This window comes from Neofelis nebulosa, chromosome 6 (genome assembly GCF_028018385.1).
Source record: "Neofelis nebulosa isolate mNeoNeb1 chromosome 6, mNeoNeb1.pri, whole genome shotgun sequence".
Taxonomy (NCBI): domain Eukaryota; kingdom Metazoa; phylum Chordata; class Mammalia; order Carnivora; family Felidae; genus Neofelis; species Neofelis nebulosa.
In genome coordinates this window covers 29,357,854-29,429,942 of record NC_080787.1, presented here as the reverse complement: position 1 = coordinate 29,429,942, position 72,089 = coordinate 29,357,854, and the positions used below count along the sequence as shown (strand labels likewise).

The 72,089-nt window shown below is 39.8% G+C and overlaps 1 protein-coding gene and 1 pseudogene across 2 annotated transcripts; one reads left to right on the top strand and one right to left on the bottom strand.

The window, feature by feature from the left end:
* Positions 1-15,374: 15,374 nt before the first annotated feature.
* LOC131515374 (NHP2-like protein 1) lies at positions 15,375-15,986 on the bottom strand (annotated as a pseudogene).
* A 1,331-nt stretch (positions 15,987-17,317) lies between these two features.
* Positions 17,318-42,190, top strand: WRNIP1 (WRN helicase interacting protein 1). 2 transcript variants are annotated; one of them, XM_058733193.1, is made up of 7 exons: positions 17,325-18,501; positions 20,666-20,857; positions 22,100-22,341; positions 35,703-35,932; positions 39,938-40,093; positions 40,790-40,869; positions 41,453-42,190. In XM_058733193.1, the coding sequence occupies exons 1-7, from the start codon at positions 17,686-17,688 to the stop codon at positions 41,726-41,728; spliced, it is 1,992 nt and encodes a 663-aa protein (XP_058589176.1). In that variant the 5' UTR covers positions 17,325-17,685; the 3' UTR covers positions 41,729-42,190. The 2 variants fall into 2 exon arrangements, with proteins under 2 accessions (XP_058589177.1, XP_058589176.1); XM_058733194.1 differs by lacking the exon at positions 40,790-40,869 and having other exon boundaries at positions 17,318-18,501; positions 41,453-41,655.
* The last annotated feature ends 29,899 nt before the right edge of the window (positions 42,191-72,089 follow it).

Here is a 72,089-nt window from a genome sequence, read left to right as displayed (position 1 = left end):
TTGTATCCTGAATATACAACAAACTCTTACAAATCAACAATATAACAATCCAGTTGTTTAAAATGGACAACTGATTGGAAAGACATCTCATCAATGAAGATATATAAATGAATGGTTACAAAGTACATAAAAAAATGCTCAAAGTCAGTCATTAAGGAGATGCAAATTAAAATCACAATGAAAACATTTACACCCACTAGAAGAGCTATAATTAAAAAGACAGACAAGAGTAAATGTTAGCAAGGATTTGGAGTGCCCAGTACCCTCATCATACATGTTGGTGGGAAAGTAAAGTGGTACAGGTGTTTTGAAAAACAGTTTAGCAGTTTCTTTAAAAATTATCTCCCATGTGACCTTACAATTTTTTTTCTGGGTATCTACCCAAGAGAAATGAAAACAGGAACACTCAAGGCTTTGCTCATGAATGTTCATAGCAGCAGTATTCACAACAGCCAAAAATCGGCAGCTACCCAAATGTCCATCAAATTGGTCCAATGAATAGAAAGAGATGATGTGATACATCCATTCAAATGGAATACTACTCAATAATAAAAAGGAATGAAGTACCAATCCCTGCTACAATATGGATAAACAAAAACATTGTACTAAGCAAAAAAAGCCAGAAATGAAGGCCACACACTATATAGTTTCATTTGTTTGAAATGTCCAGAGAAGACAAATCTAGACACAAAAAATAGATTAGTAGTTGCCCGGGTCTGAAAGCAGGAACAGGGATCAACTGTAAGCAAAATCTTATTGGGGCGATAAAAATGTTAAAAAAAAAACTTTTCTGTGGTGGTAATTGTCCAACTCATGAAGCTTCCTAAAACATGGCTGGATTGTATACTTAGAGTGGGTGAATGTTATATGCAAGTTATACTTCAATAAATTAATTTAGAAAAAAGAAAACCTAGTAATACGATAAATAAAAAGTAAACTTGTTCAAAGAAAAAAAGAACAAAGCACTGCTGAACATTTGTGGTAACCAAGCTTTTCCAGGTGACCAAGGCTGGAATCCAATTATACCCAAACTTGTTGGGTTATCTGGAGCCAAAGAAAGGGAAAGGGGAATGGTGAGTGGGGAAAAGTCAAGACTCTTACTCTTCTCCTGGGATGAACACCACATAATGCATAGTTTTGTAATTAATAGAAAAATCAGTGGCAATTTAAAACTAAATTCTATCTCATTTTATCTCAGAATACTTGAAAGGCTAATGATGTTACAGAACATCACGATGTATTTACAACCCAGTTTGATATTAGGCCCTTAATATTTCCAAGTGACAGTGAGTAAGTAGCTAAATTCTGTGCACTAAAAAATAAAAATAAAAAATAAGAGGGTTTAAAAAAACTAGATAAAAATATAAATGGAGCCATTTAAAAATTAATCTCCTCCAAAATATTAAGTAATGTTTTAGTTCATTACTTCTGTAATGGTTTCACAATTTGTTCATCTAGTTATATCCTTTTTTTACTTTCATATAAAATGTAAATGCACGTCACTGAGTAAATATACTGTGGATAAAATAATACGTGTGAAATTCAATAGGAACAAAGTACATTGTGAAAATACTGTTCATAAATAAATTTCCAAGGCTGACATGACTTTCGTATAATTTTTGTTAAATATTTTTCCCTTTCTCTGACTTATTTATTAAAACTTAAAATTCTCTACAGAGAATTTACATGACTAGAACAATGAATCTCCATATACCCTTCACAGAGATTCACTAAATGTTACACTTAATGTACTATATTTTACATATTAATTAATTACATATTAATTACATATTAATTAGTTACATATTAATTAATTAGTTACATATGTAACTAAATGTTACACTTAATGTACTATATTTTATATATTCACTAAATGTTACACTTAATGTACTATATTTGCTGTGTCTCTTTTCTGAGAGTAAGTTACAGACCACATGAACCTTTATCCCTAAATACATTAGCATATGTCTCCTGAGAATAAAGACACTTTCTCACATAACAGGATCCATTCACAAATTACACAGCACATTTAGTTGGCATGTCTTTTTAGTCTACTTTTATATATTCAAGAAACAATCACGCAGTCTTTTTTTGTTTTTTAACCCTTCATGACATTGACATTTTTGGAGACTCCAGAACACTTTCTTCACAAAATATCGCTCAATTTGAATTGCCTCATTGTTTCTTCATGTTTGAAACTGGGCAAACCATTGAGCACGAAAACCACACAAGTGATGTGTCTTTCTCAGAACGTCACAACAGGCAGCACATGGTGCAGCTTGTAGCGTGACCGGTTATGTTAAATTTGGTGGTCTGATTAAGGCGGCATCTGCCAGTTTTCTCCAATGTAAACTTACCCTTTTTCTCTTTGTAATTAATAAGTAACTCTGAAAATTTATGGATATCCTATTCTCCAATAGTCTATCATCCTAAGAGTTTAGTGTTTACTCTTGCCTATATCAATTATTACCACAGGAATTATTAAGTGGTGATTTTCTAATTCTATCATTTCTTCTACATTTATTACTTGGTATTCACCAAGAGAACAGCTCCCCAACTCTATCCTGGTCCCCTTTGCTTATTAGTATCACCATGAACTTATGGATTTTTAAAAATGAATATATGTCCCCTATATTATTCATTTTGATGCTCAAAGTTTTCCAGATTTGGTCCATTCAGGGCACATCTGAGTGAGTTCCTTGTACTTCTGACATGCCACCATTATTTTTTGAGTATTTGCTTACTTTCTGGCATAACAAGTTGTTCAAAGCTCACATTGTATATTTCCAACTCTATTTCTATAATCTGCCATTTCTCAAAGAAGTCCTGGTTCCTTTTAGAGAATGGTATTTAGAAATTAAGAGAAAGACAATGGGAATGTTCTTTGATACTGGGATGTCATTGCTTCTAGCTGGTTCAGGGACAGAGCTAGGAAATATAACTTTTTAAAAATCATGAGTTCATACCTGTATATTTCTAATTCCAACTCAACACCATAGGATTCTTTCTTCCCCTTCCCTCATTCCTTATATGTATTTCCCTCTCATTATTTGGCCCTGAAAATGAAAAAACACAATAAAATGCTTGCTACAAGGTAAAATTCATGCTACTGCGTGACTATTCTAAACAATGAGGGCAAGTCTAAGAGTGTTCACACCCAATTTTTAAAAACTCCATTCTACAGCATGAATCATCATTTTCTTAGTTTTTGGAATTGGAGGAAGGGTATATTTATGTTTACATTCTTGGGAATGCTTTTCTGCCTTCTAAATTAGAAGTGAATTTCAGGAGCTAGAAGAAGCTTATGATAGTAACAGGGCATGAAATTACAGAAGTGCAAAGCCTAAGTCATGCTCTTCTGACCAAATGTTGGCCTGCTTTTCCCAAGAGGGTAAGGTTCAGGCAAGGAATTTTCCATAGGGAAAAATACTTCAGTACAGAGGGTACTAGTGGCTGATGGAGAGATGGCTGAAAACTTCACATACTTTTAGGGATGTGTTATTTCCTGTTAAAAATAAAACTTGTATTTTTAGGTAGAAAATAGCTATTATGTAATGGTTCATAACAGGTTCTTAGATTTTATGCTCTATGCTCAAAAGCATTGAATTTGTGTGTGTGTGTGTGTGTGTGTGTGTGTGTGCAAAAGGACCATAGCAGCTGGCAAAATGGTAAAATGGCATTATACAGAAACATTTTCTGGGTGGGCATAGAAGGATGAATACCCTCATATACTTCTGATTGGAATGGAAATTGCTATAATCCTTATGGAAGGTAATTTGGCCATATCCTCTGACTCACAACTGCATTCCTAAGAATTTTGCCCCAAAGAGATAGAGTTGTAAACAAAAAAAAATCTTTGAAATCATCCATGATGATGACATTATTTATTATATTTCAAACCCTAAAAGAGAAGTACAAGCTGGTTAAGTAGATATGGTACTTCCATGAGAAAGAATATTATGCTTCCATTAAGTCACATGTAGAAGAATGTTTAACAATATGAGAAAAGATGAATGTGAAGGGAGGAGGGGGCAGATTATAGAATAGTATATGAATGAAATTCCAGTCTTGACTAAAAAAAGATACTCTATAAATATATAGATGAATGCTAATACAGATAGATACAGTTTGGAAAAATGGGTAAGGTTGCTACACCCAAATATTAACAATGGTTATCTCTAGAGTAGGGATGAGAATTAGGTTTACACTTTTCAAGAATTGCCAGTTTTTCTAAAAACACGTATTTTCTTTTTAATCTGAAAAAAATTTCTATTAAAATAATAAATGCCATAATAAAGAGACATCCTAGTGGGTAAAGCTTGTGCTTTGAAAACAGCTTAGGCTTGCATTTGAGATTTATTTGCTGTGTGAACTCAGAAAAATTGCTCTGTTTTCCTGAAGCCAGGTTTTTTTTCATCTGTTAAATGAAGATAACATTTACCTTACAGGGTCACTTAGATATAAGAAATGAGATAAAAATAGCTGATGCATCAGAGAGACTTGATGAAATATCAGCCTTTATCATTACCATTGGTAATATCATTGTTATTAATATTACCAAATCTCATTTAAAAATAAAAGATATCAATTGAAAAACTTGAAGTTTAAAGTCTAAGGAAGAAAAATACTCCCAAGTATCTCAATTTTCTTAACCACAGTATAAGATCACTTACTGTTACTGTATGCCAGGGCCTTTTCAGCCTATGGCTACAAACTTGAAATATATTTTTCATTCATTGGAATACACACATTTAGAAAGTACATAACAACTATACATATAGCTAAGAAATAATTATAAACCACCACCAAAACTAGAATATTACCAGCATCCCCAAATCCCATTCCTTTGTCCTCTTTCTTGAATTAACCACTAATTTGAGTTTTTTATAATTATTTCTTTGATTTTCTTTGTAGTTTTGCCACTTACATATGCACACTAAATACATCGTTTTGTTTTGCCAGTTTGGGATTTGTATGTAAATGTATTCATACTCTTTGCATTATTTTGTATCTTTTCATCAGTTAAAGCTTTCTGTGATTCGTCATATTATTGAGGATAGCTGTCTTTGTCATTTTTCATTGTTGTGCAATATATCAGGGTATAAATACTATAAAATTTATACATGTACCCTACTAATGATGAACATTTTGGATATTTTTGGTGTGGGACTTTTATGAATATTATGTATACATGATGTATATGTATATTTTCAATGTATACACCAGCATAAACTCCTGCCAACACTATAAGAATGTTTTTGTTGCTCCGTATCTTTAACAATAACTCTTTTTTTAATTGTTTTAAATATATTTATTTTTGAGAGAGAGAGATGAACAGAGACAGAAAGTGAGCTAGGGAGGGGCAGAGAGAGAGAGGGAGACACAGAATCCAAAGCAGGCTCCAGGCTCTGAACTGTCAGCACAGAGCCTGACACGGGGCTCGAACTCAGGAACCGTAAGATCATGACCTGAGCCGAAATCAGACACTTAACCAACTGAGCCACCCAGGTGCCCCATCTTTAACAATAACTCTTACTGATCTAGTGGATGTACAATAATACATTATTTTTTGTTTATATTGCACTTCTGTCTACTGAAGGCCTGAGAACACTTTCATGTATGTATATAATTTGGTTTTTGTCTTTTATTAAGTGCATATTTCTTTGCTCACTTTTTATTAAGTTTACTATATTTTTTATTACCATGTATTTTTAATGTATTTTATTATTACTATTAATTAAATTTAAATATTTTTAAATATTTTTTAATAATATAAAAACTGTGCTTGACAGTAATGTGTATTACAGATATCTTCTCCCTAGAAGGCTTATAAAGTCAGAGGAAGAAATAAAAGGTGTGAGGATTTTTTGGAACAAGAGAGAAGGTCAATATCACTCAATAACCACATAACGTTGATGGTGTGCATAACCATGAACATAGATGTAACACTGAGTAGAAATGATGATAGCAGACATCCTGCTTCTGTTCCTGATTTCAAAAGGAAAGATTTCACCATTTCACAGTTAAGATTAATATTCGCTGTAGAATTTTTGTGGATTCTCATTATCATATTAAGAAAATTCCCTTTTAGTTTTCTAAGAGTTTTTAAATGAATGGATGTTAAGTTTTATTAAGTGCTTTTATTTTTGTGAGTCTTTTGAGATGATTGCATGATTTTCTCCTTTAATCCATCAATGTGGCTATTTATATTATTGATCTTCTAGTGTAAATCAACCTTCAGTTTTTGGAATAACTCAACTTGGTTATTCGTTATTATCCTTTTCATATATTACTGAATGAGATTTGTTAATATTTTATTTTTAAGATTTTTCCACCTATAGTTCTTGAGTAGGATTAGCCTGCAATTTTTCTTTTAACAAAAGTCCTCATGGGGTTTTCAGCCTTCTTTCTGTTTTAATATATGCATTTAAGGCTACAAATTTATCTCTGAATATTGTTTTAGGCACATTTCTCAGGCTTTGAAATGTAATATTTTTGTATCCTTGAGCTCAAAATATATTCTTATTTCCATTCTGATTTCTTCTTTGACTCATGGGTTATCCAAAATGTGTTTCTTTCTCTAGAGAAGGTCTCTCTGTCCCTTTGTTAAGCCCTGGGAGCACTTCTCAGAAATTCAAGACTTAACAAATTTTCGGCTTGAGGCTCAACCCAGGAATGCATGACCAGGCTGCAGATTTCTCACAAAACTGAGCCTGCTGGCACATTACTCAAAGATAGGCACTTTTAACATTATTGTCTCTGTGCTGTTGCTCAGTGCCGAGGGAACCTTCTCCAAGGTCTCAAGGGAGTAATTATGGGGAGCTGGATTTACTTCTCATTTACTGTCAGCATCAGGGTATTGCGCTTTGGAGGGTGCCAGCTTAATGGAGGAAGGTCTAGTAGACCCCTCAGCTTGGGCAGACCCCAAGCGTGCCTACTGTCATCCTCACCATGAAATCACAGTCTATGCTCTTTTGTGTCTGGCTTTTTTCACTCAACATGATGCTTGTGAAAGTCTTGTATGTTGTTGCATATATCAGTAGTTCATTCTGTTCTATTACAAGGTAGTATTGCACTGTGGGAATTGACCACAGTTTGTTTATCCCTTCACCTACTGATTTACATTGTTTCTAGGTGTTTTTTGTTTTAGTTTGGTTTCGAGTTTTTGCTATGAAGAATAAAGATTCTATAAACGTTCTTCTACAAGTTTTCTTGTGGACAGGTTTTCATCTCTTTTCAGGAAATACCTAGGAGTACAAGTGATAGGTCACAGGATGAGTGTATGTTTAATTTTATAAGAAACCAAGAAGTTTTTCAAAGTGCTTGTACCATTTATGCTTCTACCAGCAACGTACTACCAACGTGTGAGAGTTCCAGTTACTCGACATCCTCACTAATGTTTGGTATTGTCAGTCATTTGAATTTTAGTCATTCTCATGGTCGTGAAATAGGATTTCACTATATTTTTAAAAATCAACATTGTTGAGATAAAATTTACATAAATAGACTGCACTCATTTTAAGGGTACAGTTTTATGGGGCGCCTGGGTGGCTCAGTCCGTTGTGTCCAATTCTTGATTTTGGGTCAGGTCATGATCCCAGGGTCATGGGATTGAGCCCTGCATCAGGAACCTGCTTAAAATTCTCTCCCCACTCTCTCCTGCGCGCTCTCTCTCTCTCAAAACAAAAAAACAAAAACAGGACAATTTGATGTTTTTATAAATATATACGCCTGTGTAATCACCTCCTCAATCAATATACACCATGTTGCTATTGATATCCCCCCAAATCCCTAATATTCTGTCACCATTAGTGATCCCCACCTCTCTGCCCCAGATAGCCACTGATATAATTTCTATCACTAAAGATTCGTTTTGCCTGGTTTAGAAATTCACATAATTGGAATCATACAATATATACTCTTTTGTGTCTGGCTTCTCTTTTATTCAGCATATGTTTCTGAGACTTATTTATCTTGTTGTATGTATTGGCAGTTTATTTTTTACTGAGTAGAATTGCATTGTGTGACTAAACCAAATTTTGTTTTTCCATTCATCTCTTGATGGGCATTTGGGGTATTTCCAGTTTAGGGCTATTATGAATAAATCTGCTATAACCATTTGCATACAAGTCATTTTGTGGACATGTTTTCATTTCTCTTGGGTAAATTTCTTAGGAATGGCATCAATGGGTCATGGGTCAAGGGTATGTTTCACTTTTTAAGAAAATTGCCAAATGATTTTCCAAAATGTTTGTACCATTTCATACTCTTATAAGCAATACATGAGAGTACCAATTGTTCCTTGTCTTCTAACACTTAGTATTGTCAGTCTTTTTTTTTTTTCAGTCATTCTATCAGGAATGTAGTGGTATTTCACTGCCATTTTATTTTGCATGTCCCTGTGCACGTATCATGTGTTTTTTTGACTATTCACGTATGTATTTTTGCGAAGTATTCTTTTATACCTTTTCACCATTTAAAAACTGGGGTGTTTTGTCTTAGTATTGAATTGTAATAATTCTTCATATATTCTGTATATAAGTCCAGTTCAGATATTTATGTATTGAAATATTTTCTCTCAGTCTGTGGCTTGTGTTTTTATTTTCCTAAAGGTATCTTTTGACAAGCAGATGTTTTCAAATTTTGATGAAGTCCAATTTATATATACATATATTTTTAAATAACTAGTGTTGTTTGTGTTTTCCCAAAAAATCTTTGCCCCAAAGTCATGAAGGCATTCTTCTATGTTTTCTTGTTGAAGTTTTATTCTTTATTCTATTCTTTTATTCTTTCTTATTAAAGTTTTAGCTTTTACATCAAGGCCTGTGATCCACCTTGAATTAATTTTTGCCTGTGGTGTAAGGTAGAAGCCAAAGTTCATTTTTTCTCTTTTGTTTAATCACATTTTGACAGGATCATTTGTGACCTTCACATTAATTTTTAATGCCTTTTTTTAAAGGTCTCTGAGATTCTCCTTTGCAATGCTTCACTCTACCAACCAGTCACTCACTAAGCAGCTCCCAATGTATCCCTTACTTATTTCTGAAAATTCCTCAAAGAGTTCCTTAAATGTGCTACAATCTGTTCTGTCTGCTGCAGTCATCATGTTGTGCCTGCAGGGCTCTACTATCCTCGCATAGTGAAGGCCAATCAATGCTCAGGAGCCTCCTTAAAGAAGTCTGACTGCTGGCACTGCTCATGGTATCCATGGTGCAAACATCAAAGTCTGTGCTGTGAGTGCTGTCCACAGTTCTCCTTAAGGTGTTCCTTAAGCTGCCCATCCACAGGGGCCAGAGCAGAGCTGGGGAATATGGCCTCCTCTCCAACTCAGTGCTGCTGGGTCTTCTAGCTCCCAAAGAAGCACCATTTATGCCCAGAACATTCAGTTTCTCACAAACAGTTTGCTCATCTTCTGGTCTTCACCCTTCTCACCATAAGGTTTCAAATGCAGTTTGATTGGCAAGAAAGAAACAGATGTCATGGTATATCCTCCACGTTCTCTTCTGTCTTCCATTAACAATCCATGTCTCCTGGGGTGCCTGGGTGGCTCAGTCGGTTGAGTGTCCAACTTCGGCTCAGGTCATGATCTCGCAGTCCGTGAGTTTGAGCCCCACGTCAGGCTCTGTGCTGACCACTCAGAGCCTGGAGCCTGTTTCAGATTCTGTGTCTCCCCCTCTCTCTGAACCACCCCCGTTCATGCTCTCTCTGTCTCAAAAATCAATAAAGGTTAAAAAATTAAAAAAAAAAAAAAACAATCCATGCCTCCCAAAAGCAAGTTAGTCTTACTTCCCAGTGGCAATTCTCCACTGTTCTAGGTGACCATCTTATTTTCAACCTGAGGAAAAAAAGTATGTTTTTTCTTTATGGAAGTTTGTCTAAATACCTCCATATCAGCAGAAAGTCTTCACCAAGACTTTCCATACCTAAAAACCTACCCAGGTGATTTTTTTTTAATGTTTATTTATTTCGAGAGAAAGAGCACAAGCAGAGGAGGGGCAGAGAAAGAGAATCCTAAGCAGGCTCTGCACTGTCAGCACAGAATTCGATGCAGGGCTTGATCCCATGAACTACGAGATCATGACTTAAGCCAAAATCAAGAGTCAAACACTTAACCAACTGAGCCACCCAGGCACCCCTAGTCAGACCCCTAGTCTTTTTACAAAAGAACCAGAATGCTCCAAATGTGAACCTTAGGAGAAAAGAGTTAAGTCTGTACTTTAAGCCTGCCTGATTGGTTTTATTCATGGATTCCATTCAAGTACATTCCTAGTGTCTACTACATGTCAGGCACGGGGCCTGGCCCCGTGAGAGATAACATACAAAAGTGCAAGGTGAAAAACTCTATCTTATAATGGAAGCACAAACAGGATGCAAAGAGACATGTAAATGGGCAATTATAATGCTATGAGGTATCCATTATAATAGATAGACAAGGTGTCAAAGGGCACCAAAGCATATGGCAAAGAGCATCAAAGCAATCTGGAGGGTCAGGGCAGGTTAACAGGACTTGTCTAAACTGAAGAGTAAATAGTAACCCAGATATAGCAAAAGGCTAGAAGGAAACCCTAGGGTGAGGAAGATACATATGTGTGAAAACATGATGAATATCTTTAGTGTTTTTACCATTAAACATAACAATGGCTGCTAGTTTGTGGCGAAAAAAAAATCTTTTTAAGGAGGTATATTTCTCTATTTTATTGGAAGTTTTTTTTTAATCAGGTATTAAATTAGAATTTTGCCTATGTTACTTCAAATTTCACTTTAGAAGATTAAGAGACCTGCTTTCTCCATTAATTTAATAATAGCTAGTACTGGCTAATGCAATTCAAAAAGAAAACAAAATAATAGATAAACGTATTGAAAAGAGACAAGAGTATTGTTCTGACATCAATTCTCTGACACCAACTGGGTGTCCTGTAATTCTTTTTACTTTATTTTATTTTATTTTAAATGTTTATTTACTTTTGAGAGAGACAGAGCATGAGTGGGGGAGGGGCAGACAGAGAGGGAGAGAATCAGATGCAGGCTCCAGGCTCTGAGCTGTCAGTACAGAGCCTGATGCACGGTTCGAACCCACAGACTGCACGATCATGACCTGAGACATCGGATGCTTAACAAACTGAGCCACCCAGGCACGCCAGGTGTTCTGTAATTCAATTCAATTCTGACAACCATTAACCAGGTTAGTATCAGACACCACAGGCTAAGGGAAAGTTCTCCACAAGACTGCCCTCACTTCAGACACCACCATCAATCTGAGGAGCTGCACTCCTGACCAACTGAATACAAATCTGGGGGTTCCCATGATCCCCTCAGTTTTGGTAAATCACTAGAACACATCACAGAACTCAGCAAAAGCACTCTACATGATTACAGTTTGTTGGTAAAGGATATACATAATGCAACGTCTGGAGGGCACCAGATGCAGAGCTTCCATGCCCTCTCCTACAGGGACAGGGCTCATCACACTCCCTGCCCATCAGTATGTTCACCAACCAAGAAATTCAACTGGGCCTTTGTGTCCAAAGTTTTTACTGGAGTTTCATTATATAGGCATTATTGACTGAATCCCTAGACACGTGATTGAAAATCTCCAATGTCCTCCTTTGCAGGTCAGTCTGAAGGTCTAATTATGTGTTTGGTCTTTCTGGTGACCAGCCACATTCCTGAAGCTATGTAGGAACCCATCAGAGGCAACTTCATTGGCACAATAAAGACTCCCCTGTCATTCAGGAGATTCCAAGCATTTTTGAAGCTCTGTATCAGGAACTAGGGACAAAGTTCAGATATATCATTTTTATATTATATCAATAGAAAAATCACTTAAAACTAATAAAAGGGATTCAAAAAAGGCCAAATATGAAATGAATTAATAAAACTCAGTGCATTTCTTTTATACCAATAAGACCAGTCAGAAAATAGAACAATCCAAAGGCCTTATTACAATATCAGGAAAATGTATACAATTTATCAGAATAAACTTAATAAAAGATGCGGCATACATTCCAGAGGATACGGGGGAATGTCAAGAAAAGAAAGGAGCATGAGGTTGGGTTAAGGGAGAGGAATCACAAAGCAGGAAGAACAGATAACCATAAGGCTCACTTCTAGGATGGTGAGTAAAAGTGTCAGGGATGTTTCACGGTGGGATTAACGGGATTCGGAATGTCCAATGTACCTTGGGTATGAATATGAGGAGGCAAGATGAGGAGGTTCAATAATACTTGTGGCTGCTGAATAGAGGGCTTATTTGATGGGAATACATCATTCCCATACTGACTCTGGAGAAGGGGGACAGGGAAGATGGTTACACTGCTCAAAGTAGACTGACAAGGCCAGTTGAAAACAATTAAATTAAGCAGTGGGTTATTAAAAGAGAAAATTTAAGCCTGGCTTTTATTGCTTTACAATGTTCTCATTTCCTGCAACCTTATAATACAGTTCAAATTTATCTGTATCTATGCTGATTTTAAAAGAAAGTTTAAATTTGGTTAGAAAAGTTGGTATGGTAGATTCATTTTATTTTTCTACCATCACCATCTAGTGGAGAAAACTTTGAACTTCAGACAGAATGAGCTAGGGTTCAGGAAAAAACAGAATAGAGGCATTGTGTGTCAGGTACTACACTACACACTTTATATTTATAAAGTCATCTAATTCTCAACTGCAGGTCATGTAGTGCCTCATGGAAGTAGGCATTGTTGTTCCTCTTTTAGATTTGGAAACTCAGTCTGAGAAGTTGAGTACCTTGCCCAAGGTCACACTGTGGCCAGCTCAAACCCACATTTCTGAAGTCCAAGTCAAGTGCCATTTTCACCTCACAATACATCCAAATAGCTCAGTTTTATTCGTGGAAGTAAAATATACAAACACATATGGAGAATTTTGTCTTTTCTTTATATTCTTCCCTCTTTCTTATTATTTCTTATATACATACACGTCAATATATAATATATATGAGGAAGTCATATATAATATATATGAGCAAAGTATATATGTTAAAAGAAAATAAAATTATACTATAGAGTTTTGTATCTTCTAATTTTTACTCCATATTACATATTTTCCCATTACAATAAATACTTTAGATTTACTCATATATACATACTAGGTAACAATAAAGACAGATCATATGTAATCATATGTAATGTAAATATACAGTGTAATCTTGAAATGCATTTCAAAAGACTGGTAGAAGCTGCTAAAATATTAATAAAGCTGATCTATGAGTAGATATTTCTATAATATGTATTATTTCTAAAAACAAAAACAAAAAGAAACATTTTAAGCCTTACAGTTACCAAAAGAAAAGAGAGTCAAGAAACTTCACAGTTGTCTAGTTTATTGTCATTATTTAAAAATAATTTGCCTGTGTTAGGGGTGACCATATATGCCTATCTTTCTATAATTGTTTAAAATTAAGATACCATATTACATTTCCATCTTTAGTAATACTTTTCTCACAATCTGTTTTGAAAGCAGCCCTACAACCTGAAGGGTAGCAGGATTTGCCACACAAAAATATACCACTTTGGCAGAAGGATTACAGTTGACCCTTGAACAACAAGCGTCTGGACGGGGTGAGTTCATTTACATACGAATTTTTATCAAAAAAAAAAAATAGTACTGGTATGTGGAATTTAAGAAACAAAACAAATAAACCAAGGCGGGGGGTGGGGGGGAAGAGAGAGAGAAGCAAACCAAGAAACAGACCCTTAACTCTAGAGAACAACTGATAGTTATCAGAGGGGAGGTGGGTGGAAGATGGGTTAAATAGGTGATAGGGATTAACAAGGGTACTTATGACAAGCACACGGTGTTGTATGGAAGTGTTGAAATCACAATACTGTACTATACTGTAAATGGATTTTCTCTTCCTTATGATTTTCTCAATAACATTTTTTCTCTAGCTTACTTTATTGCAATAATACAGTATATAATATATACAACATATAAAATGTGTGCTAATCCACTGTTTATGTTACTGATAAGGCTTCCCATCAACAGTAGGCTATTAGTAGTTAAGTTCTGGAGGACTCAAATGTTATGCATGGATTTTTGACTGGAGTGGGAGTGGGGGGGCTCCACTGCCCCTAACACTGCAATTGTTTGAGGGTCAACTAAGTGTATTTTGAGGTGAAGGCAACTAAGAAGCAGCAGATACAAGAAAAGCTCTCTACTCTCCCTATTTGCCTAAAAGCAGAACAAAAATTTGTAAAGGTGCCCCCCGCTTCCCTCTTTACCAGAAAGGACACACAGTATATTAGTTACCATAGATAACTCTAGACCCTTATCAGCCCACAGATGGCATGAGAGGATCTACATAACAAACTTTACTTACCGGTCCTTATCTTCAATTAGTTTCCCATATATTGACCTCCCCACAATTTGCCACTCTTGAAAGTCCTTTTCCTTTGTCTTGTCACTCCTCTATAAATTTATTATTCTTTTAAGATGCTATATAACCCCAAATTCATCAGTAAGTACTTCATGTGTATGAGTGCTGTACATGTTAATACATTTGTTTTTCTCTTTCTTTTTTAAACTGGAATATGAATGTATTTCTTTATTAGGATGCTCACAAGAATGGCACACTAGCACTGCCCTTCTGATATGATAAAGAATACATACATCTGACCCATATTGTGGCAGGGAGGGGTAAAGGCTCTCAGAACTGGTACTAACTATCCACTGAAGACATCTCCATTCACCAGAGAAGATTCTTCTTGAATCCGAACATCTCTGCTGTAGCTTCCAGTCAGGTCTCCATGACTTGCCCAGACTGCATTCCAGCATCAGCTGACTCTCTTTACTCTTGCCACTTTGGACTCCTTCAAGACCTAGGTCAACTTCCCCATGTCTAACTGGCCCAGGTGCAGCCTCTGGAATTCTGCAGCACATCTTTGGTAGGCTGCTGCCCTGGCACCCTCAGGGGCACGTTTAGGAGTTGGAAGGAGAAGTGGGGGAAACACATTACCAAAGCAAATGGGGCAGATTAGCAAATGACACTTGGACATACACCTAACAATCTCACAGGATACATGCTTTGTCCCCAAATGATACATAATCCCCATAGAGAGCAAACGTGTATGGAATGATTTTGTACACCAGGCACAGAGGATAGAAGTGAGTGGTGTTTACATCCATCCTGTCCTACACACAAAAGGAAGTTAGTGCCTGAAAACTGGAACCAGATCTCTATCCTGGCTCTTCCCTGCCTTTGAATGGTGTCACCCCTATGTTTCTGCCTGTGCTCGGCATTAGTTCATTTTTCAAAGGAAGGATAAGATGGCACAGAGTAGAATGGGAGATTGGGCTGGGGTTAATACATGCATAACAACCTATAAAACAAAAATAATACAAAAAAGCATAAACCATATTTAGTACTATAATGCAACAAGAGAAGGTAGCTGGAGATACTACATGCTAACACAGACACTATGACACATGTCCCCAAGGGAAGAACTCAGTGTGGAAGGAGCAGAGGCCACCGTTTTAGACTGAGTCTTTCAATGGACAGCTGAACGGACTGGATTTGCTGCTTCAGCTGTGAGCCTTCTTTGATGGTAACAGAAGAGGTGATGATAGTCCTGGAGAGCCCACAGGCCCACCCCAGGGCCCGCTTGGAGCGCACAAACATGTAGGGCACGTTCTTATCCTCACATAGCAGTGGAAGGTGCAGGATCATCTCCAGCAGCTCAGCATCTGCAGCCATTACGATGAACTCAGAGTTGCCTCTGCTGAGGGTTCTGGTGGCTTCATTAGCTCCTTTCCAAAGCTGCTTGTAGTTACATGACTGCTGAACAAGGTCCAGTAGTTTTCTTGGTGAGGTGGGTGTCTGTGAGGGAGTAGGCCTTTGGATTTATCTCAGCCTCAGTCACTGCAACTCCCAGGTCCTGCCACCCATCTGGGAGAGCAGACACATCAGAGCAGCAGCATGTGCCTAGGCGCTGTTTTTCTCTTTTTAATCTGCCTTTTGTAAATTTAATTTACAGGGGCCAATAAACGTAAGATGGATAGAGGGAAAAGACGTTTTCTCTCCTCCAGAACCTTCTAAGTACTTGGCTTCTGTGATGTTCCTGTGACGGTTGCTCTGGGGATAGGTAAATTTCAGATTATGATCACCAAAGAATAAAGATTCTTAACTCATTTTAGCATACCTTTTCTATTAATCTTATTTTTCCTTTGGGACTTATCTAGTTTGAAAAACCATGAAAAATCAGATCTCACACCTTTGCACAATTACCAGGAAGTTGGGTCACTACACACTTTACAGCCAGAATCAACTGAAACAATGCTTCCTTTACTCTCTCTTTTGATTACCACCTTTTATCTAATTCTGGTTCTTTGTGAGTCATTCCTCTTTCTGTAAAATCATCTTATATAAAAGACTTATAAGATCCTTAGGTGTCTGCTTTGGGACAAGTTTAATGCAGATGTTCTTGTGCAGATTAAATAAAAATCCCATACTTGTCAACTTTTAGAAAAGTGCATCCTTTCCTACAATTCATTATTTTTTCATTCATTCCCCCTCAACTTACTCTCTTCCAAATTATAAAAAAAAGAAAAATGCATGCTTCTGATACATTTTTGAAGGAGCTGTACAGAAAGTAGAAAATCACAAAAAATGGTAACCCTATCATTCGAAGATACACAATACCACACTTGGATGTTTTAATCTCATTTTTTTTCCATTTATGGTAGGCACTGCCTATAATGTAACTTTAACTGGCAATAAAATAACATTTTATTGCTATGGGGGTAAATATGCCTAACTTGACTAACTCACCTCATTTAGAACTAAGTCTAATTTTTAACTATTAAATGTAGAAGACAGGAGACAAGCATCTAAGTATGTGCTTCAGGTAAAAGGCTCGTGGGTAAAAAGGCCAAAAATCTAAAAGAGGGTGAGGTGCAGGATGTTCTCCTTATTTGCATTTCTCTGAGGTAAACATTTTTTTTTTCATACGTGTAGTTGTTGCATTGTTTTCTTTTGTTCCGGTCCTTTGTCCAGTTTTCTTCTGGAGCGGTTTGGTATTTCCCAATTTCCCTTTAATTACCAACAACCTGAGGGGCCTCCTCTCCCCGTCCGGCCGGCCCCACACGCCCACTGAGTGTGAAAAGCCGCTTTCCCAAGAGCAATCTCGGCGCGTTTTCACCGACTCCTTTCCGGTGTCACCGGCCTCGAAGGGCGCGGAGGGACGCCGTTATCGCCACCGCGCACTTCTGCGCACGCGCAACCCGCCACCCTCACGGCCCCTCACAAAGGTGGCTCTCGCGGCCGGCCGGAAGTGGACGCTCAGCGGTCAGGGCGGGGTACTGTGTACTACACTTCCCGAAAGGCTGCGGCAATACGATGCCAGCGGCGGCTTGGTTGAACTGCCGCGGACTACACTTCCCGACGCGCCGCGCGAGACGTTTCCAGCGGCTGCTGAGGTAAACGGCTGCGGACTACTCTTCCCGACGCGCCGCGCGAGACACCGCCGGCGGCCGGCCGAGGGCGGGCCGACGCGGGAAGCTCCGGACGTGAGGCATGAGCGGCGCCCTCCCTCGGCCCGCGCGCGTTCTGCTACCTCCCCGAGCGAGGGTCGCGCGGCGCGGGGCCTAGCGGCGGGCATCTCAAGCCCTCGGCGTGAGCAGGGGCTGCTGCGACCGCGCCGGGAGCCGGCGAGGGCGGCGGCCACCATGGAGGTGAGCGGGCCGGAAGACGACCCCTTCCTGTCGCAGCTGCACCAGGTGCAGTGTCCCGTGTGCCAGCAGATGATGCCCGCCGCGCACATCAACTCGCACCTGGACCGCTGTCTGCTGCTCAACCCCGCCGGGCACGCGGAGCCCACGGCCGGGCCACACCGCGCCGGGGAGCGGGCCAAGGGGCTCTCGCCGCCCAGCGCCAAGAGGCGGCGGCTCTCCGAGAGCTCGGCTCTGAAGCAGCCGGCCACCCCGACGGCGGCCGAGAGCAGCGAGGGCGAGGGCGAGGAGGGCGACGACGGAGGCGAGACCGAGAGCCGGGAGAGCTACGACGCGCCGCCCACGCCCAGCGGCGCCCGCCTCATCCCCGACTTCCCGGTGGCCCGCTCCAGCAGTCCCGGGAGGAAGGGCTCGGGAAAGAGGCCGGCGGCAGCGGCCGCCGCGGCGGGCAGCGCATCTCCGCGGAGCTGGGACGAGGCGGAGGCGCAGGAGGAGGAAGAGGCGGTGGGCGATGGCGACGGGGACGCCGATGCGGACGGCGAGGACGACCCGGGCCACTGGGATGCCGACGCCGCCGACGCCGCTGCCTTCGGGGCCAGCGGTGGGGGCCGCCCGCACGCCCGGTCGCTGGCGGCGGAGGAGATTCGGCAGATGCTGGAGGGCAAGCCGCTGGCCGACAAGATGCGTCCCGACACGCTGCAGGACTACATCGGGCAGAGCAGAGCCGTGGGGCAGGAGACCCTGCTCCGGTCCCTCCTGGAGACAAACGAAATCCCCTCTCTTATCCTGTGGGGACCGCCGGGCTGCGGCAAGGTGAGTGCCGCCTTGACTGAAGGGTTCCGAGTATTGATCTCTACGGGGTCGGGCGTGCATCTAACGGTCAGAGAGCCCTGGCGGAGGCCGTCCCCGAAGAATCCGCCTGTCCACCCTGGATATTGAGATTGAGGCCTGAGTGCAGGGCCTCAGGTACCATCTGAGCCGGGCAGTGCCTGGCCCACAGGTGGAATCAGTGATGGGTGTAGAAAAGACACACCCCGCCAGATTTGTAAGACACGTTTTCTGGTCATTTTCAAAATGAAGATGTCTGAATTCATAGGTTTACAAAAATATTTGGACTCTTAGATTTGATCTTTGTGTTCCAACGTGCGCCCCCACCCTCCCATTAATGACCCAGTTCTCAAGGAAACGACGTGTTATAAATTGCAGAACATTTGTATATTTTATTTGTAGGTATATGGGTTCAGCTTTGGGGTGGGGGGGGAATCAAAATTTGTTTTTGTTTGTTTCAGTTGTGTTTCCTTCCCCTCCCTGTAGCTGTTGGTTTAATTTAACTGATTTTTTTTTATCTTTGAGAATCTATTTAACAAGACTAATAGAAAACTCTTTCCCTTTTGCAAATTGTCTTGACCTAGCATTTCCATAACTCTCCTCATAATGCCTTCTACTTTAGAGAAGAAACATCAATGCATTTTGATGTCCATCTTGTTAGGAACTAGCACATGTCCAGAGGAAGGCAGTTAGGATACTGGGGTCTGTAAGACATGTCATTAGAAGAATACTTAAGAAACAGTGGCAGAGTTAAGCAAGGTAGAGAAGGCTAAGAGGTGTTTAAATACTTTTTTCTATCCACAGAAAGAGAGAGGAGGATGAGCACCAGTGAGTGAAAGGCAAAATTCAGGATCAGAGTGTAAAGAGGCTCTCATAGCTTTGTGACTCAGACTCCTTAGTATACAAGGGCTTTAATGATTTTTTTCCCAGTTTTTCTTTCCAGCTTCATCTGCATCTTAATCACACCTTCCTTTGCTCCAGTTCCTAGAATGCATCTTGCTCATTTTGTGTTTTCTTCACACTGATACTTTCCCTTTGGCCAGGAATAAATCAGGTCTATCCCAGATAATATTCTACCATGGTGGTAGATTTAGTAGTTACCCCATTTAGGAGACTGAGCAGGAGTATTATTAGTAGTTGTTCATGAACTCTGCATAAGATCATGAGCATGGTTAATCAGCTGTTGGTGAACCAGATGGCAAGAAAAACTCCCTAGGAAAATGAGTAGGGTGAACTAATAGAACATGCCAGGCAAGAGATGTAATGGGCCGCTCAGTGTAGTGATTGGTGATCAGGCACAAGCCTAGGTTTATGTGGGAGTCTGTAGGCTGGGGTTTGATAAAGAAGCAGCCACAGTATCTAATGGTACCATACAAATTTTAGAAAATAAAGTGCCACCTTTCCATTCATTCAGGACCAAATTTGTTCTTCTCTCTAAACATAGTTTTTCTTTAGTCCTATTCTTACTATTATACTTTACTGCTAATAATAATAATGATGTTAATAACAGCATATGCACATAAGCACATTTATGGGGCACCTGGTTAAGTGACAGTCACTGATCTCGCCATCATTTTCTCATGACTGCTAACATGATCCGAGTGCTATTGTTTCATCTACTTCCAAAGTAGACATTCAGAGGTGGCAACTTGCAGTGCTCTTAAATGCTTGGGAATTGTCATTGGTCTTACAGTGCAAAGGCTCACTCCTTTTCTAGGCTTTACTGATAAGTTTCCAGTTGTAGAATTGATTGATTCTGTGGTTCTGACTCACATTTCTACACCTAGTCCTTCAGCAATAATGCTTTCTTGGCTGGAAGAGGTCACAGCTGTCACTCAGGCTCTGCTAAATCAAGACACCCACCCTTTATGGGGATTCCAAAGATCTTAGAGTCCCCAAAAACGGAATCAAACAGGGTTAGGTACAAAGGAGAAAAGGTCAGGATTAGCCTAAGTTTTAGCTACTTTCCTGTTTTATTTTTAACATTTTTTTTAATTTTTAAAATTGTGGTATGGTATTTTGGGTTGTATCTTTGCTGCTGAGCATTCTTAAGAGTTCAAGTTGCTTGGTAAATAGTGCTGATGCTGCTTGTGTTAGTACCCATGGGTGTCTGATCAGCTTTCCAAACTCTGTGTGTCATATTTTCTAGACCACTCTGGCTCACATCATAGCCAACAACAGCAAGAAACATAGCATAAGATTTGTGACATTGTCTGCAACAAATGCCAAGACAAATGATGTGCGAGATGTCATAAAACAAGCTCAAAATGAAAAGAGCTTTTTCAAAAGGAAAACCATCCTTTTTATTGATGAGATTCATCGGTTCAATAAATCTCAGCAGGTATATTAACTTCTTTCTACGTTTTGGTCATTATGAACATAAACTATGTGAGGTCACTTTGAAAAGCATAAAAACCGCAAATGGTAAGGACTGTTGTTATTGTTAATTTTCTGTCTATAGAGAGGTTTAGACTATCAGTCCATCTCCTTTGAGCCTGTTTCCCCACTTCGTCTTATTGGGTTTTTTGTGGTTTTTTGGTGACAAGAAAATGCTTTCTCTATATGATAAATGAAAGTATTAGTATGGCCCTGAGCTATACATATCAGAAAAGCAGCTTGGGATCAAGTTTATCATTTTTACAGATTTTGAATCTAAATATTAGGAGTCATAGTAAGCAGTTTACCTTGAATGTAAGATCATTATTTCAACATTTTTAAACTTCTCTCCTACACAGTGTTACTTTTTCATTTTCAAAATTAAAGAGTGTTTTCTGTGACCTCAGGTTCTCAGCAGGGTAAATGTTACAAGATCTAATCATTACTATTATTTAAATGGCTTTCTGAAATAAAAGTACAAGGACAATTTATTTTTATAAACAAAGCCAAGCCATTTTTGCATTCTTTCTAAATAAGCATTAACTTTTTTTTCAAGTATACTTCTTTCTTTGATTTATTGCAGCTTTTTAATCAGAGAAAGAAGTATTTTACAAAACCCTACTAAGCTTTTGTTCCTGATCTGAATCTCTTTTTAAGTGGACCCTTCAGAGTTCTGACAGGTTGTTATTGCTCTAGGTTTCATTAGACCATTGACTCATCTTAGTATTTCTTCCCTGTAAGGCAACATCCAGTGTTTATATAGTCACCAATATGTATTTACCAGCTTTGTTAGGAAGAATAACTATTATGATTGAGTACTCACAAAGGAAGAAAGTTTTAGAAATCCTAATGTTTTTGTGTTTTATTAGACTTCTACAAATAAATAGCTGCTATATTTAAGCTATCTGGCAGGATAGAAGATACTTTTCTAAGTAAAAAAAAATCATTTACGTGGAAACTACATTAGAATTCTACTTTGGGCTATTAGTGTACCAGCAAATGGCCAGGCTTAGACATTCATATTCTAAAAGATGTGTTTTCAGCTTAAAAAGCCTGAGTTGCACTCTCCCAACAGTGCATCCATATCCAATGAATATAAAGCTGTTCCAGAATTCAAAATTAGGAGAAGGAAAGAATAACCAACTTACATAGGATTCTGCAGGTTGTTGACTGGAATCAATTTCTTCTGTTTTCCTCCCATGATTAGGACACTTTCCTTCCTCACGTGGAATGTGGGACGATCACTCTGATTGGGGCAACCACGGAAAACCCTTCCTTCCAGGTCAATGCTGCTCTCCTAAGTCGCTGTCGGGTTATTGTTCTTGAGAAGCTTCCCGTAGAGGCAATGGTGACTATTCTAATGCGAGCAATCAACTCCCTGGGAATCCACGTCCTAGACTCCAGTCGTCCTACTGACCCTCTGAGCCACAGCAGCAATAGCAGTTCAGAGTAAGTTGACTGTGGGCAGTATCTTGGGGGCATACACCTCCCAGAGATTCCCCTGGCAGAAGGCCAGAAACGGCTGGATGGCAGTAAGGAGAGGGTGGGGACAAAGAAGAAATGTTGATCTAGTAATGAAAACAGAAGTAGAGGGAAGTGGTCAATTATACCAACAAGTGTATCTTTGCAAGCACTTCTTTTAAGATGGATTTTATAGCCCTATACAGGGTGCATCTAATTTTTCAAGCTTTAACATCTTTTTGCCTGTTGTTTTAGTTTTTGGGTATTTGCTTTTGTGCTTAAGGATTTTGTTCTTTTTCTAACACTTTTTTTAAAAAGGCTCAGAAGACTATGAGAAGGCTTATTAATTATTTTCTTTCATGAAATAGACTTACAGATCTTTCGAGATTTGTATTCAGATTCCAATTTCTTTTTTCCTGCACTTCTCTTTTAGAAATACTAAATAAAAATTAATGTGTTATCAAACATTTTTAAAATTTTTTTAGAATTATTTTTGCACACTTTAAAAGTCAAACTCAATTCTATGAAAGTAAAGAAATTTTAACTGAAAATAATACATTAAAAGCTCTCTCTTCCTTTTGGCAATCTATTCCTGTATCATGAGTGCCACATGAGTTCATTAATACATAGAGTATATATGGTGTATAATCAATTAGATTACTTGGGTCAGAGGTTTTCTTTATACTGAAATATATTCTTCAGATGTCATTTATTCATGTGTCAACTGAAATAACACAGTGGAACATAATCTGGTCTGATGAGAGACTAATGCCTGCCTCTTCATGCTCTGGACCCCACAGCTGCTGGTGCCTGCCCTGAGGCCAAGTTCTGGAGCCACTCTTCTGTGAGGATTAAAGTACAAGACATAGTTTTAGATTCAGGGTTTAGGTTTCAAAAGTCTCTCCCTGTGTGTTTGGCCTCTCCCATTTGCCTCTGTCTCTTGGAGGAGGAATTATGCTGTGCCTCATGAAAGCCTTGAAACATGGCCAAGGACCCCCAGGCACAAAAGGTCACATCATTTTAGGGTGGAATTGTGATGGCATAGCCATCAAAATTATGGCTAAAAAGACATATGGAACCTGCTGGTATCAGTTAATGTACTCACATCTAGTATAGCTTTCCTTTAAACAACATTTTCACTGTAAAAATACATATAACCAAGTGATAAACATGATAAAGGGGGGGAAATATCCCAACATATTTCCGTGTATTTTTTTTCTGTGTGCTGATTATCGTAATATATCTACAGCTTTATATCCTGCATTTTTATTAATTTAGGGTAATTTTATTGATTTCATTCAGGTCATGATTTCATGGAATTGTTGTTCAGATACCCTCAGGCTTTTTTCTCCAATCACTGCCATGCCATAATTAGGTGAAATGAGAAGGACAGTGGAAGAACCATGGAGCTCATTTTAAAAAGGATTTTTACATCTTAACAGGATCTCTGAGTCATTTGCATGCACATTAAAATTTGAGAGGATCAAGTGAAAGAATTAAGATTTCTCTTATTATTGAAACTGGGAGCCTGATACAAAAGTGAGCCAATGATCCTTAATCTGCTAAAATTGAATTTCAGTCAGAGAAAACCTACCATGTCTAATAGGTTGTTTACTTTTTCCACTATCCCTCATTTGAAATTGATGCTAATTATTACTTATTTTCATTCACTTGTTTATTTTATTATTCCCATCCCTCCCCTTCCTGGGGAGGGCTAAGAAGATAAGAATTTGTCCTTCTTATTCAGATTCCCAGCACAGTGTCTAGTGTATATGTGTTTAATAAATGCTTTGTCAATGAGTAAATTCTGACTTTCAATATGAGAGAAGTAGTTTAATTTTGATTTTGGAGTGTGTAGCATAAGGGTTGATTGCTCCATTCCTCAGGTATCAAGAACCTTTGTCTTTAATATTGTCTAAGCAAACAGTGAAATCAAAGTTTATTAAACTTGAATAATTGGTCTACTTGTTAGCAATTCTGACAAGAAAGTTAAGTTGGGAAATGGCATAGGCCACAGAGAGAACTCTTGTAAGTGACTTCCTAACAGAAGCACCTGACCACCCTAATTGCTGTGGAGAATTAAAAATGGATTTTATTTTCTTTCAATTTTAGGTAAAATTAAACTTTCACGTCTATTGACTGGCTTCAAATATATATACATTCTTGTGGGTGTAAGTTAAATTTGGTTACACTAATCCAGCTGGAAGGATAGGAAAGACTTTTAACCCCAAGTAATTACTTTCTCTGGGAAGCCATGAGTGCATTTGTAGTCTTATATTTTGGTGTCCTAGTTTACAGAGAAGTCTAGACTGTTTCAGGTTGTAGATGAGATGAGCTGAGCAGGTACTGGTCTGAAAATGAATCAAGCTGATGCTTACCACCATTCTTGATTTTTCTTGAGGAATTGTGAATTCTTATGTAGTATATACATTTGTACATGACATACTCCCATTAGAGTGAGATAAAGCGTTCTTTTTAAGCTTTTCCCTCTGTGTTTATTTATTTAACATAAATTGAAGGCCCTGCATGTGCTAGACCTTGGCTGAGTATTGAAAAGCACATTCCTGTGCCTTTAAAAAGCTTAGTGTGTGATAAGGAAATAGAAGAGTAAATTGGCTTCCCAGGGACATATGATTGCAATATGACCAAGGAGCAGTGGGGGATAGAGAAGAGGCATCTAGAATATGTGAAATCAAATATTTCACCTGCTGGATGAGGGAGATGCTGAGTTAAAGTTCGGAGGGTAAGCAGAACTTAACTAGATGAAATGGAAAGCTCATTTTGGCAAGGGGATACAGCATGTGAAAGGCAAGGTGGTAATAAATAGTATGATCCATTCATTATGGCTGAGTAGAAGAGTGGATGTGAGGAAGTGATGGTCAGTGAAGCCAGAGAGGGAGGCAGAGCCAGATTATGAAAGACTTGTGCTCTAAAAGTAAGGTGAGTGATGTGGAGAGCTATGGGAAACCAAAGAAAGTTTTTGAGCAAGAGAGTAAGTGACATGCTCAGCTCTGTATTTTAGGAAGAGGAGTATAGCATTGGAGAGGATGGCATGAATGGAGTCAAGTCCCATCTTCCCCACCCCTCATCAGGCAGCAGGAAGACCAGTTAGGAAGCTATTGTAATGATGCCGAAGACAAATGACAAATGCAGGTGACTTGAACAACAAAGCCAGGATCTGCTCTGAAAAATTGCAAAATCAGGTCTGTAGGCTTGGGTGTGAGGAGGGAGGAAAAAGGAGTGTCCAAGATGACTTTGATACCCGGTGACTGGGCAAGTAGTTGTATGCTTGAAAAGAAAGATACAAGGAGATGTGGAGTTCAGTTTAGGACTTGTTCAGTTTGTGGGGCCTCTGGATGATTCATATGGAAAGGTTTTCTAGGCAGTTAGATAAAGAAGTCAGGAGAGCAGTAGAGATGTTTGAGCCCAGAGATTTGGGAGCCACCGGCATTTCAGGGATCGTATATCCCATGTGTTTGAATAGGAGAGCTAAAGAGGGCCAGGAAATAAGGGCAGTGAGTTGAGGACTTACCAGCATTTATTTTGTAAGAGAGGAGACAAAGTCCAGAAAGATAAAAAAACCATAAGGATGCTTCAGCAAGGAGGGAGTACTCAACATTATGGAACCACTTAGGATTAGGTTGGGTTGCATATAACAGGGAAAAGAATCAAATTAACTGGCATAACCAAGATAGAACTTTCCTTTTCATGTAAGAGTCTGAAGATAGACAAGCGTAAAAAATGCAGTTGCTAGTCAGCCTCATGGCATCCTCAGGGACCTGGGCCCTTATCTTTCTGCTCTACCACCTTTAGCACATGACTTCAACCTCATGCCCCAAGGAGCTCTAGCCATCATACCTGCATTCCAGGCAACGAGATGGAAGAAAGGCATCTTCCCTATACTCTCCCATGTTTACCACCTCACAGCTTTAGTGAAACATCTGCAAAATAGTACTCTATTCAATTGTGAGTTGATTGTGAAGAGAAAGATAGAGATAAGTTGGTAAGTTATGTTGAATTATCTGTACCATGACTCTTTTGGTTTGTATGGGTAATCAGTAGTGTTCATGTATTTTGCTAAGCATTTTGGTCACATGGTACAAACAGTGAAGCATGTTATCTGTGCACTGGGTTAATTTTGGAGACCAGGAGAAAAAAAAAATCCATGGTCTATTATCCATTGAGCTTGTAATGCTGGAAATGAGGAAGTGAACTAGTGTTTAGTCACTCCAAGAACTTGCAGCTTTGAAGGATTATAGATTCCACATAATAGGACACACACATATCCAAAAACCCCCTAAAGAAGCCGTTGTTTGTGGGCCAGATAACATGCATTCATTTCTGGATATGAAGAGAGAGAAGTGAGGAGCCATGATTGCCTTGTCACTAACTAGGCAGAGTTCCAACAGTTGGTTGGAAGAGTTAACATGGCTCTGTCCTTCTGACATGAGGGTGCTGTAGCTTAACTCAGACTGGGGCTTTTCTCTGATCACAAAGAGGAGGACCGAGACAAAACAGCTGTAGGATCATTTGGTTTGTTTTTATTAATTAATATTATTATTAATATTATTACCTGCCTTTCAAAAATAACCTTTTCTAACACTGAATGGAAAGAAAGGTAGTGGAACACTAGAATAGGAAGTACCAATCAGGAGTTACAGGTTTAGTTAGAGTGGATTTTAATAACTCTCCTTAAAAATAATTTGATACAAAGAAAGAAAGGTACATTAGCATACACTATAAAAATTACAACAAAAATAATGGCAACCAGAAACATCAATCAGTTAACAGACCTTGTATCTGTTTCCTGTTCCTGCCATCACAAATTTTGGATATCCCCTGCCTTTTGGAAGTTCACATTACACCACTTCACATTCACAAAAGACCTACATTAATACCTATTGTCATTAATGGAAGAAATTTGAAGAGGATTTTCACTCTTACCCCAAAAAAAGGCAAAAAGCAAAAACAGCATTCAACACTTGTTTTACAGTGAGTCATAGAGACAATGCCCACCTAGCAGGGAGAGTGGCGCCACCAGGCCCCTTCCCCGGCAGCTACACTCAGCATCTCGGCATCCTGCCACTATAGTTTTGGATTATGTCTGTGAGCATGTGCTTTATCTCAGTCCGTTTTGTACATCTGTTGGTAAGATGTGTCCTAAGATACCAGAAAAGCCTAAGAGAGGTCACTTTTGGGGTTTGAGAACACTAAAAAATTTTCATTATAAATTAATGGTAATTGCCTCTTCAATGCCATTTTGCTTTGTGAAAGGTTTCAAGGGTGAAACCTTTTGGGTGGGGGGAAAACCTGTACCACAAACTGGGTGGCCTACAACAATATTTTTATTGTTTTATTCTCTCACAGTTATAAAGACTCTGAAATCCAGCTGTTGGCAGGCCACATTCCCTCTGAAGGCTCTAGGATAGTCTTTCCTTCTAGCTTCTGGTGGTTCCTGGCATTCCTTGGCTTGTGGCAGGATCAATCCAGTATCTGCCTCCATCTTCACATGGCAGTCTTTGTCCCTCTGCCTTCTCTCTTATTGTCTCCTGTGAGGACATTTGCGATTTAGGGCCCATACTAAATCCAGGAAGATCTCATCTTGAAATCCTTAATATAGTTAAATTCACAGGTTCAGGGATTAGGATTTAGGCACATCTTTGGAGGCCACTATTCACCTCACTATTCCCTACCAGGTATAAGGTATAGTGTAATAAGGAAAGATGTGTGCCTCCATGGGATTAAACACAAAGGGGATTTATGTCTGTGAAGTTTAGGTTCTCTCTTTTTGGAGAAAGTAGTTTTGTTTTGTCTTATTTTTAGTCTTGTTATCCTGGAAGCAGCAGAGTTGACTCTGCCTTGAAGATTTGCAATTCTAGAGAGAATGCTACTGACTAGGCTAGTTAAAATGATTCTTACAAGAAAAATGGCTAATGTTTATTGAGTGTTCATGATGTTAGGCACTGCCCTAAGATTTTATGTCTTATTTAATTCTCTCTGATGTCGGTATTGTTATCTCCTTTTATTAGATGAGGAAACTGAGGCACATTGCTTGAATGCAATGGATCCAGCTTCTGAAGGCATGTTTCTAACTACAGTCATCCTTTAAGACATAATTTGAGTTTGGTTCCAAAGCACTGCAGTTAAGCTAGTGAGATGAATTGTTGGCTCTCCATTGAATACAAAAGTTACGTTTATACTACACTAGAGTGAGTTAAATGTGTAACAGCATTATGTCTAAAAAAACAACATACCTACCTTAATTTAAAAATAACTTTACTGCTGAAAAATGCTGTACATCATTTGAACTTTCAGCAAGTCTTAATCTTTTTGCTGGTGGAAGGTTTTCCTTGATGTTGATGGCTGATAACTGATCAGGGTGGTGGTTGCTTAAGGTGGGGTTACTGTGGCAATTTAGTAAAATAAAACAATGAAGTTTGTTTCATTTGCATCAATTGACTCTTCCTTTCACAGTTTCTCTTGTAGCTTGTGATGTGTTTGATAGCATCTTACCCACAGTAGAACTTCTGAAATTGGAGTCCATCCTCTCAAACTTGTCACTGCTTTACCAACAAAATTATCTAATATTCTAAATCTTTGTCATTTCAACAGTCTTCACAGCATCATCAGCAGGAGTAGATGCCATCTCAGGAAACTATTTTCTTTGCTCATCTGTAGGAAGCAGTTCCTCAACCATTCAAGTTTTGTCATCAGATGGCAGCAATTCAGTCACATCTTCAGGTTCTACTTCTAGTTCTCTGGCTGTTTCCACCCCATCTGCAATTCCTTCCCCCTCTGTAGTCCTGAACCCCTCAAAGTCATCTGTGAGAACTGGAATCAGCTTTTTCCAAACTCCTGCTCATGTTGATATTTTGACCTCTTCCCATGAATCACAAATGTTCTTAAGGACATGTGGAATGGTGAATCCTTTCCAGAAAGGTTTCAGTTGACTTTGCCTGATCCATCGGACGAATCACTATGGCAGTGCTAGCCTTACAAAATATTTTCTAAATAATAAGACTTAAGAAGTTGAAATGACTCCTTGATCCATTAGTCACAGAGTGGGTGTCGTGTTAATGGGCATGAAAACAACATTCTTCTTGTACATCTCCATCAGAGCTTTAGGATGACTAGGTACAGTGTCAACGAGCAAGAATATTTTGAAAGGAACCCATTTTTTCTGAGCAGTATGTCTCCACAGTGAGCTTAAAATATTCAGTAAGCCATGTTGTCAGTAGATGTGCTGTCATCTAGGCTTTGTTGTTCCGTGTATAAAGCACAAGCAGACTAGATTTAGTATAATTCTTAAGGGCCTAGGATTTTCAGAATAATAAATGAACATTGGCTTCAACTTCAAGTCAGCAGCAGCATTAGCCCCTACCAGGAGAGTCATACTGTCCTTTTAGGCTTTGAAGGCAGGCTTTGGCTTCTCCTCTATGAAAGTCTCCAGCTATGAAAGTCCCTAGATGGCATCTTCTAATAGAAGACTGTTTTGTCTACATTGAAAATCTGTTATTTAGTAGTGCAGCCACCTTCATTAGTTAGATCTTTTGGATAACTTGCTACAGTTTTTACATCAGCACTTGTTACTTCACCCTGAACTTATGAAGATGGCTTCTTGCCTTAAACCTCATGAATCAACCTCCACTAGCTTCAGACTTTTCTCCTGCAACTTCCTTACCGCTCTTAGCTGTCACAGAACTGAAGAGAGGGTCTGGCTCTGTTAATTTCCTTCAAGAACTTCTCCTTTGAGTTGATAATTTGGCTAACTCTTTAGGGTAAGAGGCCTAGCTTTTGGCCTGTCTTGGCTTTCAACATGCCTTCCTCACTAAGCTCAATCATTTCTGGTTTTTAAAGTGAGAGACATGCAACTCTTCCTTTCAGCTGAACACTGAGAGGCTACTATAGGGTTATTAATTGACCTGATTTCAGTATTGTTGTGTCTCAGGGAATAGGGCATCCTGAGGACGAGAGATACAGGAATGGCCGGTAGGTGGAGCAGTCAGAATTCAAATATTTATCAGCCAATAAATTCTCTGTCTTATGTGGGTGTGGTTTGTGGCACCCCAAAACAATTATAGAGTAGTAACATCAGAGATCACTAAACTTACAGATAACAAATAATAATGAAAAAGTTTGAAATATTGCAAGGATTATCAAAATCTGACCTAGAGACATGAAGTGAGCAATTGCTATTGGAAAATGACACCAATAGATTTACTCCATGTAGGCTGGCCACAGACCTTCCAATTTGTTTAAAAAAAAAAAAAGTGTGGGGCGCCTGGGTGGCTCAGTCGGTTAAGCGTCCGACTTCAGCTCAGGTCACGATCTCGCGGTCCGTGAGTTCAAGCCCCGCGTCGGGCTCTGTGCTGACAGCTCGGAGCCTGGAGCCTGTTTTGGATTCTGTGTCTCCCTCTCTCTGACCCTCCCCCATTCAGGCTCTGTCTCTCTCTGTCTCAAAAATACATAAATGTTAAAAAAAAAAAAAAAAAAGTGTAGAGTCTGTGAAGTGCAATCAGAAGCACTGTAAGGGAGATGTGCCTGTACTCAGTTTAGAAGGGATCTAGGAGCAAGTGAAGTGAGTTACTTTCACTTAGTACCAGGTTAAAATGCTACTGGTGAGGGGCACCTGGGTGACTCAGTCAGTTAAGCGTTTGACTTCGGCTCAGGTATGATCTCTTGGTTCGTGAGTTCGAGCCCTGCATCGGTCTCTGTGCTGACAGCTCAGAGCCTGGAGCCTGCTTCAGATTCTCTCTCTCTCTCTCTCTCTCTCTCTCTCTCTCTCTCTCTCTTTCTCTCTTTCTGCCCCTCCTCTTCTCGTGCTCTCTCACTCTCAATAATAAACATTAAAAACAATTTTTTTAATGCTACTGGTGAGTATTAACATTCTAATCTTTCTCTGTGTTCCTTTGTATGAGAACAACACTTTTAATTTGTAAAGGATTAGGAAAAAAAGATTCTCATCTATAACTTAGCAGTAGTGCCCTTTTTTTTTTTAATTTTTTCTTGTTTATTTTTGAGAGGAAGAGAGCACAGGCTGAGCTGTCAGCACAGACCCTGACGTGGGGCTTGAACTCACGAGCCATGACATTACGACCTGAACCAAAGTCGGATGTTTACCCGACTGAGCCACCCAGGCACCCCAGCAGTAGTGCCTTTTAACCAGATCTATACACCACATTTATCAGGAATACATTTTGAAAATATAATTGACCCCTGAACAACATGAGTTGGAACTACATGGGTCCACTTATACGCAGATTTCTTACAGTAGAGTACTGTAAATGGATTTTCTAAATAACCTTTCTCTAGCTTTATTGTAAGAATACAGTATGTAATACGGATGACATAAAATATGTGTTAATTGACTTTTTGTTATTGGTAAGGCTTCTGTCAACAGTAAACTATAGGTAGTTATGTTTTGGGAGAGTGCAAAGTTTTATGCAAATGTTTTTTGTGTTGGGGGTCATTGCCCCCTAACCCCCACATTGTTGAAGGATCAGCTGTTCCTGTGCCCCAGGGATGGGGGGGTCTGTCCCTGGAGATTTTAGAATCACTAAATCTGTGGTTAGATACATACATCTGTATTTTAGGATAGTTCTCTGTAATCTGATGGACATCCCTGCTTGAGGACCACTGTTAGGCAATTGTTACCCTGACCATGGAATGTTCCCTTTTCTTTAGTGAAAGATTCACAGAGTATTGTTTTATAACTTAGGGAGAGAGTTTAACTGAGCCATACATATTTTTTTTTGTTCTGCCATGAAGTAACAGGTACATTTTCACTTATTTCACTCCTCCTCCAACTTAAACATCCCACCATCTAAAAAGAATTCTCCAAATCTCAGTATCAACCACCAGGAAAACAGTGTACAGAAAGATTCAGGCCCTTGGAGAAAAAAGGAAAGGAGGAAGTTTTCTTTGCAGCTTGCTTCCCATTCCTGCTAAGACCAAAGTATTTTTCTTCATTTAGAGAAATGAGGCTAAGTCTTTTATTTCTACATCTGTAAACTGGAAATATCTTTTCCAATGCACTTATTTTAACCATTTTTTAAATTATGGAACAGTGTTTTACAATGTAATTTATTATCTATTTCTTAGGAGGATAATGTGAAAGTTCAGACACTCTATCCCCGAAGTAGATTTTGCCTTATTTAATTCCGTTCTAACTTGGAAAGTTACTTCCAAATGGAAAACATTTTATAGGTTTATGCTTAAATTTTAAAATAACATCTTTGGACTAGGAGCACTCTTTCAAGATAAGTTGTACAATAGTTACTGTCTGCTAAGGAGTTTTGCAAATCTCAGTATAAATATTCCTTATTTCATTGTTCCTGGCATGAGCACTCTCATGTGTTCCCTCTTCTAAGATCACAAGATATTTTAACACATTTTATTACTCTTCAGAACCAAGGTAGTGTAAATTGGGGTTCAAGATATATTGGAGGATAGATAGAACTTTTTGAACATCTGTACAGTGTTCTTAATAGCAAATTTCCATTAGGTAATTTGCTTGTGTGACCATTGTGAGTGCCTTCAGCAGTCGCCTTTTATTACTTGAACAGAGTTGCTGACAGATTCATTTGTGTTTAAAAATACTCATCATTTTGGACAGGGGTGAAATTTGGAATGTGGAACATACCAAGGGGGAGAAAGAATGCAGCAGTGGGAGCCTGGGTGAAAGCTCTCAACTCTGGTTTTACTGTAGTAGCTCTCTCACTCCCTGTGATGCCAAATGTGATTTAAAAGGATACCAATAGAATAACTCGGACTTTAATTAAGAGTTTAAAAATTAAAGGAAGGCTCCTATTTTCTAACCACATAAAATACCCATTTAAAGGCCCATTTACATTATGCTGTTTATATATCTATGGAGCAGTTTGCTACTTGGCTTCTTTCATAATTAATAAGGCCTGCTTGCTGACTGTATGAGGACCAATGGAAATGGGGCAGGATAGTCAATGCTGGGGTATATAAGGACACCCATCTTTTTTCTGTCCCCAAAGCACTTCATGCCACTAAATATATGTAGTGGACAAATTCATAGCAAGAGGATATGTACCAAAATACTAATATTAAGGTAGTACAGCAGTAGATAACTTTCATTCCTTTCTCTCTCTCTTTTTCAAGTTTTATGTACTGTACATTTTGTAAAAAAAAATAATATTCAGAGTTCTGAATAGCTTGTTTTTCAAAATATTACATAATTGTTAAAGATGCAAACTATAGTATGATCTCAGTTTTGTTTTACAATTTAGATATAAAGTTGATGGTTGCATGGGTAGATGGATCATAAAGGAAATTCAGCATAATACCTAGTAGCTATTATCTCTAAGTGGCGCAGAAAAGGGTTTTGTTGTTGTTTTAATGTTTTTTCATATGTTACAATTTTTAAAAAATAAACATCTCACTTTGAGATTGTGGGAAGAAATTGAAATTAGTCCATTCATTGTGCAGATATTGAATGTCTATTCTCCATCAAGCACTAGGGATGTAAGAAAAGAATAAAACATAATTCCTGTCCTTGAGGCCTCAACATTTAGTGGAGATAAATGACAAATGTGATCAACAAATGGCCCAACTCCATTGGACTGATGGTTCAGTCAGTTAGGATTGATTAGGGCTCCTGCTTTATTCTTTTTCCTTCCTGTAAATGATCTTGTGGGCTCTTTGTTGCTAGGAAGCTTTCCAAAGAGGTAGAAGGCTTTGCTTTTGTTAGTTCTGAGGCTGAATTAGATGTTCAGGCAATTTTGTTGCCTCTACCCCCTCCCCCCAATATGAACACATGTGTGCGCACACACAAAGACAATGTGCTGTAACCAGGCCCCAGGAGTGCCCTTCCCTTTAGGGTACATCGGATGCTACCACACTCACTCTGATTGTTAGTCCCTCCTAACACATTTTCTTTAGTATGTGTTGTCTGTCGTCTTCTTCCAGATCATCTAGAATCTGCTAAACAGTGTATGTTTGAGAAATGCTTCCTTGGCTTTACAAAGTGCCAGTGATGTGGGCCTCGTGTATTTTTTGAGTATCTGTCTGGTCAGGAAGGGAGGAGGTTGGATTTCTAAACTGTAACCATGACTCTGGGGCCCAGGCAGCTAGCTGTCAGGAGTCTGATGAGAGAGTCATTTCATTATCAAGCTAAAACAAAACAGGTGCCTTATGTGTGGTGAGAGATGAGAAAGTGGAAGTCTTGGCTTTGATAAAGATGGGATGAGATGAGGCAGTCTTTAAGATGTTAGAAACATCTTTTAGTGAATGAAATGCAACTTGGTGTTATTCAAGCTATTCACCAAAGTGAAGTAGTAGGTGATGGGTGTATGATAAGGAATTATGCATGGGCCTTCATAGACAAGCTGGGTCCCCTTTCATGGACTGAACCCCCCTCCCCACCATCCCTCCTTGACCCAGCCCAGTAGGTGCCTGTGCATGGTTTTCCAAGTAGCTGATTTGGACAGTCCTAATCAGCTTATTAATTACTAGAGACATTTTCAGCTGAAAGTTGGCAGTGACATGGGGGAGCTGTAACTTTGAAAAATTATTTTTTGTTTTGCAAATGTGCAGCTAACAGCTATCCAAGAATTAGGACCCTTCTAGGTAACTAAATATGTGAGATATTTTGTCTAACTAGAAATAGAAAAGTTTACTGAATTAGACTTGACAATAAATCCTAATTAGACCTGTATGCAGGTCCACATTTAGAAATGTGATGGTAGGTGCCTGACCTAAGGTCTTACAGCCAAGTTCTGTCAGAGTCTTCTGATAGATGCCCAAGCTAGTGACCTCTCTGCTACTCTGTGTAGGCTTTATGTAATTAATACCTAACCTCTTGGAAACACGCCCCAGGCCAAAATCCCAGAGGCCTGCTTCTAGTGCCTTTGTCCAAAGTAGCTGGGAACCTGATGTGTTTGTAAAATGAGGGAATTAAACTGCATGATTTGATGCTGGCCCTGCCCTGTTTGGAAAGTGATCTGAGCACACCTGTCTTGTCAGGTTGGGGACTGTGTTTGAAGTATGTTTTCTGTACACTATAGTGAAGTCCTAGTGTTCCTGTGTTTTTCACTTTTCTGTAGGATAGAACCAGAGAGACCACATATCTTTCCATGTCTCCATCATACATGGCTTATATGTGTGTGCTTACACAGTAAAATAATCGTGACTCAAGGTCAGTTCTCCGTCTAGGTAATGCTTAACATTGTTGACAACATGAGTTAGGGAGAGAGGGCAGAAGCCTTGAACCTAAGGTAGCTTTTTAGTGACCTTGCTAAGACACAGCAGTTCTGTAAGAAGTACTACAGAATAAGTGCAGAACATGAAAGTGGTAGTAACTAACCATGCTTGTGTTGCAGGCCGTCCGTGTTCATAGAGGATAAAGCAGTAGACACTCTGGCTTATCTTAGCGATGGGGACGCCCGAGCTGGATTGAATGGACTGCAGCTGGCAGTGCTGGCCAGGTTAAGCTCTAGGAAGATGTTTTGTAAGAAGAGTGGGCAAACCTATTCTCCTAGTAGAGTTCTGATCACTGAAAATGATGTGAAGGAAGGTCTCCAGCAATCTCATATTTTATATGACCGAGCAGGTAAGTAACCAAAATGTGAAAAGAGGGAAACTTTAATGAAATAAGTTGTGTCCATATACTCACATCCCAGGCTTCTGACTTTCAGCTGAGTTCAAAACATGAACTTGATTCTCAGTTGGATCTCCATATTGGTAATTGAATTAAACCTCCAACTCAGAGCCTGATTTCAAAGACCTAGCTTCCTGACCTTTCTTGTGAGAGGCACAGAACAGAAGCTGTCCTGATAAGAATTGAGAGCTTTCATGTTTGAAATTGCAGGCTTCAAACTTTCCTTATAAGGTAGGTTGGTATTTTTCCATTACTCTCTGGTATAGTGCCTTTTAGAATACCAAGTATTTTTGAAAGCCCCTACATTCACAGTTGATAGTAATTTTTGTGATCATTTATAATGGCAGTAAATAACAAGAGGACTTTTGCAATAAGTGACTTATTTCTATTAGTTTAATGAGAATTAAAATGGTTAATTTCTAGAGTCTCAACTAAAAATGAAGTTAAATGGATCTTGATGTGATTCTTTTAGTTTAATAGCTTTTTTGAAATACTCATTTTGCTGTGTACACTTTTCTGTTTTTACAGCACTGCATTTACAGTTACCAGATTTGAAAAAAAAAATTAAATGTCATAAGCACAGCACAGTCATATCTTTTGGTAAAAGAGATGGATGGTGAAGATAGCATACAGTAGATTAGGCTGGACTCTGGGGCTTGTGTATTTGTGTGATTCTGGATAGAATCATATTGTAATAACTGGAATAATTTCCATACCTTTAAAAGCTATGCCAGAAAAAGAAGCTGAGAATTGAACATTCCAGATATCATGTAGGCAGTAGTACCTTGTCTACAATATTTCCAAATGCTTTTTGATGATGGAGAATACTTCTTACTGGTTAGAGAAGGGAGGTGGAAGAGCTTAAATGACTTTTGGTTCCAGGCACTGCCTCCTGTTGAGTTGAACAGAAAACTGTGTGACTTTGGGGAAATGACAGAAGCTCTTCAGCCTTAGTGTGCCTCAAGTGATTGGGGGTGGGGATGGGGGCTGCTAATAAGCACTATGGACATATTAGTAAGGACTCCTTAGAGGCATTTTACAAATAACCCTGTCTACTTTCTGATGTGAACGTGCCTCTTGGCAGGACCTCTCCTAGCAGAGCTCAGAGATCCCAGGTGGCCAGCTATCTGTGCTCCTGAATGTCATATGAATGCTTAGAAAACCTGAAAGGTAAAGCATTCTAGTCTTGGAGCTTTGCTTTACTTTTGACCAAATACAAGAATTGGGGACACGAACAAAAGTTTAAATTTTAAGAGGCAAAAATATTCCCACGTACTGGACTCTCCATTGTTGGTGTTCCAACAACAGGAGTTCTCTCCCTGCTTGTACATGTCCTAAAGGAGATTCTTCATTTTGACTGGATGGATTGGAACTATTTTTTCACATTTTATCAGACTGTCATTTAAAAACCAAAAAGCTACCATTTAACATAACATTAACTAGCATTGAATATTTAAGTATCTTGTACATATTGTCTTTTTTTTTTAATTCTCACAATTACCATAGGAGGTAGTTATTATATTCCCCATTTTACAGATAACAAAGCTTGCCTTAGTTCACAAAACAAGCGGTAAAACTCATTCTTAACTCCAGGTGCCAGACTGGTTCCTAGGACTGTGTCCTTCCCCACTCCAGCCCCACCCTGAGGTCACCAGTTTCCCACTAGAGTACACTCACACAGTAACACACACTCACGTGAGTACACTCACACCCATACACACACAGTGGATGTCAGACATGTCATAGGGTTTCTACTTCTTAGGGCTCATATTCCATTCAGGGGAGCCATGCACAATGGGGACCACTTTCTCTGTGGCTCTTGTGCTGCCCCAGGAAGGACTGGGGACAGTAGGAGGCTGCCTGGGGTCGGGCCTTGAGAAACCACACATTCTACAAGTCAATCCTTAATGTGACCATCCCTCCCCTCCCCCCACCTCCAGCATACTCCACTGTAGCGTAACAGCACAACCATGGATCTGTAGACACTCATACAGTTCATATCCTAGAGAATTGTTCTCTTCCAAGCTGTGTTCCATAAATAGGGATGATCGAAGCATTGCCCTGGAAACCTGCTAGCTTATACTCTTGGGCCTTTTTATAACTCTGGTGAGACAAAAATCCCCACCCCCACGATTTTAATTATTTCTTTTAATGTCATCTAGTGTATAGCTACTCACATGTAGGATCCAGTAACTAGCTCAGATATTTCTGCATCAGAGTAAAGAAATTTCCAAATGAGAACAAATTCTCTGCCTTGAATTAAGGTCAGGATTCTACATAAATAACTTGAAATTTTAGGTTAAAAAGTGGTATATGATAAAAGCAAAAATGAAAGCTAGCCTAGAGCGGTATCTAATGCTTACATGTTTCTGGAGTGCTTACTGCATACCAGGCATACATTAAGACTCAATCCTATGAACCACGTAATCTTCTAATCCCCACATTACAACTGAGAAGCCTGAGGTGTAGAGAGGATCAGTAACTTGCCCGTGGTCATGGCTAGTAAGTATGGCACTCAAACCCAGGCTGCCTGACTTTAGAGCTCATGCTCTTAACCATATTTACCTTTCAGCGTTGACCAGCAGTAAAGGCATGAGAAAGTGAGTAATGTTTGTGTCAGGGAGATTCATTGCCTTGTTCTCATTTACATTTGACAGAAAGTGAAGCAGAAGTGGCTTCTTTCATCTCCCATATATCCATGAAACGGTCAGGTCTATGAATGAGGGGTGTGCCAGAACCTTGTGGAGTTCACCCAGAACATTCTCACAGCCAGTCTCCGTGACATTGTGACTTAGCTGAGGAAGCCGTGAGCTAGAGGACAACTCTGCTTGTCCACAGAAATCTGGTGGCTGAGCTGAAACCATTTATCTGCCTTCTTCCTGAACAGGAGGTGCTCAGGTCCCTGCAGTTAGCCTCTTGGGTCTTTCCTCCTTGACAGGCCAACATCTTGTCCCATGAAAGCCATAAAGGCCAAGTATTGTCTTACCAGCATGGTCAGATGCTGGGACTTGTTCCCGGGGCTCAAATGCTATGCAGAGCAGGTCATGATCTCACTGTCCACATTGGTGCTTGCTTGGAAGGGCTAATACTAATAAGAATAACCCCCCAGCTCTCTCTCAGGAAGAGGCTGCCCTCTCCTCGAACATAAGGAAGAGATGATGGTCAGAAAATCGTGAAATGTGTGCAAATACAAATATTTAGATAAAATTTTCTCTTCTTAAATATGTTTTTTAAAACCACATTTCACTGATTTGTTTACATGTGAATCCTGGGTGAAAAGTGGGAGGAGACCAAGTGGTGAGGGCAAGGGACTACAGTGCTTTCCCGGTGAGAGCTGTCATTCCATGTGTCTGCCCTTCTGGGATCCTACCACATGGGTGTCCCAAACCCGATTTAAATGACCACAGCCTTCAGATACCAGAAAGGCAGCTGAAAAGGACACTGAGGGACAAAAGGACTGTAACAGCTGTCCTTGCCACTTGACTCTCCATCCTAATGGCTACAACCAGACCCAGGGTCAGTTTTCCTCAAAATGACAGGGGGGCACATGGTAGAACTGGAACATCAGAATCCCTCTCCTTCCTCGCTTGGCTGTGGCAGTCCAGTGGGGCCCCGGAGAACCACCTCTCCTCGCCTGGGCTGTACTCCCTCGCCGCATGGACAGCACAGGTTCTAGGGCAGCCTCCTTCTCTGAGTGGACCAGGTTACCAGACAGCCCCACGGGCCGTACGGGAACTGCATGGGTCTGCTCCATGCCCATGGCATTGCACCCTCCCGCCAAGCAGCTTGAGGATGGCTGTCAGATCTCACTCTCCCCAGGCTTTCCTGGGTCCCTTATCCAGTCTTCCTTAAAATCAACCCAGTGAAGCAAACCTATGGCTCAGATGACCCTCCTGTGAGCTTTGTGTGTTCCCACTTCTGGCCCACAGTTGAGCAAGTACTTTTTGTGGTGTCTAGGAGAAGAGCATTACAACTGCATCTCTGCACTTCATAAATCAATGAGGGGCTCAGACCAGAGTGCCTCCCTCTACTGGCTCGCACGCATGCTTGAAGGAGGAGAAGATCCGCTGTATGTGGCAAGGAGGCTTGTGAGGTTTGCCAGTGAGGACATAGGTGAGTGTTCTGGGAAGGACCCGGACCCTGGTGTTCACAAAGGATGGGGTTGCATGGTGTTGGGGGCAGGAATGCTGCTGCTTTTTGGCCTAAGAATTTCTTGGTATGATGTGGACAGGTAAGGAGAAGATAAGACAAGTGTGGACTCACTGGTTTATTTCTTGGCATTGAGTGTGTACTTTTGAGTATCTATGTTCCTAAAGTCATCACTGTTTCCTCTTCAGTAGTGATTTTCCTAACATGAGTATTGAAATAAAATATTTTAAATGCTTTGCAGTCACGTGTTCAGGTTTTCAGTGGACACCTCCTGAAACAGAAATGGAAGGTTCTAGACACTAAAGAAAAAGATTAGAAAAGCTTTACTTTTCTTTGATGTTAGTAGATGTTTTGGTTTTCATGTGTCTGTCCTTGTGACTGTGTCTGCATGGCCTTTGCTCCTCATATTTGTTGTATATACTCCCTTTTCCTACTAGATGTAGTTTTTATCCATGAGGAAACACTTTACCACTCAGTAAATATTTCTTGAATAAGCTAATGAGATCAGAGAAAAGTCTGTCCATTTTGCTAAATGGGATTTTTTGGTCAACAAAGTCCACAGGCAGTGGTGGTCTCTAGTCGCAGCAGCTCGCTGACTGGCCTGGGTGGGAGTGTGCACTGTGACTTAAATTTTCCTCTGTCTTTCTGTGTGTGTGACAGGTCTGGCAGACCCATCTGCGTTAACACAAGCAGTTGCTGCCTACCAAGGCTGTCATTTTATAGGCATGCCCGAATGTGAGGTAAAGTCATCAGCCAGTTCTTTGTAAATCAGTTCCTTTCTCTTGTGCTGTGTCCCTTTGTGGATTTGAACATCCATTCTACCGTCACCTTTAATGTGTGAGCCCACTGAGGAAGCTGCTTGGCTTTTTAACTCTCATTTTAGAAGCTTAGACACTAGAGAGAGAGGAGACCTTAGGTGTCAACAGCAGAAACTTTTTAGTAGTCCTGGTTTCGGAGGAGGTGCTCAGGCTTTCCTGGGGGCAGAAGTGTTGAAACAGCTGAACAGGAAGTTTCTGTAAGTTCACCCACAAACAGAGCAGCTTCATATTTATCTGTTTTCTACGTTGGGGTTTTAACAACAAAAAAATCATTTAGTAAAAAGTTCTGTTTAACAAAAAAAAGGATATCATTGGTCTAGTTCACCTCGCGCCTCCTATAGGAATTTCTTCTTCCCATCACAGGTGGTTATCTGGGCTGTAGGCAGAAAAGGGGGTAATGAAAGCATGGTGGGAATCTTTTCAGAGTTAACCAGAGATGTCATAAAATATTCCACAAGACAAACTTTCTGGCACCTTCATTATAAATGTTTCCTTCTTGCCGTAGGTGCTTCTGGCCCAGTGTGTAGTCTATTTTGCCAGAGCCCCAAAGTCCATTGAGGTGTACAGTGCGTACAACAACGTCAAAGCCTGCCTGCGAAACCACCAGGGGCCTCTGCCCCCCGTCCCGCTGCACCTGAGGAACGCGCCCACCAGGCTGATGAAGGATTTGGGCTACGGCAAGGGCTACAAGTACAACCCCATGTACAGTGAGCCTGTGGATCAAGAGTACCTGCCAGAAGAATTGAGAGGAGTCGATTTCTTTAAGCAGAGGCGATGCTGACTCTTGTAGGCTTTGATGGCAGAAGGATGTGTCTGTTTTTTAGGGAGAGAAAGAGTAACTGGATTGTGAAGTTGGTTGCCTGGTGGAAGTTCAGAGAGACCAACATTTTGTGCCAGAAATGTCAGAGTTCTTAGGTGGAGGCACATGTACTTCAACTAAATGTGTAACATTGAAATTGTGTTCATTTGCACTCTGTGCAATGGTTATGCTTATGAAAATATCTGGCAGCTTTGTGCAATGAATTAATGTTATAAGGAATTATCTATTTTGTCATAGTATTTAAGTCATAATGTCATTTCAGAATTCAGTTCTGTAGGATTTTTTTCCTTTAAAAGATGTATATTCAGGGTAGTTTGAATTGGTAAAAAAAAAAAATGTAATTGTGATTTAATACTGCATAGTGTTTTGGGTATTTTTTTTATATGCAAAGGTCTTATGAGCCAATAAAACTATTTCAAAGTACTCTTCAATTCTTTCATGTCTTTGCCACCTGGGATCCTAGCTACCAACATCGGTTACCATCACATTTTGGTAGGTAAATACTGTGAAAGAAAAATTTCCAGAGGTGAGAAGTTTGGAAAGCTTAGTGAGAAATCAGTGTATCTTTTTGAAAATCAATTTTAATTTTTAAAGGAATACATAGAATTTTAAATGGCTTATAAAAGAATCCAGTAGTCTGTTCATGCCTCCAGTTTCTTCTTGCAGCTCCATGTTTATAAATGATACATTCCTGTTTTACTTTTGTGTTTCCTAAACTTAAATTTACCACACACACACACACAGCTTAGTTGCCTTTGTACCTACTGCTAATTCTTTCCAAACTACTTCATAGCCATCCACAAGGATGAGCCCATCAATCAGTTTGTCAGTTCTGTTTACCCCCTTGGTGTGATCCCTCCAGGGCAATGCCGCTGCTCTCTGGAATGCTGCACAGCTCATGTCCTCGGACTTCCTCTGCCTTTCTCCTAAATGAGAATTCCTGTTTTCTCCATAGTATTCCCTACCTTCTTGGTTTGTTCCATCATTTCTGCACAACACATCCTTTGCTAGTTTTACCAGGCTACAGAGATCGTGAGATTGCATTGTGCGAAATCCCTCAGACTGGACTGGTTGTGCTTTAGTGCACATTTGTCATCCCAGAATCTCCCTTTCTTGTGACCCTGAACATCTCCTTTGTGCATGCCTCACATGTTCTGGTTTGCAGGATTCTATGCTTTCCTTTTTCTGCTTAGGTGATCCACATGCTTTAGTCGCTTTCCTTAGATCTTAAGAGTCTGAAAATGCTCTTATTCCACCTTCAGACTTGTCTAACAGTTGAGGAATAAATTTTAGGCTGGGAATTGTCCATTGTCCTGCTCTTTACCATGTTACTATTGAGAAATTTGAAAACATTCTGATTTATGTCCTCAGCAAGTGGACAGAATCTTTTCTCTTTATTCCTAGTGTTTGGAAAGTTAGCCGTGGTTTTACTGGGTGTTTGGTGGACACTTTCAATCTGGAAACTCATTTTGAGTTCAGTTCTGGGAAAGTTTATTTAATAAATATTGAGTGCCCCATGCTAAGCACTCTTTTTGGGAACACATTAGTGAAGAAAGTCAAAATTCCATGGTCATCAAAAAGTATGAAAAATGGCATTGTAAAATGTCACAATGATAAGGGCTATGGAGAAAATAGGGAACAGGTGGGGATAGGTGCTCATGGTTTTATTTGGAGTAGCCAAGGTAGACCTCATCAAGAAGGAAATGTTTGAGTCAAAAATGAGAGGAAGTGAGGGGCATCTGGGTGGCTCAGGTAAGTGTCTGACTTTAGCTCAGGTCGTGATCTCATGGGTTCAGGAGTTTGAGCCCCGCGTTGGGCTCTGTGCTGACAGCTCCAGGGCCTGGGGCCTGCTTTGAATTCTGTGTCTCCCTCTCTCTGCCTGTCCCCCCGCCCTCTCTCTCTCTCTCTCTCTCTGTCTCTGTCTCTCTCAAAATAAAAAATAAGGAGAGGAAGTGATTATGCCATTCATGTATGTGGGAGATCATTTCAGGCAAAGGGAACAGCAAGTACAATGGCCCTGAGGAAGAAAGATGTCTAGGAGGCTCAGTGCCAGTAAGAAGGTCAGTCTGATTAGAGGAGAGGAAAGGAAGTAGTTGAAGTTGAGAAAAGAAAGACGATGTGGGTTTGGACAGGTGGAACCTTTTTGGTCATGGGAAAGACTGGCTTTTACTCAAGGTTTCTAGCAAAGGAGTGTTACAATGGGACTTAAATTTTGTAAGGATCACCTCTGCTGCATTGATGAGGAAAGGCAGGGCAAAGCGAGGAGAGTGGAAATCAGAATTTGCAGTAATCTAGTGGAGATGATGGTGGATGATTGCTGGTGGTGAACATGGTAAGTGGTTTGATAAGGAATATATGTGAAGGGAGAGTCTGCATTTTTCTCATCTCCATTTTCTCTGGTGTGTCGGGAACTTCACCCTCTTGAACTGGTCCCTGTCTCTGTCTTCCCTCATTTCCTGTCCTTTTGTCTTTTTGCTCTACCTTCTGGGATATTCCTCTATTTTCATCCCTTCATTTTTACCATCATCATGTTTTAAATTTCCAAGAGCTCACTTTTAATGTTCCCTTTTTGTTTGGAGTAGCCTGTGTTTACTTGCTGACTCATTTGTTTGATGACTGCTTTCTCTCTAAAGGATATTAAATTTGTTTTTAATTTTCTCCCTATGTATTCTCTCCTTCCATTTTTTTTTTTTTTTTTCTGTTTGTTTTGGTCTCAATATTTCAGACTGGAAGCTCTGAGCCTGTGGTGGGAGTGGACTCTGATCCCTGCTGAGCCATGGAAATTCTGAAAGTCTGTGTACTTAAGCTCTTCTTGGACTGTTTAGGGCCCCTGAGAAACTCTTCTTTTCTCCTGCTGAGTATGTAAAGGTCTGGCTCCCCGTGTTCTCAGTGCCATGTAGGCAGTCCTTGCACAGCAATCTATGTGCCTATGTCCCCTTGATCTCTGAATATGAAACAGTAGCCAGGCCTCCAACTCAATCCGGGTCTAGTTCAGAATTCTCCAGTCGCCTGGAATAGGAGAGCATACCCACCACTGCCCAAGCCTTTGAGACACCTGCCACATAGATCAGGTGGGCTTTTGGCTTTCCCTACTGAGATCTGCCAAGTCAGTTACCACTTGCCTGCCGTCTTCCCAACCTCTAATGTTATGGCACCATTATCACTTGTTCTCTCCATATCAAGGGTTGATGGCTTTTAAAGATTCCTTTCCATGGTTCTTTGTGAGGTGAGGGTGCTTGAGAGAAAAAAATTAGGTGTGGGTTCAGTCCATCATCTTTATGGATATTTAGGATATTTAATTTAAAATTAATGAAAATATTTACAGCTCGCAGCCACAGGAAACAATTCCAACTCAAGACCTGAGGAGGCAAGGGAAGGGAGCTGAGAGGAAACCCTGAGACTGCCTTCTGATGAGGATTGTGACTGTAAATAGAAGTGGAAGAGCTCAGGAGCTACTGTACCTCTTGGCAGATACAGGGGAGCAAAGGGTCGCCTGGGTAGTTCAGTCAGTTAAGCATCCAACTTAACCTCAGGCCATGATCTCACAGTTTGCAGATTTGAGCCCAGCATCAAGCTCTGTGCTGACAGCTCGGAGCCTGGAACCTGCTTCAGATTTTGTGTCTCCCTCTTTCTCTGTCCCTCCCCTGCTCACACACACACACACTCTCTCTCTCTCTCAAAAATAAATAAACATTAAAAAAAATTTAAGGGGCGCCTGGGTGGCTCAGTTGGTGAAATGTCCGACTTTCGCTCAGGTCATGATCTCATGGTTCATGGTTTCAAGCCCCGCATCCGGCTCTGTGCTGACGGCTCAGAGCCTGGAGCCTCCTTTGGATTCTGTGTCTCCCTCTCTCTGCCCCTTCCCTGCTCATGCTCTGTCTCTCTCTCAAAAATAAAACATTTTTTAAAGAATTTTTTTAAAAATGAAATAGGGGAGCAAAATTTGGGGAAAGGAAATGAATAGCCTGACCTGTCTCCTGCCCTCTCTGATCTCTTGCTGAGGCCTCCCATTGGCAGAACCTACCCAAAGCTTCCCTGATTGAAAAGGAGCATAAGAAGGGCGGTAAGTGGATTTAAAGGAACAAGTGGTGAATACCTAGAATAGACAGGTTTCTGAGGCAGAGGTACAACTACTGTATTTTAGAAGAAAATTCTGCATTACTGTATACCTTGAGAACCAGAGAGAATAGTCTGAAAAACTAATAGTCCAAGAAAATGGTTGGATGTTAATACATGAAAATTAATAGGTTCGGGACTACTAATTATAGACAGAAAATATACCAAGAAAAATATCCCATTCTCAGTAACAGCCGGGGAATAGACCATAGTCTCTGAGGAGCAGGACCAGTGTGAAGAAACTGCCATACTATCGCGACATAAAACTCCAACTAAAGGAAAGGCAAGTCATATTCCTTAACATAATTTTATTATAAACATAACTTGTAAACATTACTTAAACTTGTTTTTATATTCCCATCGTGCTTCATGTTTAGAATGTGATCAGTACATACTTGTTGAATAATAAAATGAGTGAATAAGTAAACTTCAACAAGCTATTTACATAGATGTCTTCAAACAGAAGTCTGTCTTTGATACTTCTGTCCACCAGGAGTCAGGCTTCAGCCGTGACCGATGAGGCAATGCTTAAGTATCTCATCAGAGAGCCCACCTGACACAGGTGGCCACACTCAGCCAAGACTGGGTTCACTATTTGAGATTAGCCTCATACAAGAATAAACAGTTTTTAAAAGAATTTACTTGATTACAAAAGCGTGTGATCATTGCCAAAAAACTTACAGGAGAGGGTACGGCAAAGCAAACAAACATGCACACACAGAAAAATAATAAAAATCACCTTTGATATTTCTTCTCAATGATGTCTACTGTTAACATTTTAGTGTATGTCCTTCGGGTATTTTTCCAATGGGTGTGCGCACACGAGCGTTTGTGTGTGTGTGTGTGTGTGTGTGTGTGTGTGAAAATTGGAAGCATATGTCATCTGCTTTATAGCTTGCTTTTTCTCACCTCACCACATGATTTTTCACATCCTGAAATTAGTCTGTTAGCAATATGACATTTAATGGCTGCATACAGAGCCACCAGGGGGCCACCCATTTTGTGTGTTGCACGACACCAGCTGGGCCATCCACATAAGGTATGACACGGTGGGCACTGAAGAACTGGATTTGGTAACCATGAGAGAAACAGAGAAGAAATATTCTATGGGTCTTGAGCCACTTCCTACTCCTTTGCCTGCCGTCTGGACTTGCTGCCCTCTTTTCTTCCCTGACCTTGGCACACTCCTTCCCCCCGCCCTCCAGTCTGCACAGTACAGCCGGGGAGGAAGGAGACCTGTCTGATCTCCTACCATCAGCCCTTTCTACCTGCTGCTTAAAATCCTTACATGGTGTTTCTCTGCTCTCGGTATAAAAACAAGCCCACGATCTGACTCCTACCACCTCCCCAGCCTCACTTCACCCCACACTCCTGCCCTCTAGCACCCCAGCCCCTGGGTCTTTCAGCATCTCCACCAATTTATGTAGAGTGAAGAGCATGGGCCCAGGGATCTGTCTGCTTGGGTTCAAATTCTATCTGTGCCACATCTGTACTATGTGACCTTGGTCAAGGTTATCACCTTTTTCACTTTCTTCATCTGTAGGATAGGGATCAAAATAGTGTCTAATCAGAACGGGATTACCTGATTTAAAATACATATTGTTGAAAGTAATGCCAGGCACATAGTAAGGGTTCATCAAGAGTTAGGTATGACTGTCACTCATTCTGACCTCAGCTGAAACATCACTTTCTTAGGAAAGCCTTTTCAGACCCATCAGGCCAACGGTGCTTTTGCTCGCAGCTCTGTGAGCACCTGTGGTTTTCCAGGGCTGCAGCGTGTTGGCTGGATATTGCTCTGTTCCTCTGGACTGTGCAATATGAGAGGCTAGTGCCTGACCACATCCTCTTTCATTTCCTTCCCTGAGTGGCCACACTGAACCGGGGAGGCCAGCCGGGGGAGGTGGAGGGTTGCAGTCTTCCCAGGGACACTTGACATTTAATTTTGGCTGGTGTCAATAGTTGCAAACGTGTGTGTACTGACTGCTACGTGTTGGGCACTATTCAAAGTGTTTTACATTTCTGATCTCAATTTCCAAAATAACTATCTGAGCTAGTATTGTTATTACGTCTATTTTAAATATAGAAGGGGACTTTGGGTCTTAGGGAGGTTTAAGTGACTGTCCCAGGATGACAGAACCAGGCTTGAAACCCATGTGGTCTGGCCTGCCAGGCCATTTTCCCAGGGAGTCTCAACTCTCATGTGCCTCAGAAGCACCTGAAGTTCTTGTATAAACCCCAGAATTTCTGTCAGTCTGTGATGGGCTCTAAGAATTTGTGTTTCTAGTAAGTTCCCAGGTGATGCTGTTACTGCTGGTCCATGCAGATCACACTTTGAGAATCACTGCACTATGCTATGCTACCCGACATCAGTGCTCTAGAAAGAGGTTTCTCAGTGGCAGACTCTTTTCAGACCAAGGGTAACATTGCTAACCCGTATACTCATTTATCTTTTCTTTATTGCTATAGTCAGGGACTTATGAAGCCATGAGGAGACCTGTCCAAAGTCTTCATGCCAAGTGGGCCTGTCTCCCTTCTCTCCCCACTTTTCCCTCAGCCCCTTCAAATAGTTGCTGCTAGTTTTATCTGAGTGCAACTGGTTTAAGCCATCCGCACTTGAAATTGGTACGTGAGTGGGGACACAGAGCTGCCAAGCATGTACCAGCCAGGTGGGCCCAGGAGCAGGCCAGCTGAAACCCAGAGGAAAGGGCCTCTGTTTCCCATTCTCATGGAGGCACCGCATGGACTGGTGGGCCCTGAGGGAAGATAGATTTGGGGGCAAGATGATTTCGGTGTGTCTTGACTATCCTGATGAACTTTTAGCTTCTACTGAACACACAGCTTTTCCCTGACTTGGCTCCTTACTGAGGAATGAGATATATGGACCTTATCTTGCAGCCAGTGAATTCTCTGTCTGACTGGCCACCTCCTCACTATTACAATGAGAAGAAACAGGTATCGTGATCACAGAGAGTCTCTCTCAGTGGGCCGAGAGCATGGAGAAAGTCAGACCTGACCATGGATATGGGAAGCTTGAATCACAAGTGCACACACAAAGAAGGTTCCTTGTTCCTCAGGAAGAGCTGTGCCCCGGTTAAAACCAGCTTTGAGGAAGCCAGAGTCCACACAGCCATCTCCTTGGGCAATCTTCAGAATTATAGTTCTGGTATTTCTTTACCATGAGTGGGAGTTACATAACCGGCAGCCTTATGACACACACATATTTTCTGAAGCAGAAAGTATTTCTTCCATTATCAATTTTTTGAAATCTTGCCTCAAAATCCAACAAAAATGTGAAGTCTTCCCTAAACCAACCAGTTGGAATTAATTGCTTCCTTCCTCTGCTTACATCACACCGAGCAGCCAGCATTGAATACAATTGTGTCTTTTGGGATACGGATGATACCAATAATCCGAAGGCAGTGATAGCAATAATCATATTAACTTCACAAGGCCTGTCTCTTACTAGGTTTTCAGCAAGCATGTGTTTAGTTGACATTACTTGCTAGAGAAGATAGTGATATTCAAGAGTAGATATCTTCCTTATCTCAGTTGGTGCAAGTGTGAGACTTCCCTGACTCAGGTCAATGGGCCAGTCACATCCTGAGCTGGTTTTCCCTGTCTGGCTTGCTGGACTCATGTAGAATGACTGAGAATAATAGTGTGGTTTAGAATAAGGCATGAATTTTCTACTTCTGCACTAAAATAAGTAAATAAATAATCAATCAATCAATCACAGAATCCACCTCCTTTTTGCGATATATATATTTAAGAAATAACCTGGATTGTAATGCCAGTGTTTCTTTACCTTTCCATGCTGTTTTAATGGAGTACAATAAAAACTATATAATTAACATGATTAAGGTGGTAAGTCATGAAACAGATTCGGACAACTTCTGGGATCACAGAATACTAATTAGTCTCCTCTAAACCTCTGCCTCCTTATCTCTTAAAGGAGGGTAGATTATAATCATCCCTAAAAACTCATGCAGTTTGAAGATGCATGCTTGTTATTCACATCATAAAACCTCTTAAAGGAAAGTCCCCCTTTCGATGATGAGTCATTCAATTAAAGTGCACATTGTAGATCCTTCTAGCATTCTTCAGTGTTGGGAAAATAAGATTTTGAGACAAAGCCATTATCCAATCTCTGGAAAGTCACATAAATTCCATGGGCCTCAGTCCTCTCAGCTTTACAGCGAGGATAACAGTGGCTGTCGGGCTCACTTTCACTTTGGAAGTTTCTTATGAAAGTCAAGTAAGGTAACACAGGTAGCAGGTACTTTATCAACTGTCAGCATAATCTAAAAATAAGGGACTGTTAAATTTTTTTTTTGGCCCTTTATAGGTGAGAGTGTTAAGAAATATTAGCAAGTATCAGAGGTCTAACACCATGGAAGTCAGATTTTTCTCATCAGGTTGCTTGATGGTCACACAGGGATGGAAGGCACTCCAGAACACTGCTAAATACGGCCTCCACTCCTGTCTCCCTGTCTCTGCATCACCCTGCGGTCTTAACCACTTCCTCCACTAATGGCCCTGAGCAGCCACAGACTGGAATGAATTTCTGCTCTTTGCCCTCCTTGGTGGTGTTAGCCGAAACTTTCATTGCCTATTTGCCTCCACCTTACCATTCTCAGAATAGGAACTTGGTGATGGTGTGGAAATCATGAAAGATCAAAGGAGAGGAGACCTCAGGCCAGTTCACATCAGGAACTTCTTTTCTAGTTTCTATTGTCATATGGGTGTCACAGCAGCACAGAGGACAGAACAGGGAAGACACCAGAGAAGATGTTACAACACTGAGGTTTAGGAAGTCTTTGCAAATGTTTTCCCAAGTCATGCTTGAACTGGGAGTGTCATTTGACTCCAGTGTAAACAATAAATCTTGTGAATTCTGCAGCACAGCCAGCTCTGTCTTCTCAGTCAACATTACTCAAAGTGGGGCTGCCCGCCTAGCAGTAGCCTTGAAGCCTGTGAGGAATGCAGGGTGTGAGGCTAAGGGCTAGGGTCCAGGAGTCTGTTTTAACAAAGTCTCAAGTGATTTCTGTGCCCCCTAAATTTTAAGAAACAATGTTCTAAGTTCTTCTAGGACATAGTGGTCCCATAATACTAGGGAAAGGGATTGTGGCTCCGTAACAGTCACATAATATCAAATAGTGAATCAGGTTCTCCAGATTCTTCTCGATCTTCTCAGGAGTCTCACTGGGACTTCCCTTTCCATCTACCTAGAATGCAGAGATCTTGCTCATCTTCCCACAGTCCCAGGAAGTTTGCAGGGAAGCTCTGGAGGTCCTAAAGTACAGGGAGGAGGAGAGAACAGACGGCTCCATCACCCACCCAATCACCCAACTCCAATCACCAGCTAGAAACCTGGTGCCCATCTCCTCTCTTCTTTTCCTCAACTCCAAATCTCCTCCTAGAAAGAAATGTCCAGGTCACACCAAGGCTGGACGTCCCTCAGTAGTGAAAACTCTTACTCAGATGTTGGTATGTCCACAGCCCACACTATTACTTACTATAATAACCCATTCCTTCTGGATTTGGGGGAAAAATACTAGGGGGCCCTGGGAATGGGAGGAACTATGCGGGACAGCCCCCATGCTGGGCCCCACAGCACTGACATGGAGCTGGTTGTGTCTGTAGGACCCAGCACACAGAGAGGGCGGAGTCTGAGCCATTAATGGTATTTGCAAATTGACAAAGCAGGCCCTCAGAGGAAAATAAAGGAGATGAAAGGAAGTGAGCCAAGTTTGACTCTGAGGTTCTAAGGCCTGGAAGCCCAAAGTTAAACCCATTCCTGCAGCTCTGCAAAATTCACCCTGGTTTCACCCTGGCCCCCTCATCCATGAGTTCAGACTCTAGGTGACAGAAGCCTCTGAGACTCTCCATGCTGATTAGGGTGGGAGAGAAGGAATGGCCCCCAGTGACAGGAATGAGCCAAAACGTGTCCCTGCAAGCTTATGCTCCAAATTTCCTATTTAAAAAGCTCCATTCCAAAATGGAATGTGTCCTCGGTTCTTCCCTTCCATCCTCTGCACTCTGTCCACCCCACCCCAAGCAGCCCACAGGCCGGGGCAGAGCAGAGTTCCCAGGAGCAACCCCTCTGCCCTCAGTCCCCAGTGTCCATGGGAGGTCTCCAGGGGACAATACACCCACTGGAGGGAGCAAGGGTGGATTCACTCAGATTTATACAAAGAAGCCATCAACCTGAAGGCAGGGCACACGTTTCAGTCATCACCTGGATTCACCAAAGGTGGGATGTTGTCTTCTAGTCCTTCCCCAAGTTGCTTTAGGCGATTCTGGGAGGAGACGCAGAGGGAGCCATTTTCCACTTTAAAATCAGATTCCACTGTGACTGCAAGCTTTGAGTTCCACTTTATTCAAATGCTTCCCTCCTCTGCATCCGAATTTGTTTAAAGGCCACAGTCAACTTCCTTCAGCATCAAAACACTTTTAAGTAAAATATTTATTAAGATTTAAAGATACATTTATGAGACAGTGAATAAGTAAACATTATTTTCAGCATAAAATTCATGTAAAATCCTCTGTTGGATTTTAATCCTTGAGTATAACGTGTCACAATATGGATAGCTACTGAATGAATTTCCATGTGTCCTCCTCCCTGGCAGTGGCCCAGAATGCACTTACAGAGATTTTCTTGGGCAGTGATCGTGGACACCTAGAATTTTGTGAACACAGACCAACCATTCCTCTCTTCAAGGACATTATGCTCCTCTGCTCTGAGCATGTAATTTGAAGGGAAATTGTGCCTTCTGTATGCCCAACAAGACCCGGCCCCAGCCCAGGGAGCCAAGTTCCATGCACTCGGCTTTGTTGGGCGCCTGATCTTCAGGCCCTGATCCCTTGGCCCCAGTTCTTCCCAGACCAGAGAGGCAAGGCCCAGATCTTCCTTGGTCATGATACTTGGATGCGAAAATGGGTTTCCTGCTTTATGAAGAAAGCTCATATGAGGAAATAAGGCTGACACAGGGAAAGACATAAGCAGAGAGAAGCCTGGGAGCATTGGAGGCTTCAGTGAAGATGCTCTGAGGGCAGGCACACCCCTGCCATTTCTGTGGTAGCTTTAAGTTTCCAGTAATCTCCCCCTTTGTTTTTAATCCAGTTCATCATATTGGGCTTCTGTAACCTGTTGACTAATGAACAGCATGAGCTCAAGAGCTGGGATGGGGAGGATGTAGCAAGAAGTGGAGGCCATTACTCAGCTGTGACTCAGGCACTGTCAGAATGCAGTGGATAACCGACAGGTCGAGGGCGGCTCTCAAAACCTCACACCCAGTTTTACTGGTAACTTGGTATTTCAAATTTCCTATTTAAAAAGCTCCAATTTTGTTTTGAAATGGAGACAAAAGAGAAGGTTTTTGTCTCCGAGAACTACAAAAGTCTAGTAGAAGCATCTTTCTCCCCTATAATTTTTTGAGTTCAAAAGCAGCCAGGGTCATCTGTTGCTCCTCTCTCCCTCTTACAGCTGTCCCTCTTCCCTCCAGGCCTATCCATCTGTCCCTAGCACATTCCCTGATACCACAGTTGCTCACCAAGAGGTGCAGAGGAGTGGTGAGGAGAGCATGGGGTTTGGAGTCAAATGTGGATCAATCCATGGCTCATTAGAGCTACACTCTGTACCTTGGTCTCTTCACTGGTGTAATTGAGCTAATGACACCTACTTACAGGGCCAGAGAGAAGTGGAAATAATGACTATAAAATGCTTAGCATATAGAAGGTGTTCTGTTATCAATCTTGAAAGACCCCTATGTAATAACCTTTTCTGAAAGTAAAGGTTTGTTTTCTGATTCTGGGTATTTTCAAAAGTGGGCAATATTGTTTCCGTGTGCTGGGACTATTCAGATATGATTTTCCCTTCAACTTGTGAAGTCAGGTGTGCTAGACATTCCTTCTGTGATTTACTTCTGAGGATCCTTTCCCTTGTGTTGTTAAAACAAACAGAGCTGGGTGGTGGTCTCTGTTTTAGCCTTAAGAATAAATTCCTTATAGATAATCAATGCTGCCTCAAATAGCATCATAGGACTGTAAAGGAACTTCTGAGTCATTTAATCCAGGCCCTACAGTATCACCCACTGCCCATGTGACAGACATTTGACTATGGTAGTAAAAAAAAAGATCAAAATCACAGTTACTTTGACAGATCATTTGTTCAGTCATAACTTTTCCATTAGTAGACCTAGTGAACACCATTCCATAGTTAATCATCTTGATAACAGTCGTGCCTGCAAAGAAAATATAGCACATTAAAAAAATAATAAGAGTAGGCTTTTACTAGAGACCTTTTACTTGAGAGGGTTTTACTTGAGACCTGTTTCCTCTCAGTGAGTATGTGATTAACAAGCAAAGTTAACTCCCCTACTGGCTCTGTGCACTTAAGCAAATGCCCATGACGTAATGTAGTTCATTCAGTGGCTGGGGATATTCCAGGTGTGCTGGAGAATGGTCTAGAAAGGTTTCCTTTAAAATGAATGTAAAAGCAAGAAGTAGGAGATCAGCATGCCATTTCAGAATCATCTCCACCTGACATGACAGCACAGCATCTCAATTTATTTTATTTTATTTTTTGAGAGAGAGACAGAGCATGTGCATGTGAGCTGGGGAGAGGGACAGAGGTGGGGAGAGAGAGAGAAAGAGAGAGAGAGAGAGAGAGAGAATTCCAAGCAGGCTCTATGCTCATGCTCAATGTGGAGCCCAATGCTGGACTTGATCCCATGACCCTGGGATCACAACCTGAGTTGAAATGAAGTGTCAGACACTTAACCTACTGAGCCACCCAGGTGCCCCTCAATTTAAATCCCTATCTGGTCATTGGACATGGTTACCCAATTGTATTCATGCATTCATTCATTCATTCACTCATTCATTTCCTTCCTTGCTCCTTTGATGAAGATTCCATGTTGGGAATATAAAAATCAGCAAGAGAACTTCCAAGATAAGATGGCAGAATAAATATACACACAACTAAATTACTTTCAAATATCATTGTAAAAGAGTTGGTACTTTGTGTCAGATAGTAAATTTGCTAGTAACAGGCAGGTTTGGTTTGATGCCATCTCCTGAAAGCCTCTCAATCAGAATTCATTTTTCTCTTCTTTACACTCGAACAAGACTGGTACAGCATCTTTGATACAATAGTACTTTCCATGGTCTGTTTCCTCTTTTAAATTACTATGATATGAAGAAGTTATAAAAAATAAATAAGATGTGGGTCTTTGCTCTCAAGGAGTTTACAGTCTATTAGCAGCTTTAAGATGGGCACCAGTGATCATTTAAAGAAGTATCTGGTAAGTGTTAAAGGAGGTCACACAAAGAGCAACAGAGGGCCAAGGATGCAAGCAAGAATACTGCCACACCAGGAAGAGATTCAGGTGGAAGAGGTGGAGGTGACAGGGGTCTTGAAGGTTAAGTAGTATTTTGACCGTTACAGAGGGTACAAATCAGCATCCCACAAAGAGGAAAGGGCACACCCAGTTCTGCTTTAGTGTAGAAAAGGATTTCTCAACCACACTGCTATTGACATTTGGGATCAGATAACTCTTCATTGTGGGGAGAGTCCTGGGCATTATGGGATGTTTAGCAGCCTCCCTGGCCTCCACCTACTAGATGCCAGAAGCACCTCCCCCCAGTCACCACAACCAAGAATGTGTCCAGATATTACCACACATCCCTGGGATTGGGGGGCAAAATTGCCTCAGTTGAGAACCCTGGTATAGAATATATACACACACACAAATGCCTACATGCATACATACATACACACACAGTTTTTGTCCCGTGCTGCTGTTTGAACTAGGTCATGTCCTTCAACTTGTCTGAAAGTGGGAATGAAGGTAATAATGCTTAAAAGATTATAGTATACATTAAATAATGTATGTAAAGTCTTTGGCACATAGAGTTATTATTGTTCCTTTGGTCGGTGGATCTTGGGACTTCTTGAAGATTTTGGAGCAGGGATTGGTGTGTTCTTAGCTGGATTCTTTTTAATCTTTTGGCATCAAAGAATGGGTTGATTGGGGACTATTAAGCAGGGAAAACTCTAATGGTGTAAAGGTGTAACTGTAGAGCAGACAACATATAAAAAGGGCCTGAACATAGATGGTGTCAGTGGGGATGGAAAAGAAGGAATGGCTGTGGGAGAGGGATTTTAAGCAGCTTTATTGAGCTATATTGACATACAATAAACTGCACATGTTTAAAGCATATAATTTGCTGAGTTTGACATACATATAAACCCAGAAATCCCTATCACCATCCAGATAGTGAATGTATTCATTAGCCCCCCAAATTTCCTCATTCTCTTTTGCAATCTCTCTCTCCCTACCCCCAGTCCCATCTTTGTGTCCCCACACAACCACTGATCTGCTTCTTGTCACCTTAGATCAGTTTACAATTACTAGAATGCTATATAAATGGAATCATGCAGTATGTACTTTTATTTTGGTCTGGCTACTTTAATTAAATGTAATCATTTTGAGACTCATCCATGTTTTGAGTATATCAATAATTTGGTATTTTTTTGCTGAGTAATATTCCACCATACGCCACAACTTGTTTATTCCTTCACCTATTGATTTACATTTGGGCTGTTTTCAGTTATTACAAACAAAACTGTTATGAACTTTTGCATATAAGTCTTTGTGGGGACATGTGCTCTCTTTTTTGGTAAATACCTAGAAGTGGAGTGGCTGGGTCTTATGTTAGGTGCTTATTTAGCCATTAAAGAAATTGTTTTCCAAAATGGTGTTGTAGTTTACATAACCCTTCTAGTGAGCAAGCATCTCACTGTGGCTTTAATTTGCATTTCTCTAATGACCAATGATGTTGAGCATCTTTTCAGGTGCTTATTTACCATCCACAGATCTTCTTGGCACAGTAACTATATACATCTTTTGCTTATTTTTAAAAATTGAGTTTTTGTCTTGTTATTATATCTTAAGTATTCTTTTTTTTAATGTTTATTTAGTTATTTTTGAGAGAGAGAGAGAGAGCACGAGGGAGGGGCAGAGAGAGAGGGAGAGAGAGAGTCCCAAACAGGCTCTGCCTTGTCAGTGCAGAGCCCAACATTGGGCTTGCTATCAAAAACTATGACGTGGGGCGCCTGGGTGGCGCAGTCGGTTAAGCGTCCGACTTCAGCCAGGTCACGATCTCGCGGTCCGTGAGTTCGAGCCCCGCGTCGGGCTCTGGGCTGATGGCTCGGAGCCTGGAGCCTGTTTCCGATTCTGTGTCTCCCTCTCTCTCTGCCCCTCCCCCGTTCATGCTCTGTCTCTCTCTGTCCCAAAAATAAATAAAAAATGAAAAAAAAAAAAACCTATGACGTCATGACCTGGACTGAAACCAGAGTTAGACGCTCAGCTGACTGAGCCACCCAGGTGCCCCGTAAGTATTCTTTATATATTCTATATAATGCCTTTTGTCAAGCATGTGTCTTACAAATATTTTCTCCTGATCTATGGTTTGCTTTTAAAAGGCAAAGTTTCCTGTTTTGTTTTGATTAGATCCAATATACCGTGTTTTTTTTATAGTTTGATCTTTTTACGTTGTTTTTTTTTAAGGTACCTTTACCAAACCCAATGTCACTAAGATTTTCTTTTATGTTTTATTCTAAATGTTATGTTATTTTAAGTTCTTACATTTGGGTCTGTGTTTTTGTAGTTAATTTTTGCATATTAAAATTATATATGAGAAGAATGACATCAGCATCATGGCAGCATAGGCCAACCCTCATTTTGTCCCACTCTCAACAACAAAAAAGTCAGCATTTATACACAAATAAAAGTGGCTTTGGAATCCAGGGCCACACTCAAGGGACCCAGGAACAGTCCCACCCACCTGTTAGTTAAGTAACAGGCAGCAAGACCTTGGTCTCTATTGTGGACCCTGAAGTGGTCCATGAACCAGCTCCAGCCCCTCTTGGCCATGGTCCAGGAGCCCCTGGAAAACACTATCTTAGACAATCACCCACAGATGAGACCAGATGTTTTCACTGGTGAATTCTACCAAATATTTAAAAAATTAATGTCTATCCATCTCAAACTCTTCCAAAAAATTGAAGAGGAGGGAAACACTCCCAAACTGATTTTATGAAGCAAGTATTACCTTAATACCAAAGCCCAATAAGAACACTATAAAAAAAACTACAGACCAATATCTCTGGTGAACATAGATGTGAATATTCCCAACAAAATATTTAATAGCATATTTAAAGGATTTTACACTATGATCAAGAGGGTTTTATCTCTGGGATGAAAGGAGGGATCAATATATGCAAATCAATGAATATGATACACCACATTAATAGAATTAAAGGTAAAAGTCATATAATTATCTCAATAGATGCAGAAAAGCATTTGACAAACTACAACATCCTTTCAAGATAAGGACACTCAATAAATTGGGTATAGAAGAAACATACTTCAGCATAATAAAGACCACATATGACAAGCCCACAGCTAACATCACACTCAATGGTGAAAGGTGGAAATATCTTCCTCTAAGATCAGTAACAAGACAAGGGTGCCCACTCTCAGTATTCCTATTCAACATATTACTGGAAGTCCTAGACAGAGCAATCAGACAAGAAAAGAAAAGTCATCCATATCAGAAAGGAAAAAGTAAAATTGCAAACAAAATGACTTTGTTTTCAAGTGATATGATCTTACACAAAAACTATTAGAACTAATCAATGAATTCAGTAAAGTTACAGGATAAAAAAATCAACATACAGAAACCAGTTATGTTTCTGTACACTAACAACAAAATATTGAAAAAGAAATAAAGAAAATAAAGTGATTCAATGAAACAATAAATTAATGTAATAAGAAATAAAGAAATAAATATAATAAGAAATAAAGAAAATAGAGAAATAAATGTAATAAGAAATATAGAAAACAATCCCATTCACAATAGTATCAAGAACAATAAAATACTTAGGAATAAATTTAACCAAGTAGGTGAAAGATCTATACACTGAAAACTATAGGACTTTGATGCAAAAAAACTGAAGAAGACAAAACCAAATGGAAAGATATCCATGTTCATGGGTAAGAAGAATTTATATTGGCAAATGGTCACACTAGCCAACGCCATTGATAGATCAATCAAAATTCAAAATTCCAACGGCATATTTCACAAAAATTGAAAAAACAAAAATTTGTATGGAACCACAAAAGACTCTGAATAACAAAAGCAATCCTGGCAAATAAGAACAAAGCTGGAGACATCACACTTCCTGAGTTCAAAATATATTACAAAGCTGTAATAATCAAAACAGTGTGGTATTGGCATAAAAATAGAAACCCAGACCAAGCAGAATCAAGGGCCCAGAAACAAACTGTCACATATACAGTCAACTAAATTTGATAAAAATACTCAATAGGGAAAAGATCATCTCTTCAATAGAGGATATTGAGAAAACTGGATAACCACATGCAGAAGAATGGAATTGGACCATTATCTTAACACCACTCGCAAAAAGTAACTCAAAATGGATTAAACACTTAAACATAAAACCTGAAACCATGAAACTCCTAGAAGAAAACATAGGAGGAAACCTCCTTGACATTGGACTTTGCAGAAATTTCCTGAGTATAGTATCAAAAGCACAAGTAACAAAAAGAAAAATAAAAGTGGGACTACACTCAAGTAGAAAGCTTCTGCCCAGCAGAAGAAACAATAAATGAAAAGACAATCTAGAGAATGGGAGAAAATGTTTGAAAAATCATATATCTGATAAGCAGTTAATACCCAAAAATATAGAGGAGATCCAACATGCCAGAGAACTAGGGGGACCTGAAGTTCCCTCATCCCTCAAACACAGCAGTGTTGAGGCCAAAGGACTTTGAATTCCAAGAGTCCGGGCTGCAGAGTGACAAAGACATCTCCAGGGACCCACGGGGACAACCTGGCAAGCCATAGGTGCATGACTGCAAACTGGGAGAGATAAAATGGGCCATGTAGGCATGGAAGGGAGGGATCCCCTTCTGTGGAGAGACAAAGGGAAGAGAAAGAGAGGCTTGGAAAGCGTAGGACTGTATCTGGAGGAGAGAAAAACCACGGACTGGGATAGACAAAGATCCGATCTCTAACTGTGGGGCTTTCTCCAGACTGGACCTGGCTGCCAGGATTGCTCACCTGGCGAGGAGGGGAGCCAGCCCCAGGCTCGGTAACTACTTCAGAAGCACTGTCTGCAGTGGGAGAAGGCAATCCCCTCCCTGGAGTGCTGTGGGAAGAAGGTATATAGCCATTCAAAGGACAAAGACTGCCTATGCCTGCCAGCCAGAGGCCATATATCTGTGGCACAGAGTGGCACTTCCCTGGCACTGGGGCACACAGAATGCACCTGTTAAGATATTGGGGTTTAAGTGCCAGCCAAGCACCAGGGAGGCTCGGGAGTCAGCAGAGCGGGACAAACCACCTTGTTCACACCTGCAGCACTGTGAGGATGGCCTGAACAGAGAGGAGAGACTGGGGTATCGCCATTTTTCTCCCCATCACCAACAAGGTGGGGATTCATGGAACAGACAGCGGGGCCCACAGTGGAGGTGGGACCCGCCCACACCAAGCCACACCCTCTGTGCCTGGTAACTGCATTATCTACTGGAGCGGGATTGATGCTGCTGAACTTGAGGGCCCGTCCTCAAGACCAGCGTTGTTGCATTGCCTGGTTTAATTACTGGACAATTCTTATGATATGGATATATTCTTCCTTCCTTCTTTCCTTCTTATCTCTTCCTTCCTCTATTCTGGTTACTCTGGTTGTTGGTTTGTTTAAGCAGACATATTTAATCTATTCTCTTGATACATGTTCTATATCTCCTTCTTTATTCTCCCCCCGCCTCTCTCTCTCTGGATTAAGCCATGGAGTTTCTCGGCCTGGTCAATTTTCTTTTCTTTTCTTTTTACCCTGCCCTTGTCATATATCACCTTGTATGGGATAAGGCCTCTTCCATCAACAATGCCACCACCTCATTGTTCTGCTGTAGCTGGCATTTTTTTTCTGTTTTCTTGTTTGTTTGTTTGTTTGCTTGCTTGCTTTCCCAGGACTGCTTCAGTGAACAAATCAAAGCACACCCGGAGGAGGATCCAAAACATCACCACAGGTAAGGAGATACAGCAACCAGGGTCACAATAACAGAGAACAAGTAACACAACCCAAAAAAAACTCCTAAAGGGCCAGGCCCTGGACACTGTATGACCCTCTTTAATAGTGCTCACAGGTACAGGACACATAACAACCTTTAAAACACATAAGGGACAGAAAACTAGCCAAAATGATGAAACAGAATAATTCTCCTCAAAAGGAATTCCAGGAAAAAATGATAGCTAAAGAATAGCTCAAAACAGATGTAAACAATATAACTGAACAAGAATTTATGATAATAAACATAATATTAATCACTGGCTTTGAAAAAAGCATAGAAGACAGCAGAGAATCAATTGCTGTAGAGATCAAGGAACTAAAAAATAGTCATGATGAATTTAAAAATTCCGTAAATGAGGTGAAAAATAAACTAAAGGCAATGACAGCCAGGATTGAAGAGGCAGAGGGGAGAATAGGTGAAACAGAAGATGAAATTATGAAGCTGAGAAAAAGAGAAATGAAAAAATCTGGACCACAAGGGGAGAATTAGAGAACTAAGTGATTCAATGAAATGTAAATAATATCCATACCATAGGAGTTCCAGAAGAAGAGAGAAAGGTACAGAAAGGTACTTGAACAAATCATAGCTGAGAACTTCCCCAACCTGGGGAAGGAAACAGACATTGAAGTCCAGGAGACACAGAGAGCTCCCTTCAGATGTAACAGGAATCAATCTTCTGTATGACATAGCACAATGAAACTGGCAAAATACAAGGATAAAGAGAGAATTCTGAAAGCAGCTAGGAATAAACGGGCCTTAACATACAAGGGTAGATACATAAGGATAGTAGCAGACCTATCTACTGAAACTTGGCAGGCCAGAAAGGAGTGTCAGGAAATTTTCAATGTGCAGAATAGGAAAAATATGCAGCCAGGAATCCTTTATCCAGCACGGCTGTCATTCAGAATAGAAGGAGAGATAAAGGTTTCCCCAGACAAACAGAAACTTAAGAAGTTCATCACCATTAAACCAGATCTACAAGAGATCCTAAGGGAGACTCTATGAGTGGAATGTTGCAAAGACCACAAAGGACCAAAGACGTCACTGTAAGTATGATACCTACAAAGAACACAATGACACTAAATCCATATCTTTCAATAATAACACTGAATGTAAATGGACTAAATGCTCCAATCAAAAGACATAGGGTATCAGAATGGATAAAAAGAAAAAAGAAAAACAAGACCCATCAAATTGTTGTCTACAAGAGACCCATTTAGAGGACACCTTCAGATTGAAAGTAGGGGATGGAGAACCATCTATCATGCCACTAGGAGTCAAAAGAAAGCTGGAGTAGCCATACTTATATAAGACAAACTAGATTTTAAACTAAAGGTTGTAACAAGAGATGAAGAAGAGCATTATATCATAATTATGGGGCCTATCTATCAAGAAGAGCTAATAATTATAAATGTTTATGCACCAAATTCAGAGGAACTCAAATATATAAAACAATTAATCACAAACATAAGCAATCTTATTGGTAAGAATGTGGTAATTGCAGGGGGCTTTAACACTCCACTTACAACAATGGACAGATCATCCAGACAGAAAATCAATAAAGAAACAATGGCCCTGAATATGATACACTGGACCAGATGGACTTGACAGATATATTCAGATCTTTTCATCCTAAAGCAGCAGAATACACATTCTTTTTGAATGCACATGGAACATTCTCCAAGATAGACATACTGGGTCACAAAACAGCCCTCGATAAATATAAAAGAATTGAGATCATTCCATGCACACTTTCAGATCACAATGCTATGAAACTTGAAATTAACTATGGGAAAAATTCTACCAGACATTTAAAACAGAGTTAATACCTATCATTCTCAAGGTGTTCCAAAAGATAGAAATGGAAGGAAGGCTTCTGGACTCATTCTATGAAGCCAGCATTACCTTGATTCAGACAGAGATCTCACAAAAAAGGAGAATTACAGATAAATATCCCTGATATTGATCCCTTGATCATGGATGCAAAAATTCTCAACAAGATACTAAAAAGAATTATTCACCATGATCAAATGGGATTCTTTCCTGAGCTGCAGGGCTGGTTCAATATTCGCAAATCATTGTGATACATCACATTAATAAAAGAAAAGATTAGAACCATATGATCCTGTCAAAAGATGCAGAAAAAGCATTTGACAAAATACAGCATCCTTACTTAATAAAAACCCTCAAGAAAGTCAGGATAGAAGAAGTATACCTAAACATCATAAGCCAAATATGAAAAGACCACAGCTAATATCATTCTCAATGGGGAAAAACTGAGACCTTTCCCCCTGAGATCAGGAACACAACAGGGATGTCCACTCTTACTACTGTTGTTTAACATAGTGTTGGAAGTCCTAGCCTCAACAATCAGACAACAAAATGAAATAAAAGATATCCAAATTGGCAAAGAAGAAGTCAAACTTTCACTGTTTGCAGACAACATGACACTCTACATGGAAACTTGAAAGACTCCACCAAAAGGCTGCTAGAACTGATACATGAATTCAGCAAGGTCACAGGGTACAGAATCAATGTACATAAATTGGTTGCATTTCTATACACCAATAATGAAGCAACAGAAAGAGAAATCAAGAAACTTATCCCATTTACAATTGCACTGAGAACCATAAAATACCTAGCAATAAACCTAACCAAAGATATAAAAGATCTATATGTTAAAAAAATATAGAAAACTTATGAAGGAAATTGAAGAAGACACAAAGAAATGGAAAAACATTCCATGCTCATGGATTGGAAGAACAAATATTGTTAAAATGTCCATATTATCCAAAGCAATCTACACATTCAGTGCAATCCCAATCAAAATTGCACCGGCATTCTTTTCAAGCTAGAACAAACAATCCTAAAATTTGTATGGAACCACAAAAGACCCTGAATAGCCAAAGTAATACTGAAAAAGAAAGCCAAAGCTGGAGGCATCACAATGCAAGACTTTAGCCTCTACTACAAAGCTGTAATCATCAAGACAGCATGGTTGGCACAAAAACAGACACATAGACCAATGGAATATAATAAAGAACCCAGAATTGGACCCGTAAATGTATGGCCAACTAATCTTTGACAAAGCAGGAAAGAGTATCCAATGGAAAAAAGACAGTCTCTTTAGCAAATGGTGCTGGGATAGAGGGACAGCAACATGCAGAAGAATGAAAATAGACCACTTTGTTACATCATATACATAAATAAATTCAAAATGGATAAAAGACCTAAATGTGAGACAGAAAACCATCAAAACCCTAGAGGAGAAAGCAGTCAACAACCTCTTTGACCTCAGCCACAGAAATTTCTTGCTCGACACATTTCCAAAAGCAAGGGAATTAAAAGCAAAAATGAACTATTGGGACCTCATCAAGATAAAAAGCTTCTGTACTTCAAAAGAAACAATCAACAAAACTAAAAGGCAACCACGAATGTGAAAAGATATTTGCAAATGACATATTAGATAAAGGGTTAGTATCCAAAATCTATAAAGAACTTAACAAACTCAACACCTGAAAAACAAATAATCCAGTGAAGAAATGGACAGAAGACATGAATACACACTTTTCCAAAGAAGATATCCAGAAGGCTAACAGACACATGAAAAGATGGTCAACATCACTCATCATCAGGGAAATACAAATCAAAACCACACTGAGATATCACCTCACACTGGTCAGAATGGCTAAAATTAACAACTCGGGAAACAAGAGATGCTGGCAAGGATGTGGCAAAATGGGAACCCTCTTGCACTGTTGATGGGAATACAAATTGGTGCAGCCACTCTGGAAAGCAGTGTGGCGGTTCCTCAAAAAAATTAAAAATAGATCTACCCTATGACCCAGCAATATCACTACTAGGAAGTTATCAAAGGATACAGGAGTGCTGATTCATAGGAGCATGTACCCCAATGTTTATAGCAGCACTTTCAACAATAGCCAAATTATGGAAAGAGCCTAAATGTCCATCAACTGATGAATGGATAAAGAAGATGCAGTTTATATATAAATGGAATACTACTTGGCAATTAGAAAGAATATAATCATGCCACTTGAGGCAACATGGGTGGAACTGGAAGGTTTTATGCTGCATGAAATAAGTCAGTCAGAGAAAGACAGATATCGTATGTTTTCAGTCATATGTGGATCTTGAGAGACTTAACAGAAGACCATGGGGGAAGGAAAGGGGGAAAAAGAGTTACAAACAGAGAGGGAGGGAGGCAAACCATAAGAGACTCTTAAATACAGAGAACAATCTGAGGGTTGATGGGTGGGGGAAGAGGGGAATATGGGTGATGGGCATTGAGGACAGCACTTATTGGGATGAGCACTGGGTGTTGTATGTAAGCGATGAACTACAGGAATCTACCCTCAAAACCAAGAGCACACTTTACACCTGTATGTTAGCCAATTTGACAATAAATTATATTTTTTTAAAAATAAAAAAATAAAGAGATGATGACCCCATTTAAGATCATTCTAACAAAAAAAAATCCAAAAATTAAAAAAAAATTCAATAGCAAAAAACAATCGGATTTAAAATTGGGCAGAGGAACTAAATAGACATTTTTACAAAGAAGACATATAAATGGCCAATAGATACATGAAAAGATACTCTACATCACTTAATCATCAGAGAAACGCAAATCAAAACCACAATGAGATAATCACCTCACACCTGTTAGAGTGGCTGTCATCAAAAAGACAAAAGATAACAAGTGTTGGCAAGGAGGTGGAGAAAAAGGAACCCTTGTGCATAGTTAGTGGGAATGTAAACTGGTGCCACTATGAAAAACAGAATGGAGTTTCCTTTAAAAAGTTAAAAATAGAACTGCCTTACAATCCAGCAATCCCACTTCCGGTTATATATCCAAAGGAAGTGAAAGGAGGATCTCAAAGAGATATCTGCACTCCAATGTTTTTTTAGATTATTCATAAAAGCCAAGATAAGGAAACAACCTGTCAGTCAAAAGATGAGTGGATAAAGAAAATGTGATGTGTGTGTGTGTGCGCGCACACACACGCGTGTATACACACACATACAATGGGATATTACTCAGCCATGAGAAAGAAGGACATCCTGCCATTTGAGACAACATGGTTTGAACTTGAAGGCATTAGGCTAAGTGAAATAAGTCAAACAGACAAATACTGTATATCACTTGTATGTAGAATCTAAAAAAGCTCAACTCATAGAAACAGAGAGTAGAGTGGTTGTTACCAGGGCCTGGGAGAGGGGGGCAGGATGGAAGATGTTGGTTAAAGGGTACACACTTCTAGTTATAAATAATTTCTGGGGATCAAATGAACAGCATGGTGAATACAGTTAAAATACCGTATGAAATACTTGAAAATCACTAAGACAGTAGAGCTTAAATGTTTTCACCTCAAAAAAGAAATGTAAATTATGTGATGTGATGGAGATGGTAACTAACCCTCCTATGGTAATCATTTTACAATATGATCATCTCAATAGATCCTAAGTGTATCAGATCAACACACTATACTTTAAACTTACACAATGTTATGTTCAATTACATCTTAATAAAGCTGAAAGAGTATATATAAGAAATAAGTGTTGAAATTAATATTTTTGAATATGGCTCTCAAATTGTTCCAGCACAATTTGTTGAAGAGATTGTACTTTTCCCATGGCCTGTCTTGGCACATCCATTGAAAATCAGTTGATCATATATGTATGTGTGTCTATTTTTGGACTCTATTCTATTTCATATGTTCCTATGATATAGAGATATGATATAGCATATATCATCAGATATTTATTTAGATGTATTATATATATACATACATACATGAATGAATGATATATGTGATGTATCATATATATATATATATATATATATATTTTTTTTTTTTTTTTTTTTTTTTTCCTCCTTGACCTTAATACCATACTCTCTGGAACTTATAACATGCCTTAAAATAAGGTAGTTTAAATTCTCCAAATTTGTACTTCCTTTTCAAAGTTGTTTTGGCTATTTTAGGTCCTTTGAATCTCAACATAAATTTTTGCTAGCTTTTCAATCTCTACAAAGTAACCTGCTGGGTTGTGTTGAATCAATAGATCAATATGGGGAGATTGACATGTTAACAACATTGAATCTTCCAATCTATAAGTGTGGTAGGTCTCCCCATTTATTTTGGTTTTCTTTAATTTCCTTGAACCATGTTTTATAGTTTTCAGGGCTTACACATATTTTGTCAAATTTATCCATAAGTAATTTATATTGGTTATTATAAGTGGTATCCAAAAATATTTTCAACTTCTGATTTTTTAGTGTGACTATACAGAAATACAATTGGGGTGTCTGGGTGGCTCAGTCAGTTGAGCATCCTACTCTTGATTTTCACTCAGGTCATGATCCCAGGGAGTCTACGCTTAGCATGGAGCCTGCTTAAGGTTCTTTCTCTCTCCCTCTGCCCCTCTCCACCACTCACACTCTCTCTCTCTAAAAGAAAAAAAAAAGATATAGCATTGATTTTTCCATATTGCCCTGTACCCTAAAACTTTGCTAAGTATTAGTTCCAAGTAGCTTTTGCATACTCCTTTGGATTTTCTATATAGATGGTTATATTGTCTATATAGACAATTTTAATCCTTTATGCCCAATTTGGATGACTTTATTTCTTTTTCTTGTTTTATCAAATAGGATAAAACCTTCAGTAAAATGTTGAATAAAAGTGATTAAAATTAGGCATCCTTGTCTTATTCCCAATGTTAGTGTGAAAGAATTCAGTTTTTCACCATTAAGTATATTAGATGTACAGTTTTGTTTTTATCAGATTGAAATTTTCTTCTATGTCTAGGTTTCTGAGAGTTGCAAGTTATTAAGAATAAGTGCTTCATTTTTTAATGTTTTTTCTGTATATATTGAGATGATCATATGGAGATGATCATGAACATAACATTTTGTTTTTAATCTGATAATATGGTGAATTACATTGACTTTTTTTATTGTGCATTGATCAATTTTTGAATGTTAAACCAACCTTACATTTTTGGGACAAACACTATTTGATTATGATGTATTATCTTTTTTTTTAATGGTCATTTATTTATTTTGAGAGAGCGTGCATGCAACAAGGGAGAGTCAGAGAGAGAAAGTGAGAGAGAGAATCCCATACAGGCTCCACACTGCCAGTACAGAACCAGACGCAGAGTTTGAAGTCATGAACCATGACACCATGATCTGAGTCAAAACCAAGAGTCAGACATACAACCAACTGAGCCACCCAGGTGCCCCATGATGTATTATATTTTTAATATATTGCTAGATTTGGTTTGCTAAAATTTGATGAATAATTTTGCATCTATTCCATGAGGGATCTTTTTATCTAGTTTTCTTTTCTTGCAATGTTTTTTTCTAGTTTTGGTATCAGGGTAATTATGGTCCCATATAATTAGTGGGAAATGTTTTATTCTTTTTAATTTTCTGAGAGAGTTTGTATAGAATTACTATTATTTATTCTATAAATGTTTGATGGAATTCAACAATGAAAGCCATCTGGGGCTAGAGATTTCTTAGTGAGAAGGTATTTAACTACAAATTCCTTTCATCAGCAAAGTGTAGACAAGTTGTCAGTTTTTGGTGAGCTTTGATAGTTTTAAAATGAATTCTTCATCTCCTCAAATTTTTTGAACCTTTTAATATAATATTTTTCATATTTATTTATTGCTTGTAGAGTTTGTGATGTCTTCTGCTTATTATTGTTATTTATAATTTGCATCTTTTCTTTTTTTTTCTGATCAGCCTGGCTAAAGGTTTGCCAATTTTATTTATATTCTCAGAGAATTAGTTTTTGGCTGTATTGATTTTCTCTATTTTTTTTTTTTTTTTTAAATTTTTTTTTTTCAACGTTTTTTATTTATTTTTGGGACAGAGAGAGACAGAGCATGAACGGGGGAGGGGCACAGAGAGAGGGAGACACAGAATCGGAAACAGGCTCCAGGCTCTGAGCCATCAGCCCAGAGCCCGACGCGGGGCTCGAACTCACGGACCGCGAGATCGTGACCTGGCTGAAGTCGGACGCTTAACCGACTGCGCCACCCAGGCGCCCCTGATTTTCTCTATTTTTATTTCTATTTTCTGTTTGATTGATTTCAGTTCTTAGATTTCTTTTCTTCTACTTACTTTGGGCTTATTTTGTTTTTCCTTTCCTTGTTTCTTAGGATAAAAGCTTAGGTCATCAATTTGATATCTTTCTTTTCTAATATAGGCATTTGATGTTATTAATTTCCCTCTATGTACCACGTTAGTTGCATATTGTAAATTTTAAAAATCGTTTTTTCATTTTCAAAATGAAACTCAGTTCAACATATTTTTTGATTTCTCTTTTAATTTCTGCTCTAACCCATGGATTACTTTCAAGTGCATTGTTTAGTTTCTAAATATGTAGATATTTTTCCACATATCTTTTTGTTATTGATTTCTAATTTAATTCTATTGTGGTCAGGAAAAAAAAACTTTGTAAAATTTATATCATCTTAAACATACTGAGCCTTGTTTCATGGTCCCAAATATAGCCTGTCTTGATCAATGTTTCCTGTGTCTTGAAAAGAATGTATATTCTGCTGTTGCTGAATTGAGTGTTCTGTAAATGTCAACTAGGTCAATCTGGTTCATAGTGCTATTCAAGTCTTCTATATCTTTACTGATTCTCTGTGTACTTGTTCTATCATTTATGGAACAATATATGTTACAACCTCTATAATAGTTTGCTATTGCTCAATGTATTTTGATACTCTGTTATGTGCACAAACAGAAATGGGTTTTGAGGGGAAATCTATAATTCTTTACAACTCTGTGGCTATTCAGGATAGGAATGCTGCTGAGTAGAAGGAAGAATCCAAATAAGCCAGTATACTTTGTCTGGTATCTCTACATACAGGTGTTTATGTATGTTGCTGGACAAGGGCACGCTAGTCAGGACCAACCCCAGGCCAATGTTTTTTGACTGTGATCCAGTCCTATTACCTTTTCATTTTACTCAGAGCCCAGTTTTCCCATGATCTCTCTCCAACTCCTATCTTGTTTTCAGCTCCTCAGTCCAACAAAGATGTAAGTGACTGATCTTCACTAAGATGTAAATGGTAGCTAAAGACTATTATTTCTGTAGTAAGCATTTTTATTTTAAAGAGGGCTTAAATTTTCAAGGCAGCAGGATGTAGTTTAGTCGTGGAATTTCAGGCATAAATCAGAGGATAAGCAAAATCTCTGGAGGCAGAGCAGCTGGAAGCCTCGAGGAACAGCTGTAGACTATTGCATTTCTACTTGGCTTACACCAGCCTGTTTCAGGTACAGCAAGTGCTTAGTGTTTTCCAAGTTTGAATTACAGCTCTTCCACCATTCTTACCACTAAAAAAAGGAAACATGCCTTGTTGCTTTGTGTTCAAAGTATCACACTTTTCCTGCTCTCTAGGAAAATCCAGTTCTGACCAAAATCTGTACAGCATATGAACCTGAATCTGAAGTTTTTCACCTTTGCTTTCTCCCAATGTAACTGTATGGTCTGCCACAGGCCTCACAGGTTGTATTTTTAAAATTCAACAGGAATTTGCCCCATAAAGCTTAAAATGTAAACCAAAGTTGAGATGCAGTGATAACAATGAAACATCCAGCCTCTTATAATAAACCCTGATGGATCTATCACTCTGTTTTTGCTGTCTGGTAATTCAGGAACATAAAGAGACTTTATTCTGTGTTGGAGGGAACAAAATAGGGATAGATTTGCTGAAGTTATAGAAACAATGATAAGAGGGGGGGAAAGGAAACAATGATAAGAGGATAAGAAATCAACAAGGAAATTGTTGCCAGGCAACATGCTTGGTTGTCAAAGAGATAGAGCATTCTTCAATAATAACCCATGAGCAATCTTCGGTAATAGCTCATAAATCTCTGAGCTAGAAAATGTCTGTGTCGTAAGTGGGTGAAGACAAATCCTTTTCCAAAGAACCAAAGCATCAAGCTATCCCGTTCCATTCCATAGTATGAAGCGTGCTGTAAATACAAGGCCCTGGGGTTCTGCCCATTTGAGGAGTATAGTGTACTTGCTAGTGGAGCTTTTTGTGGCTTTTTCCTATGGTTGTATTCACAGCTGCATATAATGTTTTTACTTAGCACATTTAACCGAGGTCACAGGATGCACACAAATTGTGCCCAATATCTTGTTTTGCAAGCCTGGCAAAGTCTTTGCTGGTTTGATCACCAACATGTGGCCACTGAGTCCCACTGATTAAAAAGACCATGCATGACCACGCATGAGGACTGCAGGATGTTAGGGTTTAAAGGAAACTTATAAGACATTGGGTCCACACTCTTCATTTTTCCCAGATGAGGAATGCGGCTTCTAAGACTAATATACTGATGCCCATCTCCTTTTGCTTTTTGAGTCTACCATTCCAAATAGAACCTGCTCTTTATGTTTGGAGTCCTCTGTAGCTGAGTTTATCCTGTCATTCTCCTCCATTAAAGGACTCCATGACAGAGGACTCTGCTATACTCTTTCCTGGTCACTGGCACTGGCATTGCACATTAGCACACCATTTCACAGGGGTATTAATACATCAACCTGAACAATGATCTTCAAGACAAGGAGTTAATCATTGTCAGCCAGAGGGCTTCTTGAACACATGCCCATCCCTATATTCTACTGAATGCAATACTGTGGCTAACAGCACAGACTCTGGAGCTAGTCTGTCTAGGTTGAACCTTGGCTCTTTGTGACCCTTGACAACTTGCCTAGTATCTCTGTGTCTCAGTTTGGCCATCTGTTAGACAAGGTATTGGTTATACCTAAACTCATCAGATTGTTGAGAGGATTAAACAAGCTATAGTAAGCTTAGAAAAGTTCCTGTCACATAAGCATTATGTAGTATAAGATATTATCTTCCTTTTAGAGTTGCATTTATGTCAATATCATCGTTGACCATTGCAAAGCAAATTTTCCCAGGGTGATGGATTGGAACTCAGAAGGGCTGTGCTCAAAACGATTGCCAATGGGCAGGGTACAGGGCTGAGAGAGGTG

Bases quoted from the DNA above. Each gene is read 5' to 3' on its own strand.
- WRNIP1 (XM_058733193.1), top strand. From the start codon at position 17,686: ATGGAGGTGAGCGGGCCGGAAGACGACCCCTTCCTGTCGCAGCTGCAC. The intron at 20,858-22,099 runs GTATATTAACTT...TCCCATGATTAG, and splicing joins GGTTCAATAAATCTCAGCAG to GACACTTTCCTTCCTCACGT. The intron at 22,342-35,702 runs GTAAGTTGACTG...CTTGTGTTGCAG, and splicing joins AGCAGCAATAGCAGTTCAGA to GCCGTCCGTGTTCATAGAGG.